Below are 72,089 nucleotides of genomic sequence, written 5' to 3'. Positions count from 1 at the left end.
ATATTAACAAGAATCAAGGAACACAAAGCCCACGGCAGACTAAGACACCTTGACAAATCAGCCATCATCAAACATTCACACGAACAAGGCACCTTCATCAATTGGAATCAAGCCAGCTCTATGAAACTGGGCCCTGCTCTAGTCATCATCAGGAGTTGTTGAACAAGTTTCTTTCTCTAATTGCCACAGATTCCTGGACAGACTCCGTCGACATAACTACGTGACCCCAACCTCCTACCTGGAGCTCATCCTGACCTTTAAGAAGCTCCTGAACCAGAAGAGAGCTGAAATCTTGATGCTGAAGAATCGCTACCTGGGTGGTTTAGAGAAGCTGGCCTTTGCCTCGTCTCAAGTCGCTATCATGCAGGAGGAATTGACCGCCCTGCAGCCGGAGCTGATTAAGACCTCCAAGGAAACGGAGATACTCATGGAGAAGATTGAGCAGGATACGGTGGAAGTAGAGGCTCAGAAAGAGGTAAAGTCACCGTCTGACCTTCTCAGATTTTAGGCGATATCTAAAAAACCTATTTAAATGGTTTCATCTAACCACCCACATTCAAGCAGCTCCTTCATTGGACACTTTTAAATCTCAACTTAAAACCCATCTGTTTTGTCAATCTGGTTATAGCGCTTAGAAACATCCGTATTTAGCGCTCTATAAATGTTGTAAATATTATTATTATTATTATTATTGTTATTATTATTATTGTTATTATTATCTGTGCATTGAACACAGGTGCTGTTGCAAACAGCTAGGCTCAATATTGAGAAGAAAGTTTTTGACGCAACAATCGGTACACGCTCAATTTCCCTTTGTGACGCAGAGAAATTTGCATCGCACAAAGCATTTGCATGAAGTATGAACCGAGCTTTTTAAAAGGCAAAAGACCACCTGACATATACGCTTTTGATGTTACTGGCCCAATGCTTAAAGGACAGACCTCAGGCCTGTAGTCCAGTGTTAGTTTCATGCACTGAAAAACATGTCCCTTTCTAATAGAGCTGTTATGAACGTTAATGCAATTTATGGATATTTGTTTTAATCTCAGGTTGTATCGGCTGATGAAGCCGTAGCCAATAAAGCAGCCGAAGCCGCCCAGGCCATCAAAGCAGACTGTGAGAGTGACTTGGCTGAGGCTATCCCAGCATTAGAAGCCTCTATCACTGCTCTCAACACACTCAAACCAAGTGATATCTCTATGGTCAAAGCCATGAAGGTAAGTAGGTTTAGCCTGTGTCTACTCAGCCTTTTTTATGATTGGTTTGTTGTATGTGTAGTGTGTCCTTTCCTTTATAGTAGGCCTATTTTATTGTTAATAACTGAAACTTGTATTCCTTAATTTTTTTGGCGCTTGTTTTGTGGATGCTGTCTAAAATAAATGAATAAATAAAAACAATTAAGAGCTAATGCAGGACCCACATGTTGCAAACTTAACAGGTCTGTGATTTGGCAAGAGTTTTTTTCAGATTTTCTGAAGGACTCCTTTGCCTTTTATTTTTTTGAAAGATGTAAACTTACAATAGAAGGCAAAGTTTTTATCTCCAAATTTGTTTCAAATTTTTATTTTAAACCTTCTGGCAAAATGTATATTTTGCATTTAAAACTGTCTGGGTCAAGATGAAAGTTTGAAAAACACTCTTTATAGATGTGTTAAGCCAATGAACACTCTACTAACAAGATAAACAAATCTTTAAATTTTAAAATACCAAAACTTCGACATTGTACAAAAAAACTATTTAAACCAAAATTGACATTTATTGATAGTAACTGATCCATGCCATTGATTATTCTGTTGCTTGATTGATTGATTGATTTTTCCATTGATGTATTGTTTTGTTTACACTGTTTCTGTGTCTTGATAATCTCTACAAATGCCTATTAATATTATTTTGTATAACTATTGATCGATCAATCATTCAAGCGATTTGATTGATTTAATCCATCTGATCGATTTTATCTGACTGATTTGATTTGATTATAGAATCCGCCGAGTGGAGTGAAGTTGGTAATGGAAGCAATCTGCATCATGCGTAACATCAAACCAGAGCGTAAACCAGACCCTTCTGGGTCGGGCAAGATGGTGGAGGATTACTGGGGACCATCTCAGAAGCTTCTTGGAGACATGAAGTTTCTGGATCATCTGAAATCTTACGATAAGGATAACATCCAACCAGCTGTGATCAAGAAGATCAGAGATAGGTGAGTGTAACTAGTGAAGTTTCGGGGTGAAGTAGACTTTGGTCCAAATTTTACAGAATTGGTAAGAAACAAAATTGTGAAAATAACAGATTTACTTAAACTTCCACGGTCTAATTATGATTGTAGAAAACATCCCTGGAAATAGTTCCTAAGAGTAGTTGTGATGTAGAATTTGAAATCATGAGAATATTCAATCAGATTCTCACCAAGACGAAGGTACTGTTGACAAAAACAAGGTTTACAGATTTACATAAAACTTACAAGGTCTAATGATGATGATAGTTGAAAACATCCCACACAATATTTCTGTCTTAAATGTCATATTTGATGAGAAATAATCTAATTTCGCATTTGGAGTTTATCGCTCAGAGAGCGTTTTACTCAATTTTGTTTTTGCATCGATGTCATGCAAAATGTGTAATCGATTTTCACTTTTTTGTTGTTACCCAGATGGGCGATCAAACTCAAACTTATACTGGTTTGTCAGTTTATGTATATGGTTGATTGCATAAAGTGCTAACACTGCCAGCAACTGTTTTGTTAGCAAAACCAATTCTGTAAAACTACAAGACGTGCCACGGGGAACGATTTAACCAAGATGAAATGGAGAACATTTGTTTGCTTTTTGAGCCCATAGTTGTATTTTTTATTTATTTGACTGATTGTACAAATGATTTGTTGACTTAGGTACATGCCCAACCCAGACTTTGTGCCGTCTGTTATTCGTAACATCTCCACTGCCTGTGAGGGATTGTGTAAATGGGTACGTGCCATGGATGTCTATGACAGAGTGGCCAAGGTAAGTGTCATTTCATTTCATTTATTTATAATATAATAACATCAAAGTCTTTTATAGCACACGTATCTACCAACAAGGTACTCAAGGTGCTTATATACAGAAAGATTATTGAAGTTACGAATTCTGAGACCCAATTATTTAGCACCTTTCATGAGGGGTTACCATGTGCTATAGCGCATTCAGCAGCTACAGCCAGGAACACCGGGGTGAACCCCTGTTCTTTTATACCAGGGGCAACAGAGGTACTCTGCGACTCCTGTGCAATTCTAGGCATGCTTGCTCCATTTTAACCAGCTTGAAATATTTGTCCTTGTAGGTCGTAGCTCCAAAGAAAGCCAAGCTAGCCGAAGCCGAGGCAGAGCTTGCCGTTCAGATGGACATGCTGAACACAAAACGAGCCCAACTGAAGGCGGTCACAGACAAACTACAAGCCCTTAACGACGAGCTGGATGCCATGGTGGCAAAGAAGAAAGACCTAGAAGCCAACATTGAGCTGTGCTCGCAGAAGCTGATCAGAGCGGAGAAGCTGATCGGTGGTCTGGGAGGAGAGAGGGATCGGTGGGAGGAGGCGGCTGGGGAGTTAGGAGAGAAGTACATTAAGATCGTCGGAGACGTCTTGATCTCATCGGGCGTGGTCGCTTACCTAGGAGCATTCACTGTGGATTTCAGACAGGTGTGTCCTCAGTATTTCTTATTTGTACTTTTTTTTAATTCCTCTCTAATTTGCGTTATCTTGTTGTTTGTTTTGGGGTGTTTTTTTCTTTTCCCTTCCCTCACCTTGCAGAATTTGAATTGAGAAAATGTAAACATTTTAATCAAATTCATGAAGTCATTTTAGTTATTTATCATGTTTATTTACTTGATTACACATCCAATAGCATAATTAGCGTCAATAATGGATGAAATGGATGAATTCGGTAATGGGAAGGTTTACTTTTAGATGTGGGAGGAAAACCCCAACTGAGGAAAACCTGCGCAATTAGGGCCCATTTAAAAAAAAAGAAACAGAAAATACTGTAAATTTCTTTGCTTAGCAAAAGTTTAGTGTGACACCTGTCAAAACAAAGTAAACTGAATGTAATTTGTTGCTGGTAACCTGTTTCAGCTAAGCAATACTATTCTATGCTTAGCATGTTTTTGTGCTTACAGGCTGTTATAAAATTAGGCCTGGTAGAACACCCAATCCACACTCATGCTCCTGTCCTAGGTGGGATTTAAACCAGGGTCCGTAGAGGTGATAGTCAGGGAAAGAAACCTCTGAGCCAGCCTGAACGTTGTAATCGAGCAAACTTTGTTCTTTATTCCCAATACAGCAAGCAACCGAGGAATGGCAGAAGCTGTGTCAGGAGAGAATGATTCCTTGCTCCGATACATTCTCGCTTACCGCTACCCTCGGTGAACCGGTGAAGATTCGTGCGTGGAATATTGCCGGGTTACCAGTTGATTCCTTCTCCGTAGACAACGGTATCGTAACGTCCAATTCCAGACGATGGCCACTGATGATAGATCCACAAGGTAGATGTACAATATATAATTTGCTAAGCACAACAAAGTCTGCTTAGCCAGCACTACCATGTATACATCTCTTTGAAGAGATGAATTGAAGACAAGCAGAGTATACTTTCCTCTGAAGATAAGCAAAGTAGACTGTTCAATAAGTTCATAACAGTTTTGTCAGAGCCAACACTCCTAGAGTATGGGTTGAATGAGTTGTTGTGTCTATTTCTATTCTGTGGAATCCAGCTTTTTTATTTCCCTCTGCTTGGCCTCATGACATGTAATGATCCAGATTTCAATTAGCGTGTTGTGACCGAGCGGACAAAAACACCAGACTCGAGTTTCGGTGTTTCTAATCAGCAGAGTGTGGTTTTGAGACCAAGTCGTTGTGACCTTAAGCAAGCACTTAACCAGTGTTGATGCATCCTTTGGATAGGAAGTGACGCCTTAGGTCTTAGGTGTTTTCAGACATCGATAGTGTAAGGGTAGAATCAAATTCTTCATCCTCGATACAATTATAGCATATATTAAGCTTAAAAATACCTGGATTTTGTGCTGTCAGTGATCTTTTCGAATGGTTCGGTCAAGCTAGAGGTAACTGCTAAGAGCATTTGTTGATAAACTGCCTGGGTTGTTCTGTTCTTTTCTCAGGTCAGGCCAACAAGTGGGTCAAGAACATGGAGAAAGCTAACCAGCTCGAGATCATTAAGCTATCTGACGCTAACTACGTACGCACGCTGGAAAACGCCATCCAGTTTGGCAAACCGGTGCTACTGGAGAACGTCGGCGAAGACTTGGATCCATTACTGGAGCCAATATTACTCAAGCAAACATTCAAACAGCAAGGAGTTGAGGTAAGGTTGTGCTTCAAGTCAAGTCCCAATTTCAGCGAGTACTGGTTTGTTGCTTACCGCATGATTTCTATTTCATAGACTTGCTAGCCAAAATTTAGGATACAATCAAGTTTAGGATACATCTTCGGAAGCGTCGGCAGAGGGGTCACCTTCAGGGGATGCAACAACCTGTTTTAGTTTCTCTTTACTTACTTCCGCCAAGCAAAGTTTCAAATCCTACTTAATAATAAATAAACAACCGTATTTAAATAGAGGCTGACACTCTCAGAAGAAAATCTCTAAGCGCTCAAAAGAACAAAACAAAAAATAGATGAAACAAGATGAATTGAACAGAAATGTATTGAGAAGAGTCTTGAAATGTGAGATGGTTGTAGCTTGTTTGATGTGACGAGGGAGAGTGTTCCATAAAATGAGGCCCAGCAAACTGAAAACTACTTTCATCATATACTTCAACTATTGTTTTGACATAAATGACCTACTTTCAAGGAACATTACAGAATTGTTTTTGCTAACATAATAGTTGCTGGCAGTGTAAGCACTTTATTTAATCCACCATTTACATAAACTGACAAACCTGTAGAAGTTTGAGAACAACGGCCATCTGGGTCACGAGAGAATAGTGAAAAACCGATTACAAATTTTTGCATTGCATCGATGCCAAAACAAAAATAAATAAAAGGCTCACTGATGAGCGATAACTCCAAATGCGAGGTTAGATTATTTATTTCTCATCAAATATGACATTTCAGACAGAAATATTTCGAGGGATGTTTTCAACTACCATCATCATTAGACCTTGTAAGTTTTATGTAAATCTGTAAACCTTGTTTTTGTCAACAGTACCTTCGTCTTGGTGAGAATCTGATTGAATATTCTCATGATTTCAAATTCTACATCACATCTACTCTTAGGAACCCTCACTACCTCCCGGAGATCTCCGTCAAGGTAAGTTATCGGTGTCCTGATGACCCAAACAGCGCCCTCGCTGAGCTCAATAAAGACCAGGCCTTGAACTTTGTTCTTGAAGGGCCACAGCAATTTTATGGAGGAAAATGCCAATGTTGTATTACAACTTTGCAAAGGGCACCACAGGAAATGCTGTGGGTGCCGTGGGCTATTTCGAGGCTTGAAAATCCTATCATTGGCTGAGAGTTGTGTGCAGCGCAGACACGCGTGCAAGTTTCTATTGTTTGAGTTCACTGATGGCAGCCAATGCACCGGTTCTAGTAGAACTTGGGAACGACAGACAAGTTTCTGTGGTTTATTGAAAAACAATAACTTTGGTTGCCAAAGGCAAATCCAAGTTGAATTTACCAAAACAAAATTAGATCAAGGTGCCTTAGAACATTTCTTATTATTATCATTGCTCATCGGGCATACTCAGACCATTCCTCAAGCTTCCTTACTCCATTTAGCTCTTATAAATTCAAGCTGCTGAAAGCGCCTACTGTCTCAGCCCTCTCGGATTAACATTCGCACACCTGGGTTACAAGAAGCGATTATGGTTAAATGTCTTGCTCAAGAAGAAACATGTCACAGATGGGACTCAAACCCACGAAGCCATCAGAACTTAGGGTCCTATGCACTAAGCCGCTCTGCCTTGCTACGCCACAATCAATCTTGCACCGTATCCCGCGGGACATTGCTCCGTAACATGCCACACCGAGACTAGTATCAAGGGTCTTCCATAGGAAAAATCCTCTTTTGCCTCTCACAGGTTGTGTTGCTGAACTTCATGATCACTCCCCTCGGCCTACAAGATCAGCTTCTTGGTATCGTCGCCGCCAAAGAGAAACCCGAACTAGAAGAGAAGAAGAACCAGTTGATCTTAGAGAGTGCCGCTAATAAGAAACAACTTAAGGAGATTGAGGATAAGATCCTGGAGGTGTTGTCTTCATCCGAGGGTAACATCTTGGAGGATGAGACGGCGATTAAGGTCTTGTCATCATCCAAGACACTGTCAGAAGAAATCTCAGCTAAACAGGTAAAACCCCCTTAATAATAATAATATTAATAATAATAAAAATAACTGGATTTATATAGCGCCAAATTACCAAAGGATGTAAGGCGCTTATAGAGAAAAGGAAAGACCGAAGTGATAGTGATAAGCAGCTACAGATTGGAGAACAGGTTGGTCTTCAGATCCTTTTTTATACTTACTGCAAATGCAAAGTGCATTTAATTCAATTCAAAATTATATTTATTTCCATACTTCATTAAAAAAGAGTACAAACAATGTTTTTTAAGGAATAGCCAATAAACAAAGCTATTTAATGAGGGTGAGAAAAACATAAATAGAGTATGGAGGCATCATCTGGAAGCCGAGGCTTATGTAGGGATGCCTAGGGAGAGACAACAAACGGGGACAAGAACGAACGGACAGACAATTCTGATGACGTAGGGCTGTTTTCGCAGCCAATGTTTTCGAAGGTGTTGAGCACAGATCAACTGATGCAAATTACTTGTTGTGAAATTGTGACTTCAAAATTTGTATCGCATTTGCAGGAAGTATGAACCAGGCTCGAGTCAGTTAATTGTTGATCATTGTTGATATTGGGTAGAAGGTGTCCCACCATGTACCCATATTTTAACCCTTTTGAGACTATTGCAGCCAAGAGCGGCTAGTAGTGGCCACAAACAGCCACAAGATTTCTGAATTGTTATATTCCAAAAATATAAAGACTTTCCCACGGGCATACACCCACAATTCAGCACACTTCCAGACATTCTTCTGGACCTCGACATTATGACAAACTGTACGGTAACAATTCTACAGAAAAGAAAAGTGTAGGAACGTTTTGACAATCCAACTCAACATTTCACAATATGTGCGCCCTTTGGCTTTATTGACCGATCCACTGACTAAATGTTTATCATTTTAATTTTTTTATTTGGCATTTATCTATTGTTAAAACCACCGCGGAAAATATCTACTCATAACTCTTTTTATTTTGTGTGTGTTTTATTTTTCCAGGAAATTGCCTCCAAAACGGAGAAAGAGATCGACGAGACGAGGAATGGTTACAAACCAGTTGCTATCCACTCGGCTACGTTGTTCTTCTGTATCTCAGATATGGCTAATATTGAGCCCATGTACCAGTATTCACTCACATGGTTCATTAACTTGTACCTTCAGGTAGGTGCTTATTAAACACACTGGACACTATTGGTAATTGTCAGAGACTAGTCTTCACAGTTGGTGTATCTCAACATATGCATACAATAACAAACCTGTGAAAATTTGAGCTCAATCAATCGTCGAAGTTGCGAGATAATAATGAAACCCTTTGACGCGTTCGAAATCTGTTACAGAACCTAAACACTGGTTTTTACAGTGTACTTTTGGCAATTGGTACATGTATACTAACATAACTGTAAATACACTGGACACTATTGGTAATTGTCAAAGACTATTGCATTACCAGTTGGTGCATGTATCTCAACATATGCATTCATGAAATAACAAACCTGTGAAAATTTGAGCTCAATCGGTCGTCGAAGTTGCCAGATAATAATGAAAGAAAAAAAAAACCTTGTCACACAGTACGAAGTTGTGTGCTTTCAGATGCTTGATTTCGAGATCTCAAATTCTAAATCTGAGGTCTTGAAATCAAATTTGTGGAAAATTACTTCTTTCTCGAAAACTACATTACTTCAGAGGGAGCCGTTTCTCACAATGTTCTATACTATCAACCTCTCCCTATTACTTGTTAACAAGTTAGGTTTTATGCTAATAAATATTTTGAGTAATTACCAATAGTGTCCACTGCCTTTAATTAATTGCTAAACTGCTTCTGCAACGTCTCTCTATTGAATCTACACTTAAATGTGGATTCGTTACAAATTTACACTCAACTGTAGATGTGCAATTTACAGTGATAGCTCAATTTCTAAACAAAACATTGTACTCGATAATGTCGCAAGCTTTAATAATAATAATATTGAAGTCTTATATAGCGCACGTATCTACCAAACAAGGTACTCAAGGCGCTGAGTATATACAAACTTTCAGAAAGATAGGTAATTGCAGTGATGAATTCTGAGACCCAATTATTTAGCACCTTATAAGGGTTTACAAGGTGCTAAGGCGCATTAAGCAGCCACAACCAGGAACACCGGGGCGAACCCCTTCTCTTTTCGATAAGTGCACTGGGTTCTTTTACATGCGTTACACAACACATGGGACCAACGGCTTTACGTCCCATCCGAAGGACGAAGCAATGGTTAAGTGTCTTGCTCAAGGACACAGTGTCACGGCTGGGGATTCGAACCCACACTCTGCTGATCAGAAACACCAGAGTTTGAATTCGGTGCTCTTAACCGCTCGGCCACGACACTTCCACATATATAATCCTTATAAATTCTTCACACTAGCACTGCTTGCATGACAGACTTCCTTGGCAAGAATCTGTGCAAGCCCATCCCAGCGGCCCTGGATAGACCTGGCCGCTGGGGCCAGGCGAACTGTTGTTGATGCTGCTGCTGTTGGTGCTCTTGCTGCTGCTTTTGAACATTTGCTCAAGAAAAGTTTATGGCTATGCCACATCTTCTTTGCCCCCTATAGTTCAGATCTGCTATATCTAACGTCTGTTGATGTTTTTATTATGGGTTGCCACAGTCCATTCAGAACAGCAAGAAGTCCTCAGTCTTAGAAGAGAGAATTGAAAACCTGAACGAACATTTCACAGACAGCATCTACAAGAACGTCTGCCGTTCGCTCTTTGAGAAAGACAAGCTTCTCTTCTCGTTCATCTTGTGCATCGGAATCATGAAAAGCAGGTAGGTTCAGTTGGCTTGAGGATGAGGCTCACTTCATTCAGTGTAATAATAAGTATATAAGTCTTATATAGCGCGCGTATCTACCAACAAGGTACTCAAGGCGCTGAGTATATACAAACTTTCAGAAAGATAGGTTATTGCAGTGATGAATTCTGAGACCCAATTATGTAGCACCTTAAAGGATTTACAAGGTGCTACGGCGCATACAGTAGACTACTTGCTGACATGGTCCTAGCGGTGCTTTTGTTTGGTCATGATAGAGGTCAAGCTTTGTGATGATGCTGAAGACCTGTCTCTACTTTGTTTGAGGGTGGAGTTGGTTGACAGGGATGGGGGGGGGGGGGGCGAGAGCTGGAGGAAATTGTACAGTAAGCAAAAATCAGCTGTTAAGCAGCTCTATGCAATGAAGTAATAGACAAAATGAGGGAACATCTTGCCTTTTTTTGTATTGGGCTGATTGGTATTGGTGATGTCACATACGTGATTGAGCATCTACCTAGTGCAGAACTTTATGGCGTTTGCCAACCAATAGCATCTGTCGGTATTCCTGAATGTAATTAGCATAATTCATGGGGAAGGCTAGTTCATTGATGTCTGGAGGTTTTATACCTCTGTGATTTATATTGTATCATTGAAAGACAAAGCTGAAGTGAAATATTGAAATATGTTTTCAGGGGTAACGTTGACGATGAGGAGTGGAGGTTCCTGCTGACCGGTGGAGTAGCTTTGGATAATCCCTACCCTAATCCCTGCTCTGATTGGCTGACGGATAAATCCTGGTCCGAGGTTGTACGAGCTTCCAACTTGACCAACTTGAATGGGCTTAGAGAACGTAAGTATGATAATAAAAATATAAGCATTTATAAAGCCCCATATATCCAATACATTGCTCAAAGGCACTGTGTAATTTTAAAAGTATAGAGGGGGATTATCATGCTTGGCATGGGATTATCTTGGATCAGGAAATCAGTTGACTCACAACAAACACAAAAGTTTGAAATGGCTCATAATTTAAAACAACAAATTCTCTTTCTTTTTGCTATTAGATTTTGAACAGAATCATGCAGTGTGGAAGCAGATCTACGATTCAGCCACACCCCATGAACTGAAATATCCAGTTCCGTTCGACACAACGAGTGGCCTCAGCCGCATGATCATCCTCAGAACCCTCCGCCCGGATAAACTAGTTCCAGCCAGCCAGGATTACATCGTAGACAGCATGGGGCGGAGCTACATCGAGCCGCCGACCTTCGACCTCGCCGGTAGCTTTGCCGATTCGCACTGCTGCGCACCGTTGATCTTTGTGCTCTCCCCCGGGGCCGACCCCATGGCTGGTCTTCTGAAGTTCGCCGAGGACAAAGGCTTCGGAGGCAGTCGTATTCAGACGATCTCTCTGGGTCAGGGCCAAGGACCTATCGCTACGAAGATGATCGAAGATGCCTTGATTGATGGGACGTGGGTCGTGCTGCAGAATTGTCATCTTGCGTCAAGCTGGATGCCGAAGCTGGAGAAGATCTGTGAAGAGGTGATCGTCCCGGAGGCTACTCATAAGGAATTCCGATTGTGGTTGACTAGTTACGCATCTGATGACTTCCCTGTCTCCATCTTACAGAATGGTAAAGGAATCAACTCAATCTAGACTCAGATTTATGGATAACGATTCATAAAGAACTGGTGTTTGGATAAGTCAACATTCTAATCGTCTTGAAATAGTTTGAAAAGAACCAGTTGTGTCGAAACTCTAATCAAAAATTGCAAACTTTACCAGTCATAACCTCACCATGCACAGTTTAAATTCCTACTTCAGTTTTGCTCAAAGTTATGGATTTTAAAGGAAAGAAATCTCAAGTTTCGTCTAGCTCCTTGATGAACCAAGTATAACAACTGAGGACCATCTTGAAATAAAATGAGCACATTGGTTTTATTCTTTCAGGTGTGAAGATGACCAACGAGCCGCCCAAGGGATTACGTGCAAACCTGCTACGGTCGTACCTCAATGATCCTATATCAGATCAAGAATTCTTTGAAAGTTGCAACAAGGTAAACGGAAACAAAAACATAATGTGAATGATAAAAAATGTACCAAATTTAATCATTTTATTTTCTTATATTTTAAGCATCAAAATTCTTATTAATCTATTCTATGGTTTGTAAGAAGTAACTGTAAATAGTAGACTTGCCAGAAACAACCATGTGTAAAACTCTTTTGGTAGGAGTGAAAAATCTATTTCTGAAAAGAACCGTGTGGTCTCGACATTTCAAACCATCTACTCTGCTCGTCTTTTGGTTTTTGATTGATTTGTTGCTATGATTTTCTTTATCCCAGTGCAATATTGTAACATGTATTAAAAACATGAGGCAAGACAAATGTACACTCTAGACATTTCAGTGTTGGCTTTTCTTATTTTATTTTACATACCTAATCAATATTGGTGGGTTTTTTTTTTTCTTTTTTTTTTTCCAGCCTGTGATTTGGAGGAAGCTTCTGTTTGGTTTGTGCTTCTTCCACGCCTTGATGCAAGAGAGACGTAAGTTTGGGCCATTAGGATGGAATATCCCGTATGAGTTCAACGAGTCAGATCTCAGGATCAGCATGAAACAATTACTGGTAAGATCAAGATTGAGATCAAGATTAAGATCAAGACTAAGACTGAGATCAAGATCATCAGGATTAAGATTAAGATTACGATAAAGATCAAGATTGAGAAAATTACTTCTTTTTCAAAAATTAAATTACTTCAGAGGGAGCCATTTCTCACCAATGTTATACCATCAACAGCTCTCCATTGCTTGTTAACTTTTATGCTCAGAATCTTTTTGAGTAATTACCAATAGTCCAGTTCATGGTTGGTCAACATACTGGAAAGTTTTGGAGAGAGTGTTGAGGTTTACAAAATGCTATGACTTATATTTGTTATTGAATAGATGTTTTTGAATGACTACGATGATGTGCCCTTTGATGCGTTGACCTACTTAACCGGTGAATGTAACTACGGTGGGCGTGTCACCGACGATAAAGACAGACGACTTCTCACATCACTCTTATCCAAGTTCTACAATGACTTGATACTCGTTGAGGATAAGTTTGCGTAAGTCAACCCTTGACCCAAACACTTTTTATGCTCTGATTATACATTTAAAAAGTCCATCATGGAATGCAAACAAGTTTTATTCTTTGGGATTTTTTTTTTATATCATTAAAGAAGCGTCTAAAGGTAAAAACATTTCTTTCTCGTACAAAATTATTTATGATTGTGCATTGTAATGCATTTGAAGCCCAATGTGATGAGACTGGCTGGCCAGTGTGTCCACCATCCAGAGCTAGCTGTGAGCCCCCTAGTTCTTTGGGAACCCATCGATGGAAACAGGAGCAAGGGCAGAAGGAGACTTACATTTGTAGATCAGCTGAAGAAGGACGCAACAAAACAAGAAACAACTGAGCTTAGGACGCTGATGCTGGACCGGGATGCGTGGAAGACGATCATCAGAGCTTCCTGACATGGCGTCGGCTGAAGACAACCTCACGCTCAACTGACTGAAGCAAAACTGTAGTGTCATCATGACATTGTGTTTGGCTCCAGAACTAAAATGAAGACTACTTCGTTCCCAGAGATGATAAGCTAATCGTCTTGATTTTTGTGGTTGCAGGTTTTCAGACAGCGGTGATTACTACTCGCCCACTGACGGCCCGTACCAAACCTACATCGATTACATCCGTAGCCTACCCATCATTCCTCATCCTGAGGTGTTTGGTCTCCATGAGAACGCTGACATCACCAAGGACAACCAAGAAACACAACAGGTAAGAGAGGACTGAAAAAGTGCTTAGAACTAATGTTTGATGCTGAGCAAAAATGCAGAAGGACACGTGTCATTGCTTAGAACTAATGTTTATGCTAAGCAAAAATACAGAAGGACACGTGTCATTGCTTAGAACTAATGTTTATGCTAAGCAAAAATACAGAAGGACACGTGTCATTGCTTAGAACTAATGTTTATGCTAAGCAAAAATACAGAAGGACACGTGTCATTGCTTTGAACTAATGTTTATGCTAAGCAAAAATACAGAAGGACACTTCTTCTTATCGAGGTCTCGAAATCAAATTCGTGGAAAATTTATCATGGTGTATAAAATTGGTTGGTGCCTAGCGACTTTCTTGCAGCTCTATGAAATTGGGCCAAAATGTTTAGACCCAGTCTACTCAGGACATTTATTAGCCAGTTATTAAACACTCAACCTTGTGTTCTTCAATTCCTGATCTAACGTATTTTATTGTTTTTTGTTTTGTCTAGTTGTTTGATGGCATTTTGTTGACGTTACCACGGCAATCTGGTGGCGGAGGGAAGTCACCTCAAGAGATTATTGAAGATTTAGCTTCGGATATTTTGTCCAAACTACCAGCAGACTACAACCTGGAATTTGTAAGTATGATTAGGAAGCAAAAATTGTTGAAAGCTTACAAAATACTGCAGCTCGTTTGGTATGTTTTCTTGAGCAGGAATGCAACTTTTCAGCTGATCGGCTGATTTCCTCTTTTTCTTTTCAAAAAACCCTGCCATACAAAGTTGAAAAACACTGTACAAAAGTTAAGTGTGATCAGCCATTTTTTTTTTTTTTTTGCATTTAGAAAGTTGCATGTCTGCTTGAGGAACAAATTATTTACCCCATGACTCGGACAACTTCACTGGCTACCGATTAGAGAACGGATTTATTTTAAACTTGCTCTTTTTGATTATAAAGGCTTGGACAAAACTTCTCTTGTAGATATATTTCCAACTTACTCTCATTAATACGCCCCCTCCACGTTTTCTTCAGTCCACACTTGTCATCACTCACTTTAATGTTCCCCTGGCAAACCAAGTTCTGGGTGAGAAATGACCTTGTTTGAATCAAGCGAACTGTATTTATACAAGTGTGCTCAATATGACCTTGTGACCAAACTGAGTTATGGATAAGAGTACTGGACTCAAGCTCTGGTGTTTCTGATCAGCAGAGTGTGAGTTCGAGTCGCAGTTGTCACGCCGTGTCCTTAAAAGCAAGACAATTAAAACCATTGCTTCATCCTTCAGATAGGCTAAAAGCCGTAATGCACGTAAAAGAACCCTGTGCACTTAGCGTAAAGAGAAGGGGTTCGCCTTAGCGTTAAGAGAAGGGGTTCGCCCCAGTGTTCCTGGTCTGATCAGCAGCATATTGCACCACTGCACCTTGTAAACTGTTGTAAACATAGTTCCACATACATTGCGGGAAAAAATTACCGAGGGCTTCGATATGCCCCCAGGGGATGTGAAAAAGTGTTGTGTAAGAGTCTAGTATTATTGTTATTATTATTATTATTATCATTATTCACTGATGGGAAGAAGTTGAAAGTTTTCCTGATAGTTTAAACTCAGCAAACCACTGCAAAAGATTTACTCATCGCTTTTTTTCCCTATGATCTGTTCTTATCAGGTGATGGAAAAGTACCCAGTCATCTACTCCGAGTCCATGAACACCGTCCTGCGTCAAGAACTTATCCGCTTCAATCGTTTAACGACAGTCGTCCGATCATCTCTTCAGAATATCCAGAAAGCCATTAAGGGACTGGTGGTGATGTCGTCAGAACTTGAGGATGTGTTTGATAGTATGTTGGTTGGCAAAGTACCAGCGATGTGGGCCGCTAAGTCGTATCCGTCCCTGAAGCCACTGGGAGGGTACATGCTTGATCTCTTAGCGAGGTGAGTCACGAATTGGGTATTTTGGAGCAGGGCTTGAAATTTACAGTGGCCATCAGTCCGAGGCCAGTAATTTTAGTGTCGGGCAAGTAAACTCACAAGTGGACAGGACTGGCGCTCTTGTGTTTTTATATTGAATAAAAAGAACTGTCCTGCATACCTTTGAGACGTCGCATACAACAAACATGCTTCATTATTATGAATATAACAAGTGATATTGTTGTGCCAGTAAAGAAGATTCTTGGCAAGAAATTTGGGAGAGTATTTTGATAGATTTCTTTTCGGAAGTACTTAGATCTGAGAACATTTGCGTACTTTTTCATTAATGATATTTCCTCTTGTTTTCGTTGGTTTTTTTTCCAGACTGACTTTCTTCCAAGACTGGATAGAACATGGAGTGCCAAAAGCTTTCTGGTTGTCAGGTTTTTACTTCACACAGTCCTTCCTGACTGGTAAGCATCATTTCATAAGGGAATAAAAGAGTAGTACAAAGTCTTGAACGTTCGTCTAAAACCGGCAGGGTCTTGGCTATGCGATATAGGACCGAACCTTCAAGACCGAGTCCCCACTCTTTTATTCCCATTCGTAAATGCCCTTTTAGTTAAATAGCGTGAAAACGTTGGAAAATCTTTTCAGCATTTGTTGTTAATGTTCAGTTCTTGTAACAATCTCATGTGCCATTTTGCAAAGTGGCAAAATGCATGTGACACTCAACCGCTGTGCGTATGAAAGACTGTTGAAAGACTGTTGATGTCGATGCATCATGACCTCACCTATTTCACCTATTTCTTGTATACCATGTCTTAATAATATTAACCAAATTGTATACATTCTTTTTGGTTTTTACCCTAAACACCACCGTGTGTGTTAGCACTGTATACTCAGTACTTTCCAGAGTTCTGTGAAGAAAAAAAAATCACAGGCATATTACTCGGGTGGGATTCGAACCCACGACCTTTGCAATTCTAGAGCAGTGTCATACCAGCTAGACCACCGAGATTACCCGGTGGCTAGAGGCAGTTCGAATCCTATGTTTTAGCAGCGGGTACTGCAAACGATTTAAAAGATTTAATAATAGTTTTATACAACGCTTTATCACAGCCTGATGAAGGCAGTACCAAAGCGCTTCCAACTTGTTTACCCCTTGGCACTGGGCCTTAAATCATTCCTTAAACCATCTCAGGACCCTGAGGAGTATACTTGTAGTTGGTTATCAGTTTGAAACAGCAAATTCTATTTGTTATCACCTCATTATAAGATTTTCATTTGTGTGTGAATGCATCAGGTGTGAGTCAGAACTTTGCTCGTAAGTACACCATCCCCATTGATCATCTTGGCTTTGAGTTTGAGATCACGGACCATGAGGAGACGGTGGACAGCAAGGCTGAAGATGGAGCATACGTTTATGTAAGTTCATAAGTTCTCATTAATAGTGGCTTCTTATATAGCGCGCATATGCGTCACTCAGTGACGCTCAGTGGCACTTTAACATACAGTATTTTTCTGCAATGTAGATGGGACCTTGTTTGAATTACGAGACCTAATCCTTTTACATAGCACCAAGTAATGGTTTACAAGGTGCTGAGGCGCAATATGCTGCCAATCTAACAAGAAACACAGGCAGACCCACTTCTCTTTTTGATAAGTGCACTGGGTTCTTTTACATACCTTAAACAACACACAGGACCAATGTCTTTACGTCCCATCCGAAGGACGAAGCATCATGGTTAAGTGTCTTGCTTAAGGACACAGGGGTTGATTTCACAAAGAATTAGGACTAGTCCTAACTTAGGACTAGTCCTAGGAGATATACAAATTGCATGGATAGTCCTAAGTTAGGACGAGTAACTGGTCCTAACTCGAGATAAGACTAGTCCTTACTCTATGTGAAATCAACCCCAGGTGTCACAACTCTCGAACCCACACTCTGCTGATCAGAAACACCAGAGTTTGAATGCGGTGCTCTTAACCGCTCGGCCATGACACGCCTTTTAAGGTGTTGTTGGTGGTGTTTCATTCCTTGCAATAGGAGCCTAATTGTTGAGTATAAACCCACTAGACATCTTTGCGCATCCGATTCTTTGTTTATAGTCGCCCCCCTAGCACACAGTTGTTTGTGGATTGGATTTAATGTGACTGCATGGGTTTTCCCTGGAATAATTATCTGGAGTTTTCCTCCCACTTATAAAACTGAAACTTCCTTCTTTGTCTTCTCATGGTGGGTTTCTTGGAGAGTATAGTTATTAAGTTTGCTTTTGTGAAAGATCTTGGCTTCAGAACCAAAATAAATATTTAAAAAAAAAAATAAAAAAAACATAAATGAGTAACTTTTCCTACTTCTCATTTTCCCTAGGGTTTATACCTCGAAGGCGCTCGTTGGGATCGTAAACTAAAGAAACTCAACGAGTCTCATCCTAAGATTCTATACGACACGATTCCAGTCACATGGCTCAAACCAGGGCGCAAGGCGGACTTTAAGAAGGTGCCCACCTACACGAGCCCTGTCTATAAGACGAGTGCCAGGCGAGGTACCCTGTCCACTACTGGACATTCCACTAACTTTGTCATGATGTTAGAGTTACTGTCAGATAAACCACAAGCCTATTGGATCAATCGGGGTGTTGCTTCACTCTGTCAACTGGACGATTAAGTAGTCATGAAATCCATGTATACAAGGATTAGCTTTTGTTAATATGAACTTCAATCTTGAGCAAGTTTGAGTGTGCACCATGGTTGACTCAAACCCAGGTTGGTCGACCCTTGGTTGACAACTTTGGTCGACCATTTGGAACCAGCCTCATGACCATGGTTTCTTCAGTGGTCCCAATAGCCTGTTCCATGCATGCTAACATTTTTAAAGTGCAGAGGGGAACCAGTGACACTATAGCTAAAAGGCGGAAGGCAATGGAGTGTCGAATAGCGTGATATAAACCGATGGTTGACTAGACTTCCACACGAGTCGTTCGAGTGAGTGATGACTAAATGTGTGCATTCGAACTTGCTCTTAGTCACCTCTAACTGTGTGGATTTCAGCATTATCTAAAAATTTGTATCATTACGGAGATTTGCTAAGCCAAGTGTAGCTTGAGCTCAAAAAAGTCAATCAGAATTAAATCTATGTTTTAACAAGGATTTTCTTTTCAGTCGAAACCTGGAAGAAATATTTGTATATTTGGCTGTCACATCAAAATACATAACATAGTTGACTTTAAAGGCATGGTATATTTTTGGTTCTTACTCTATAAGTTAATGACCATAAAACGTTACTTGGTAAAGAGCACTGGAGAGCTGTTGATGTTATAAAATATTGCTGGGAACGACCCCCTTTGAAGTTAGTTTTTGTTTTCACCCAAAAGTTCGAGTCTGAGAAAGGCCTGAAGCCTTTCTGAGGCATCTGAAAGCACAAAATTCTATGCAACGAGGGTGTTTGTTTCTGTCATCATTTTCGTGCAACTTCGATGACCAGTTGAGCCCAAATTTTCACAGGGTTGATATTTTATGCATATGTCAGTACACACCGAGTGAGGATACTGGTCTTTGACATTTACCAAAAGTATTCCCTGCCTTTCAACTTTAACCTTTGACATGTTTGCCTACCTAGAACAACTGAAAATATATTTGTTTTTTTCTAACAAAGCTTTTTTATTTTTAAGAATATGTTTTCCTTGATTGCTTTTATAAAGTTGTGGCTGAACTGAAAATGAGTGATTTTCTTTTGGGAGATTTACTTTTTTTTCAAGTTGTGTGGAACTAGTTTGCTTTGATGTCACGAATTTAGTGATAGTTTCTGATGAAGCTTGCCATTTACTTTAAAAGAAAAAACACCTTTTGGTTTGAAGTAGCATAAGTTCTAAAAAGCTTTAGCAAGTAAAACAACAAATCTGCTGTGTGTGAAATAGTAAGAAAGCATTATGTAAATAGATGTCTGTAAATAAACTGGATTTCAAATTCGATTATCCGTCCACCGTTTTTTAAAATAAATACCACATGATTCCAGCCAAAAGATTTTCTTTCAATAATAACTATCAAAATGTATTTTTCTTACTGTTGAAATATTTATATATTTTACGATTTCCGTGTTACGAGTTTGTGTTTAATGTTAATTGACTATTGGAGAAAGATTTAAGATTATCTTTAAAAAAACTAAAACCTTGATTCTTTAAGGCACCTTTCTTTGGTAAAACCACCTCTGTGAACTGGAACTTTTTAACGTATTTTATTTTTGGGTAAAGAGGGGGTTGAACAAAGAGAAACTGACAAGAGCGGGATGTGAACCAAGGACCTCCAGTAACTTGCCAACACTCTTCCAACTGAGCTATCTAGCCATATGTTGGCGGTCTCCCTACTTTGTCAATATCTTTGTTTGGGGTGCCTTAAAAAATTACATTTTCACAATATGCAAGAACACTTTCTAGAAATGTGTAGGGTTCAAGTTTATGCTGTTGACACCACCTTTTTGTTTTTCTTTTGCGCTCAAGAACACAAGATTATCTAATGACTATTTATGCAATGAAGTTTGTGTTTGGTTACATTTCTTACTTCCATTTTACTTCATTTCCTATTATTGTAAATAGAATGTTTGACAAGAGTAAACTAACCTGTATCGATACAAATGGAATGCGATTTATAGTTTCAGTTATTTATGTTGGCAGAGTGTGTTTTTAAATTTAAAGACCTCTTAGGAAGGAGTGGGCTTATCGCTATTTGATGGCGTCTTTTTTTTCACAAAGCGCCCAAATGCACCTATAAGAACTTGAATATCAATAAACTTTGTTACATTTTACCCCCATCCAATTTTTGCAACGAGTAGTGACAAAATTGTAACAAAAAATTACCAGACAAATTAGTTTTTATATAGAGCTTTTCCCCCCGAAGGGCGTCTTGAAGTGCTTCTGACATTGTTACAGGTCACTAGGCCTTTAATCATTCCTTAAACCATCTCAGCTCCCTGTGGAGTATACAGCCTGTGCTGCAAAATATGTAGCGCACTAAGCTAAATCAATCACAAGAACCATCTCTGCCCCCACAGGTACCCATTCATTTACCCCTGGGTGGAGAGAAGCAATTATAAAGTGTCTTGCTCAAAGACAAGTGTCACGACCAGGACTCGAACCCACACTCTGCTGAACAGAAACACCAGAGCTTAAGTTCAGTGCTCTTATACGTTCAGGCACAACACTCCACTGGGATTAAACTGGGCTACTATACAAACATAGACAAAAAACACAGTGCATTGAATCACTTTATAGTCATTTTAATTAATTAATTACGTGTATTTGGATACAACCACCTGCGTAACATTATTTTTCACATGTAACTACCCATGCGGGTATTACTGTTGTAATTCAAAATAATACAAAATATTCAATATAGGGTAGAAAAAAGAAGAGGAACTGGGTATTAATCAAATATGACATCAAAAGTCCTCAACAGGAAAAGAGTACAAGGAATGATAAACTTAGTACACTTTTATTATTACAAATTATAAAATACTTTTATGTTGATTTTACTAAATAGTTCCTACTCAAAATAGGGGGGGGGGGGGAACATAATCAAATTTAGAAAAAGTAAATATTCCAGATGCTCCTCCTACATTAAAAGCCTCAAGTATAAAGATTAAAGATAAATAATTCTGGAGTTCATTATTTGAGTAATTTTGCAAATAATATAAAATGCAGGCCGTTAAAGGGCATGTGAATTGATACTATAATTTATCCCAATTTTAAGGGCATGTGGAACATGGAATGATGTAGCGCCTCAGTGCCCCACATGCCACAAGGACGCAGGCCAACTGGTAATGTGGGACACAGAAGGGCGAGTGTTCCACGGGCGAGTGGGATAATGAATTTATCGTCAAGAAAACTTGGCATGCCTGGCATGAAAGAATACCAGGAGTTTGAACAAGGTAATGACCACGTTAGTTGGATGCTACATGCATGTCGATCTCTAACCCCCTTTAAAGACCATTCGGAGTATACTATTCGAAATGTCAAGACCACACCGGTACTTTGTAGAGCCAACACTCTTACGAAAGAGATTTGACACATGTGTGCCATAAGTTAACTATTTATAACTCTTATTTTATTTCCACACTGTGCAAAGCTTCAAACACCACTTTTCAACTTATTGTTGCCATGGATCGACCACAGAGAATCGAGGACTCAAGTTTGCTTGAAGATAAATAATTATAGTTTTATAATTTTTGTACTCCAAAAATTGTCATATGGTATACATGTTTTGTTAAAAATATAGATACTGCTAGATAATAGAATAGCTTGGTGGTTAATTTGGCTGCTCATTTGCCTAAATGGACCGAGAAAACCTATACTGTGGAACAAACATCACTGCAGAGCAAAACCAAAGTTGTAAATTCATTTAACCTATTTTACAAAAGTTAAACTGGAAGACTTTAAAGAAACTCCATCTGCGGAGTCTAGGAACAACACTTCAAACAATTATAATAAAAAATGAAAACAAAAATTGCAGGAATGTGAAATGGAAAAATAATTCCCAAGGAATGGTTTAAATTACTGCTAAGAAAAACGTGAAAATCTACAAATGGAATTTCAAATCAAAACTTTGTTTTATAAAAAACCTTGGCATATACATGTGTTAAATCTGAGAGTATTATTGTTTGTTAGAGTAAACACACTTTTAAATGTCCGTTTCTTTGGAAGAGCTGCTTCACATTTAAAGGCACTGGACACTTTTGGTAACTACTCAAAATAATTGCTAGCATAAAAACTTACTTGCTAAACCACAATGGACAGCTGTTGACATGGTTGAAAGTAGAAAACATTGTAAGAAACGGCTCCCTCTGAAATAACAAAGTTTTTTTGAGGAGGTAACTTCTCACTCAAATAATAAAAAACTTCAGGCCTGAAGCCTTTTATTATGCATCTGAAAGCACACACAAATTTGCAACAAGGGTGTTTTTTCTTTCATTATTTTCTTGCAACTTTGATGACCAATTGAGCCCAAATTTATACACGTTTGTTATTTTATGCAAGCATGTTTGGATACACAAAGTAAGAATACTGGTCTTTGACATTTACCAAATGTGTCCAGCGCCTTTAACCTTCAAAATACTTTTACTTCATTTATTTCCAACTTTTATACAAGGTGCGTTTCCACAACATGTAGGTTGGATATATAACACAACCCTTCAGAGACCATACCTACCTGAATACCATTAGAGCCCAATACCATTGCTCTGACAACCGTAAGAAATGAAACCACGCTTACTGAAGCAGGGAATTGCACGCCTACTTCAAGCGTATTTCACAGGTTAGCAGGAAATGTGTTGCTTGTGCGAGTGCGTACTCCACATTACTAGGGTTGGCTTACACAGCTAGCGCGGAAATTCAGCACTTTTGTTTTTTTGTTGCAATGCTCAAGTTTACACATACACGTAACAATACAACATACAAGTACAAATTACAAACCAAGGAAAAACAAAGAGGGGAAAAAACAGACGATCCGGTAACCTGGCATCTTATTTAAAAAAGAAATTCAGCACTTGCACAGAAGTGGAGAATGGAATGCAGAATTCGGCGGTAAGCAAAGCTATGAAATTGGGTCATGGTCTCCGAAGGGTTAAGTTTTGAGGTAAGGCACTCTACGTACGACCCGTTGAGCAAACCCAAATTTATTCTCTCATCATCACACTTCATTCTATCCACTGTATTATTCACACACTAAATGACTCTGTTAATAATAATTATTGTTATATAAAAATAAAATCCTTTTTTGTCATTTACAAGATGGTGCATTGCACATAGAACTAAATTGCCATCAAGCTACTCCACACTGACCTGACTTCTAACTTTCGACCAACCGAAAGACTTATCCAGCAACCAATGAATTCAACCATAACTGCGATCATAAAGCTGCTTAGAATGGAAAACTTGCTCAGCAATAATCAGGCATGGAACTGCAACTTCACTAAAGAAGAGGAAATTACAAAATTCCATTGATTTTGTATAGTGTTTTTCAATTTTGAATGGTAAAACTGAGATTAAAAAGAGGAAATCAGCTGATACGAGGAAAAGTTGCATGCCTGTATTAGGTAACCAGCATTTAATAATTATGTGCAACTCATGGACAACTGCAACATTTTGCTTAGCTCTATACACAATGTCAAACCAGGCGACTAAGAGGCAAGGCAACTAGGCAATATCCAAGAAAAAAAAATGGAATTCTAATTTCAATTTTCAAATAGTTGCCTTTAGAAAATCAATGTTGAAGAATAAACTTCCTAGCATTCTCGTTTAACACTGGTCCGCTGGCCAAATACCAGTTAAAACTCTCTCCAAGTGGTCCAATGAAAAGCATCCCTATTTTAAATGAAGTATGGACTAGTGAAAAGGCTGGTTTGGGGGTTGAATAAAGAAAATTGACTACTGACCCTATTTACCTGACGTCATCGTCAGAATAATCTTGGATGTGCCATTGTGGTGGTCAATGTCAACGTGCGTTATTCAGTGTAGTGCGCATTTTAGGCGACGCTGCGTTTACACGTAAACCTATTGACCACAAGTGGTGAGCGTGGCAGTGGCTGCGTGACGTGCGTGCAAGGGGTCAATAGAGTGGTATTTAAACCACAACCTCTCTCCTCACAAGTACAAAAGCTGGCTGACTTGTGAAAGCGAGCTAACAGGCCTCGCTGGCCAGTCACTGGAAAAGTTCTGAGCGAAACCCTGCTGTGCTGCCAAACTTCTCTTTCTGCCTAGAGAGTACTTCCCAGTTCCCGTTCCCCAAAATTACCTCGTGTGACAAAGAAGAAACTGCGCCCACGTATTTTTTTATTTCATGATCGCAGAAACGGCTGAAAACAATCGTTGCTGGATTAGTCTTATCATCACACCCAATATCATCATCTCTCTACGACTATTGTCGACCAATAAATAATGACCAAACTTCTCCACGTAACAAAAAATACATCACCGTCCCCTGAAAAATTCATCAAAATCTCCATAAGAAACGTCTTCAATAAATAGCTTGTACCTTAACCATCAACTCCCATCCAACACTCATCCAACACCATCCAAATACAAAAATATTACTAGATTTACTCCCTAGGACCGTTTCCGAATTGGCGGCTACGGCTACAGCTCTACCTTGGCAATCAAGTATTCCAGTATAGGACATTCTTAGCAACACCCTTAGCAACAGTCATAATGACTGTTGCTAAGGGTATTGCTACCGTCATAGCCGTAGCCGTAGACACCCATTTGGATATGGCTTTGAGAATTGAGAAAAGAAAACAAATCAAAGAAAATCAAAAAGATGAAGTAAAAATTACTAACACTACATAACTAGGTCTAAATAAAACGAAATCGATACACAAAGTGCAAAAGAAAATCATATTCAAAACTAAAGCCTCTGTTTGATTTTAAAGCATGTAACAGAGTTACTACAAAAACTTAATACCTATTCTAAATATTTATTGGAAGAACATTGACTTGTTGATAATACACCACTTTGCCTCAACTTGCTTATCTTCATTCCCATGGCAACATTTCACTAAAAATTACACTCATCCACAACTTTTGCATGGAAATATTAGGGTTTTTTTCTCGTTTTTTTTTCCTCTTTTTTAAAATGACGTACACTTTTTATTTTTTGTACATAGATTAATAGAAGCATCTTTAGAAATAAATTTTTAAATCAAATTTTTCAGCTTTATTTGAATACAAACTGGTTTTTTATAATAAAAAAAGTCATTGTCATAAAAACAAACATGGAAGTGCTCTGCTCTGAGAGCTCGTAGTTTTAAAAGTCTTTGAAACATTCTTGATTATCAAATCAAGTTTATGTCTAACTCAAGACCAGTGTTGAAGGTGGTAAGAAAAGTCTTGGTGTCTACATCAGCCTTAATTGGTCTCAACCCCTCCTGGTCCCCGTGTTTTGATATAAGATTGCTGGGTAAGACCAAACACTGGTCAACTACAACACAGGTCAAGACAATGATGGAATAGTCAAGATTCACTCAAAACAACTCCTGGTGATTTTTTTTTATTTATGTTGTTTACTGAAGATGGAAGACAGTTTGATGGAGGGCAACTTGGAAGTCTTTTCCAACTTCCACTTCAAACTGGAGAACGGAAGCACAAATACCTTTTTCTTGATTCTTCTGTTCTGGAAGCTCATAGCGACGTCTATTCCAACAATGCCCCAAAGAGATGCTAACTTCATTCGTTACCAAGACATCACATCTTTGGTTCTTTCCCAAACTTTGCTTTGATATCTTTACCAATGCTCTGCCTGGGTTCTTGCCAAGACTTTACCTTGGTTTTGCCAGACTTTGCACCAGACTTTGGTTTGGTTTTTTAGTAAGAATTTTCCTTTATTCCTTACCGAGACTTCACCGAGGTTCTTGCCAAGACTTTGCTTAGCTTCTTAAGACCATGCCTTGGTTCTTGCTGAGAATTTGCCTTGATTCCTAACCAAGAATCTGCTTTGGTTCTTGCTAAGACTTTGTCTTGGTTCTTAACCAAGATTTTGCCTTGGTTCTTGCTAAGACTTTGCCTTGGTTCTTAACCAAGATTTTGCCTTGGTTCTTGCTAAGACTTTGCCTTGGTTCTTAACCAAGATATTGCCTTGGTTCTTGCTAAGACTTTGTCTTGGTTCTTAACCAAGATATTGCCTTGGTTCTTGCTAAGACTTTGTCTTGGTTCTTAACCAAGATTTTGCCTTGGTTCTTGATAAGACTTTGTCTTGGTTCTTAACCAAGATATTGCCTTGGTTCTTGCTAAGACTTTGTCTTGGTTCTTAACCAAGATATTGCCTTGGTTCTTGCTAAGACTTTGTCTTGGTTCTTAACCAAGATTTTGCCTTGGTTTTTGCAGAGACTTTGTCTTGATTCTGGCTAAGACTTTGCCTTGTTTCCTTTTATAGGGAACCATTATCTGGAACAATTTTGTAGAATCAGTTGACCAGAAAGCATAAAAGAAGTTAATCACCGCATTGTTTGATTAACTTAAGATGACAGAAAACGAGAGCAACAGTCTCCAAAGATTCATTTTACACATCAGCAGGAAGTTCAGCCATCTACTGCAGTGGTACGCCACATACCAGAGGTCATACCTTCGGGCAGATGCTGGCGTTCGGATAAAACTTGCAATGTAACGATTTAAATCTGAAATGGAAAAATAAATGCAAAGTTAAAATACTGAGAGAGGATAATCTTGGGAATTTAAAATTATGTGCTTCCAAAATTCATTACTCTAACACTTCCCATTTTCCTTCGACTAAAACATCCCCCCCAAAAAAAAAAAAAAAAAAATAATAATAATAATAATAATAATAATAATAATAATAATAATAATAATAATAATAATAAAATAATAATAATAATAAAATACTAATAATATTTTATTCTATATCTACTCACTAGGATTATGCAGCCCTGCTAAATTGTACAGGCAGTAAATTAATCTATGCCCTTGCTAAATTATGAGACTCAAGATAGTAAAATAGCAACAAATTGTACATCCCCAACACCCATCCCCCCCCCCCCACATACACACACACGCCTCCCCCTAAACACAGATACAACAATTAAAAATAGCTCAAGTCGCTTCAGAAAATTCAAATTCAAAGCCTAAAAACAGTTCTAGAAAATAATTACACTCAAATAAACACAATTATCAGCAGCTACACAATACACAATTAGGATGAAACCACAATCATAAAGGAATAGAATTGTATAATCAAAAGACATATTAATTGTGAATAATTCAAAGAGATTCATTGCAAATACAATTACGACAAAATAACGCCAAATATGTTAAAAGCCACTTCACATTAAAAAGTTTACAAGTTAAAAACATGGGTAATATAAATCTTAAAATTACACAATGATAAACCAAATCAGTTGTGGCTCAGCGTTTACAAGGATTATAAAAATATATGATCAGAAAAGGAAATATATTGACAAAATATATAGTCAGGACATTAAATGTTGACTGAAAATACAGTCAGAAAAAAAAACATATTTTGAAAATACAATCAGGAAAAGAAATATTAACTGAAATACAGTTACAACTGAAATATTGACTGAAATTACAGTCAGAAAAAAATTAAACATATTTTGAAAAAACTGTAAGGAGATGAAACATTGACTGAAAAACAGTTACACATATTGACTGAAAATACAGTCAGCAAATTTAATATTTACTGAAATGAAATAACAAAATATTAGACATGATAAATTAATAAATTGTAAACAGAAACAGTGAGTCACAAAAAAAGACTGAGCAGCAATTGGAAATATAAAACTCTTCAGGCGCTGTTATAGTTAAGTGTGGAACACAAATGCTGAGGGAGACCAGTGCCATGAGCGGTATGTGAACCCCACATCCTTTTGTTTTGAAAGAAGTGCAATTAAAAGTGTCAGAACAAAAGTACTGAAGAAGAAAATCTACAGCGGGATTCAAAATCAAGTTGTTATAATTCAGCCACTAGACATTGAGTTGGGTTAAAGGCACTGGCCATGTTTGGTAAATTATTCAAAATGTATATATTAGCACTATACAAACTTACTATGTATCACTAAAATAGTAAAAGACTTCAGCTGAAGCCTTTCATTTCTACCCAAAAGCACACTAATTTGCACAACAAGGGTGGGTTTTTTCCATAATTTTCTTCAAATTATAATGACCAATAAAAAGCCCAAATTTTCACAGGTTTGTTAATTTATGCATATGTTGGGGATACACCAAGTGAGAATTTTTCTCTTTGACAATAACAACCTGTGTCCAGTGTCTTTAAGGCCAAGAACCTGGACTGGTAACTTTACCTTGTAGGATCCTGTGTAGTATTAAACACAGCGTCCTTCACGTTGACAATAGTTGCTTTCTCATCATGTAACTGATAACTCAGAGTAATCTGTGGTGACATTCAAATAAAGACAAAATCAGCTTTTGCCAAATGAAACCCTTTCAGAATCTTAAAGAATATCAAATTAGCAGCACATTAAAGGCAGTGGACACTATTGGTAATTACTAAAAATATTTATCATCATAAAACCTTTCTTGATTACGAGTAATGGGGAGAGATGGATGGTATAAAACATTGTGAGAAACAGCTCCCTCTGAAGTGACGTAGTTTATGAGAAAGAAGTAATTTTCCACGAATTTGATTTCAAGACCTCAAGTTTAGAGTTTGAGGTCTCGAAATCAAGCATCAGAAAGCACACAACTTTGTGTGACAAGGGTGTTTTTTCTTTCATTATTATCTTGCAAATTCGACGACCGATTGAGCTCAAATTTTCACAGGTTTGTTATTTTATGTGTATGTTGAGATACACCAACTGTGAAGACTAGTCTTTGACAATTACCAATAGTGTCCACTGTCCTTAAAGGTGAAGTATACACGTACATTGTCTTAATCCTATATAAATGTAAAAGTACACAATAAAACTAACATCTGAAAATTTAATTTTAAAAGGTGGTCATGTTTTTGAGAAATCACTAAATAGCAGCGATTGATAGTACAACGCATTTTGAAAAACATTTCACTTCAACGTGATGTGATTATGTAAAAAGATATCAGTTTTTATTACCCTCATTTATTCATTTGAGAAGCCTCACTGTCAGTAACGTTTCTCAGATTGTGTATTCCTATTAGGGATTATTCTTCCAGCAGGGATGTATTCAGTCAGGATTTTCGCCGATATCCGAAAAACCTGATATTTTGAATTGAAATGTTTCCATGGTGTTCACATCTATTTTTATAAACGATTAAAACAATTGAACCCTTCCAAAAACCAAAAAGGTGTACTTCGCCTTAAGGGGATTTTTTTTCTTACATCGGCCGGGAAATACTTACAGCTTTAGTAACCTGCTCATCCTTTAAGTTTCTCAAGGACTGGGAGTTAAGATGGGAGTGAAGCTGTGAGATCTTGGTAAGATGAACCCCAAGGAGATCATCTAAGAGATTTAAGACAAAATAATCAACTCTTTAATCAATCAAAAGAAATAAACAGAGTCCGTAAAGGAACAAGGTTTTCATTGTCATGGTTTTGATCCCAAAATAACATTAAGTTCTGAAATTGTTATACGAAGGAGAGAAATAATATAATAATTTGTGGGAACGAAATATAGTTTCCAGGTTATTAAATATAAATAAACAAAATATAGATTTCAAGGACATAAAATATTACTTTTAGAGAACAAATAATATTTTGAGGGAACAGCTACAATTACTATTTCGTGTTCATGAGACAGAAATAAATAAGATTTAAAGGGAAAGAAAAAACCTTGTCCCTTTATTGCCGTTCATGTAAATCCAAAACCATTACCAAAAACATTGTAACATAAATTCTCTTAAAGGCAGTGGACACTATTGGTAATTACTCAAAATAATTATTAGCATAAAACCTTACTTGGTAACTAGCTATAGGGAGAGGTTGATAGTATAAAACATTGTGAGAAGCAGCTCCCTCTGAAGTGACATAGTTTTCGAGAAAGAAGTAATTTTCCGAGAATTTGATATGTTGAGATGCACCAAGTGAGAAGACTGGTCTTTGACAATTACCAATAGTGTCCAAGGCATTTAAGGATTATTTCCAGCTACTCATTGCAATCAACAGCTACTCATTGTACATTGACCACAACAACTGAATTGTCTTTTTCTTTTATACAAAATTATGAGTGAATTACACGAATGTTGACACAAGAAACATCCTTTTCAACTCCAATAAGTAACCCAAGCCCAAGATTGCGAGAGTAGTAGCCTCAACAATACAAAGTGACACCACAATACCAAGCTTCAACTCCTACTTTTATAAACAAAAATTGTTGTAAAATGACCATTTTAATAATATTTCTTTGCTGTTTGGGATTTCAGTGGCTAAACTGATCTATCTAACCATCTTTTAATAACCATGGTAACATACCTATAACAAATCCAAGCGCCACATCATCAGGTAGACCAATCCGGTTGCAGATTCGTGGAAATTCTTCAGTACTGCAGAATTCAGAAAATAAAATAACATAAAAACATAAGTATCAAAGCAGGGCATTGTACCCTGAATTGCAACAATAATTTTGTAATACCTTGGGTGAAGTTTTCTGAAATTTTGCCTGTAATGTTTGGATCTTGATAAAGTTTGTAGGTACTGTGTTCTTATTTGCTAGTAAAAATGGCAAAGCTTGCATGCTACAAATCCTAAGCTTGTTGTGACAAGAAAGTATAATGCTAAATGTTTATCAACCAAAAGCACATTATATGGTAAAAAATGCCCCCCCCCCCTAAGTTAAAGGTAGTGGACACTATTGGTAATTACTCAAAATAATTATCAGCATAAAACCTCACTTGGTAACGAGTAATGGGGAGAGGTTGATAGAATAAAACATTGTGAGAAACGGCTCCCTCTGAAGTGACAAATTTGTCTAGAAAGAAGTACTCAAGTTTAGAATTTGAGGTCTTGAAGTTAAGCATCTGAAAGCACACAACTTCGTGTGACAAGGGTGTTTTTTTCTTTCATAGTTATCTCGCAACTCCCGACGACCAATCAAGCTCAAATTTTCACAGGTTTGTTATTTTATGCATTATTATGTTGAGGTACACCAAGTGAGAAGACTGGTCTCTGACAATTACCAATAGTGTCCAGTGTATTTAATGGCCTGACGTTTTGACAAAGATTTGGGGTGGGTTTGTGGGATGAGTAAAAAATCAACATTGGTTTTTTTGAATGGCCAATTAACAAACAAATTCATAAAAAAGTAAACATTGTTTTTTTCTGAATGGGTTATTAATTAAATTTATTTTATTTACTTATTAATTAATGTTAGCGCTGTGATTTAGTTAACTAAGTAGAGCATCAGTAAATGTCAATTATTAAGAGTGTGCAATTTATCTGTAGTATACACTATGGAAATGGGCCGTTAGTGGATTTGAACCCATACCATCCAGCTTGCTTTATTGACCAGCTGACCCGTTTGTAAACAAAGAGCCGTGGGTTTTAACCCTGCCTGGGTCACCTTAAAGGTACTGGACACTATTGGTAATTACTCAAAATAATTATTTGCATAACAACTCACTTGGTAACGAGCAATGGAGAGCTCTCTCTCTGAAGTAACATAGTTTAAAAAAAAAAAAGAGGTAATTTCTCACTCAAGACTTCATTCAGCTGAATGAAAATTTATTTGTTAATCCAAAGGTTTTTAACACCCACACAAGCAAACAAAAATGGTGGTAAAATACAATAAAAACCAATTAAAACCAGTGCTGGAAACACTAAATTGCAACCATCAAAAACTAAAATGCCAGCAAATCTCACATTTGCGTTGGTCCAGCCCATTGCAAAGAGTACAATATTATACAATTCATACACACGAACAGTTGCACAAACGCGGTCGTGATTATTGTAAATTTCCGTTTGAACGATATTCCTGAAAGCGGCATGGCAAAGTCGTCAAATCTATTCTCCGCGGCACAATGCACATTGTGTAGGGGTGAACAATGGTACAATGGGCTGGAGGTAGTCCAGCTAATACGGGGAGTGTGCGCTTTGATTCACTATGTCCACGCAGGAGGGACTTTCCCACACTCGGGAGAGAGAGTGTACAGACATGGAAAGTATTGGAATATGGGTTGTGGTGATGTCTTGGACTGGGGATGAAGCACCCCTTGGATATAGAAGGCTGTTGTTGTTGTTTGTTTTTTTTTGTTTTTTTTGTTTTTTGGGGGGGAGAGATCCACAGAGGGCTAGTATAGTAGCTCAGCAAGTTAACTGTACAAGGTTATTATTTACAAGACCCCCCCCCCCCCCCCCCGCCTACAGCACCCCAAACAGATTTAGTTAGGATGCATGTCTTTCTTGCTTGAAATACACTGTCCCCTCTTCCAAGTTCCACAAAATATGAGAGGGCAAATGAAAAATAGAGATGAGAAAAGAAAAAATCACTGGCTTAGAAATGTTGCCAATTTCTCAAGCAAACATTTCAAAACAGGAAACTAAGGCTGACAAAATCAGTTAAAATGAAAAGATGAAAGAAGGAAATGAATGACATTAAACAAATACGAGTACTGGCAATAATGTTATCCAACACGAGAGTCATGTGGCATTATGACTAACAATAAAAGAAGGAAATGCGAACAGGAAAACCGCCATGCACTGCTGGCTCTTTCTATACAGATTTATAGTTTACACATAACTGCCAATTTTTGCAGCTTGCAACCAGGGAGATTTTGTAGGGAAATATCTAAATTTACATTCAACACTAATTGGGAAAAAGAGTCCATAATCAAGGAGATTTCTAATTTGTTCATCAGAGCGAATCCGACCAAGCTTAATGCTGATTTAGAACATGATTTATTCATAATCATAGACTTTAGACCAAAGTTTGTAAGAGAGAGATTGGCTGTCGCAACCTTGCTATTTATATCCTCTTGTGGCCTATAGTTCCCTTGACGGGAAGATCATCTAAAAAAATAAATCATAAAAGATTGGGGGGGGGTTTCAGGGAACTTTCCGCAGAATTAGAAAAAGTTGGCAGCTCCGTCTATATTTCTTCAGGAATTTTGCGCACATTATTTGTTTATCAGAAAAAAGTGTAAATGCTGCATGTAAATATTTTAATTTCAAGAAAATTTTCAGCTCACAGTATGTGCTTGTAAGCGATGTAATTTTTAATCTTTTTTGTTACTCTCTCTGTTTTTTTATATATTTTTTATGCGCCTTGGAATAAGTTTAGTTTGAATTATTATTATTGTTATTATCATTATTATTATTATTGTTATTTATCATCGATTGAATTTTTCATCCGTAAACTAAAACATGAGTCACGTTTCGACAAAAGGATTAATCCAATTGTCTATACACCCACTGATGGAGCAAAGCTGCAAATTCAGTACCATAAACAATGGTCCTTTTGACAACCCTTCATAAATGTACACCATGTGACAACTAGCCATCGGCTGGCAAAAACACACAAGGATTTGTTATAGATCTGCCCATAAGGACCCAGCAGGTTAGTTCACTAGTCACTGCATTCTTCCATGATCCACTGCAGTAAAAACACGGAGGACCAGTCAAAGTTCAGGTTCAGTGTTGAAAAGCATCCCTGTATGCAAAGTATGGACTCATGAAAAATCAGGTAGACTTGTAAATTGACAAGCTTAACATGGTCCTGCTAGTTACTCACTGATAAACTCGCTATATAATCAGTATAGGATTTGAGGCATTGCATTGTGAAAGTATCAATAATTATATATGTGGTTTGTGGAAACACCATGTGTACACCTATTTGCCAGGTAGAGTTTGTTCTTTAGAAAACTGTATTGCTATATTTTTCTACCACAGAGTAGATATTTCTAGGAGACCCACGGCCTTACCATTGCATGGTGGCAGTCTACATACATGCATGTACATCACTTGAAGAATTGGTGGTACTCTATAAATGTAATGGAGTGAAAAAGCACTCTTTGAAGGGCCATATGAGGGACAACTCCTTTTGGAGTGGTCTTCCACTCTTTGAGATTGAATTGCATCTTTTTGAGTGATTTTCCACTCTGTCCTGGAGTGAAACCCCTCTAAAAGAGTGAAATAACCACCACTCTTTTTTAAGAGCTATATGAGGGACATCTCGAAATGTAATGAGTGGTGTTTTTTACTCTTACATATAGAGAGTAGATTTGTTTAGTTGGAGTAAAGTGGAGCCTTGCTATTTTTGTATAAAGGGCAGCATTCTCCCTGCCTTACACAATCCCCAGGTACACACTGTGAGCAAGGTACACAAGATATGGAGGGCTAATAATACTGAGTGACTGCTCTGTGTGGTGGCACATAACACCCACTGCATAGGTCAGAAGTCACTAATATGGTCACAACCCAGCTATGTTTAGACATGGAGGGAGATTGTAGCCCAAGTTGTGAACTTACAAACCCACCAGCAAACAACAACATATCTGCCCCCCCCCCCCCACCACTAAAAAATCATTAAAACCAAAACAGGAAGTAAGAAAACATCAAACCACTTACTCTAAAAGGAGCATGAATTCTTCCCTTAAAGGCAGTAGACACTATTGGTAATTACTCAAAATAATTATCGTCATAAAACCTTTCTTGATTACGAGTAATGGGGAGAGGTTGATAGATAAAACATTGTGAGAAACAGCTCCCTCTGAAGTGATGTAGTTTTCGAGAAAGAAGTCATTTTCCACAAATTTGATTTTGAGACCTCAAGTTTAGAGTTTGAGGTCTCGAAATCAAGCATCAGAAAGCACACAACTTCGTGTGACAAGGGTGTTTTTACTTTCATTATTATCTCGCAACTGCGACGACCGATTGAGCTCAAATTTTCACAGGTTTGTTATTTCATGCATATGTTGAGATACACCAACTGTGAAGACTGGTCTTTGACAATTACCAATAGTGTCCACTGCCTTTAAAGCCATTGGACCCTTTCGGTAAACAGTATTGTCCAGGGCCCACACTTCGTGTATCACAACTTCTATATCAAATAACAAACATGTGAAAATTTAGGCTCAATCGGTCATCGGAGTCGGGAGAAATTAACGGGAAAACCCACCCTTGTATCCGCGCGTTTCGCCGTGTCATGACATGTGTTTATAATAAATCCGTAAATCTCGCTAACGAGAATTTATATTGTTTTACTGTTTTCTCAAAAAGTAAAGCATTTCATGGAATAATATTTCAAGAGAAGTCTTTCACCATTGCCTTCTGTAAACCCTGTAAGTTATTTGTAAATCTGTGAACTTTTATTTTTTTTTCTGAACCGAAAGGGTCCAATGGCTTAAACGAGAATTATGGATTTATTTTAAACACATGCCATGACACGGCGAAACGCGCGGAAACAAGGGTGGGTTTTTCCGTTGTTTTCTCCCGACTCCGATGACCGATTGAGCCTAAATTTTCACAGGTTTGTTATTTGATATAGAAGTTGTGGTACACAAAGTGTGGGCCTTGGACAACACTGTTTACCGAAAGGGTCCAATGGCTTTAAGAAAGGGTCAGTTCTTTACGGAAAAAAAACATATATTTCTATAAATTTTACATGGGTAAGTATACACATGTAAAGGTAAACTAACAATAAGTCACAACCATGCATGTGGGTACATGGCATTAAAGCAAAAGGATCTGAGAAAAATTTCAAATATTTGTCAAAAAGTATTCAATTTGGTAAAGTTTCAGTTTGAAGATTATGAATTTTGAGTTGTAAATTTGAGTTTCCAGTCAAAGAATTTGAGTTCAGAACCAGATATTTTAGCTACATGTTGAAGTTTTCAAGTTTCCAGTTGAAGATTTTGAGGTTTTTTTTTAAGTTGAATTAGGTGGACTTGAGGTGGACTGAATACAGGACTGAACAGCGAGTTTAGTGTCTGATAGCCATATTCTGCTAAGCATTGTTTTGTTGTCCTTGGCATCTTTTTATGCTTAAAGGCAGTGGACTCTAATGGTAATAATCAAAGACCAGTCTTCTCACTTGGTGTATCTCAACATATGCGTAAAATAACAAACCTGTGCAAATTTGAGCTCAATTGGTCGTCAAAGATGCGAGATAATAATGAAAGAAAAAACACTGTTGTCTCATGAAGTTGTGTGCTTTCAGATGCTTGATTTTGAGACCTCAAATTCTAAATCTGAGGTCTTGAAATCAAATTCGTGGAAAATTACCTCATTCTCGAAAACTACGTCACTTCAGAGGGAGCCGTTTCTCACAATGTTTTATACTATCAACAGCTCCCCATTCTTCGTTACCAAGTAAGGTTTAATGCTTAAAATTATTTTGAGTTATTACCACTAGTGTCCACTGCCTTTAAGCAGCTCTATGAAACAGGGCCCTTTACCTGGACTTTAAACTAAGTGAATTACAGGGACTGCACAGAGAGTACAACAATGTCTGATTGTCTGATGTGCTTGGTTTCTACAGCCCTGTTAAGATAACCTTGTAGTCTTTTCAACAGGGGATTTTCACTCCCAGGAAAGTCTACACTACTTAGATCAGGTCTTTTATTTTGCAGAATAGTGTTAACTTTACTATCCCAACCCAAAATAATGCAACGTCCTTTCTCACTCTGGTGGCAATCATTTGTGGTGGGGCAGACAGTCCATGGATGGACGGATCTCAACAAATCAATCCATTTAAATAAAGGTTAACTCTATTATCCCCTGAGGTAAGACCAGGGTCATTGCTTTATGGGGAAAACCTATATCATGTTCCATGGCAGAGATACTGGGTGTAGGTGACAATAATTTACTATAGGCAGCGGCTTCATGGTTAAGTACTAAGCCCACTGAGTGACCACCAACCCCCCCCCCCCCAAAAAAAAAAAAAAAAAAAAAAACAACATATAATTAATAACAGATTGCCATTTTCAATCAACTTCATATTAGATAAATATAGCACTCCTGGGTAAAACAGTATAGGGCTACAAATGTAAATCTTTATTTTTGGTTTGCGGTAACACAATGTGTCATTCTGTGTGTCTACTTGCCAGGTAGATTTTGTTCTTAGGAGAACTGTCTTGCTATACAAGTGATATTCTACTACGCGCGGAGAAGACTTTCGGATTTCGTGAGATTTCTCAGTTCTGAAAAGAACTGTCCTGCTTTTTAAGTACTACCTGTGGGTGGAAGGTAGAACAATCAGCTGGGGCTACTACTTTAGCTTAAAGGAACACATTGCCTTGGATCGGTCGAGTTGGTCTTTGAAAAGCGTTTGTAACCATTTGTTATAAAATGAGTATGGTTAGAAAGCTGTTTTTAAAAGTAGAATACAATGATCCATTACATTTGCCTCGAAATTGCGTGGCTTTCCTTTTACTTTGCGAACTAACACGGTCGGCCATTCATTGGAGCCAAAAATTTGACTCCCATAAATGCCCGACCGTGTTTGTCGACGAGGTAAAAGGAAAACCATGCAATTTCGAGTGATACTTGTGTGGATCATTATATTCTACTTTTAAAATATCTTTCAAATCATTTGCATTCTATAACAAAGGGTTACATATGCTTTCAAAGACCAACTCGACCGATCCAAGGCAAGGTGTTCCTTTAAACTACCTTCACTACCCCAGAGTGTGCAAATAGTCGTGCTTCAATGGTTAGGACACTCTGCTCTAGCAATGCAAAAATCAGAGGTTCTAATCCCAAATAATAATGCCTGTGTTTTTTTTCTACAGAGCTTTGGAAAATCTGAAAAATCAAGCTTATTAGCTGACAAATTTAATGCCTGGAGGCAAGACTACCAATCTGGCCCAAGTTAATTCTGAGGTATATCTCATAACAGGGTGGGTCTAGGAATGTATTGAGTTACTAATGACACAAAGCATATCACCTCCCTGCACATTTGATACAACATTTAAAAAAATAACGGATCATATAAATCATCAAATTTCACACTGATGCCTGATAAATGTAATCTACAAATGTGCCCACAGTATCGGGATTGTATTTCGAGAAGATATTCAATACAACATATCATGGTTAGCGTCTCAAAACTGGGTCGCAAAAGAACCTTGGATGATCGGAAACACCTTTGATCAATCTGTTAGCAACAAAGATGTTTCAATGTTTTCACTGTATAATGCGAGCATTTGAACTACTCTTTTTTGTCTAATAAAGATTAATTGAACTTAATTGAAATGAAATCTATTTTTGTTTGATCATCACCAACATGCAGGGTTTTCCACATGTACAAGCTAGCGTATCACACCGAAATGCAAACATTTCGGACAATACACACAAATTTTTGCATTTTTTTTTAAATTTTTAATACTAATTTCACAAAAATCATCAAGATAAAATCAATATTACTCCAAATTGCACATTAGTTCAGTTAAAAACCAAGATAAACACCAAGTAGAAATCATCCCAAAGAGCTTGTTTCAAGTTAGCGTCTTTTGGCCACATTATCAAACTTTTGGGGTCCAGAATGCCCACCAGTTTTGACAAATCCTTGGGAGAACCCTGACGTGATATTTGTCCATAAGTTGTATTGTTAGTTCAATGCGTTTACTCAAAATATACAACACGAAAACAAACTCCTGTTCAAATTAGCCTGATTTTGATGACATCTGCAACAGGGTATTCAATAGGCCCACGATCGGGGGCGGGTGGGTTTCAGTGGAGTGCCCGGAAATCTTCATTGTGTTGTTGGCCTAAAAGTTTGCAGACCATTGCACTAGAACACAGGCTCTGAAGTACGGAACTGGACCACTTTTCAAAGTAGTCAATTGTTACTGAAATTAGGGCGAGTAACCTCACAAAGAAATACTACCACTTTTGATCCACCATGTAATTATGTGACATCACATGTTTACAAAAAAGCCACAGAGCCTGGACTTCCTGCATGTACACAGCTCAGCGGAAGAAAACACAAAAGCTATGCAAACATTTCATGGAGGTTACACTTTGATCAACTTCCGCTGGGAAGAAAAGACACATCTCAAAACTCTTCCATCTGTTACTTTAAAGGAGCATTACAGATTTTTTTTTTTTTGCTAACAAAACAGTTGCTAGATGTTTAAGCACTTTATAACTTGTAGAAGTTTGAGATCGAACAGCCATCTGGGTCACGAGCAAATTGTGAAAAACCGATTACACATTTTGCATGACACCGATTAAGATCAAAATAAATAATACGCTCACTGAGCGATCAACTCCAATCGGAAACTAATTTTATTTAATTATTTTGCAAGTTCTCTTTTTTTCTTCACATTTTCAGCAGCAAAATTTGCAAAAACCAATTCTGTAAAAGTACAGTTCAAAATTGGGCCATGCAATGCTTTATCTGATTAGTTAAACACTATGGTTGTGGAAAAAACACAAGACTGTACAAATGTCCAGTTGTGAGTTTACTGTTTATACCCTCAAATAACTGGGCCCTAATAATCTGTCCTTGGGTGATTTCAAGCCCCGCTTCCATGTAGTATAAGAAATACATACAGAGATTTAATTAAAGATGTTTGAGTGACACATTTGATTAATTTCATTTATCCGCTGGTACAAACACCCATTCATCAAAACATAAGCAGGTACCTGTTAATATCATAAATGCATGCATTCATGCTAATTCATACCATTCTCATAATCCTAAAATAACCATGATTGTCTCTAGCTGCAATTTGGTAGTCTAAATAAATGTAAGATAAGAATATTGTAGGAACAATTTTCTCAACAATGAAAAGTTCTGGGGGAAACAACATGATTATTTACGGACAGGGTTAGGGTTTGGGTTAGGGTTAGAAGAAAACAAATACACTAAGGGTGTGGGAACACAGGGGTGTTGAAACATAGGGGTGTTGAAAGTTGGAAGAGGTCGTTCAGACACAGTACTTTATGTAAGGTTTAAACAGGTTTTTTTGACTACCAGTCTTGTCCCCTACCCTCAACAGACTGAGGGCAAGACCGACAACCCCAGTGATTCAAACCAGGGCTCAATTTCATAAAGTGGCTGAAGCACAAAAAGTAGCTAAGCACAACAAAATTATGCTTCCCAGAATAAGGTTACCAACCAAACTATCATGTCACATATACAATTTGAGACTGGTATCCTGCGCATTTCTGCTTAGCAGACACTTATTGAGCAACTACTAAAGCAGCCCTAAGAAATTGGGCCCAGGTCAGATCCCTTAGGTAAAACTTTGTCTTTTCTGTTGTAAAGGAATCCTTGTTCGACCAATCAAAACCCTGTTACTAAGGAAGTGGAGGCCATCCATTTGACCTGGTTAAACTTAATGAATAGAGTGACTGGAGATTGACCAATCAGAGGTTACTGAATAAATACAATGGACTGGAATCAGTCAAGTTGGAAGATTATCTGATAACAAAACAATAATGTAACCAACTGTGACCTGTTATAAAAGCACTCCCAAAATTAACAAAAACACCCCTGAACTGCTGGCCTTGTCATTTCAATTGGTCTGTCCCTTCTGGGCCATTGAAGGACAGTTCCATACCAAACCCTTCAAAATCCAACTCCATATTTTGTTTGATTCCCATCGACTGGGGACTGACTATGCTTTACATGGGATCAGGCATACCACCGTAATCAGAGTCCAACATTTTGGGTATTGAACTAACACATGGTGTTGAATTTTGTTCAAATTGGATCCAAGTAATCGGCCTTTAAAGACAGTGGTAATTGTCAAAGACCTGTCTTCTCACTCGCTGTATCTCAACATTTTTTTTAATGCACAACATAACAAACCTGTGAAAATTTGAGCTTGATTGGTCATCAAAATAGCGAGATAATAATGATAGAAAAAAACACCCTTGTCAACATAAAGTTGTGTGCTTTCAGATGCTTGATTTCAAGACCTCAAATTCTAAACTTGAGGTACATTGAAATCAATACAGGGAAAAGTACTTCTTTCTCAAAATCTACGTCACTTCAGAGGGAGCCGCTTCTCACAATGTTTTATACTATCAACCTGTCCCCGTTACTCGTTACCAAGTTAGGTTTTATGCTGATAATTATTTTGAGTAAATACCAACAGTGTCCACTGCCTTTAAGAGTTACATGTAGATATTAAAAAAAAAAAATTTGTTACTACATTTGCTGATATTGTACAAAATTATTTGTACAAAATCAATTGTAATGCAAAATCGATTACAAATTTCCCTCTGCTGCACTAGTCAGCAAATCTCATCTGTAAATCACAATTTCTCTCAGATATTCACAATTATTAACCCAACACCTCCCATCTATTGGCATCCCAATGAATGAACAGATACAGATTGATCATCAAACAATCACAGAATCACAACAAAACTATTGATCAGCGTCCGACAAAACTTCTAGAAGTGTGAAAAGCTGGAGCAGCTGTCCACACAGGGCTACGTGTGCTAGAACTACAAGGCCTGGTATAGACGACGCCCACACAATCAACCAAAGATTCAAAAGGATCGTTATGAATAAACAAAAAGCACTAATTGTCAGATTGTTTACTCATTGTATGAGGGATGTCAACAACTGATCCAAACCACCTGTGAGAAAACAGGGATTTTGCTCTCTGTTGTTTCAAATTCTGAAATGTTGGTAAAACTGCATTGATGTTAACAAATGGTAAAAATAAATCAATAAACATAGATGCTTAAAGGGACACCTTGCCTTGCCATGGATTGGGCGCTTTCGACTATTAAAGCATTCATTATGCAATGAATATGATTGGAAAGACAAGTAGAATATCATGATTCACTCAAATATCCAATCTCTAAACTTGGCGATTTTCCTTTTACTTTATAAAAGAACTAACACTGCCCAAACCAAACTTTTGACTGCTCAAAGTTATGGACCGTGTCACAATTTTGATTTCATTTGTTAAGATACTCGAAGCATAATACAACAAATCAACACTTATCAATTCGCATTTGAAAAAGACTCTGCTATTTTCGAAGAGGACGGCATGAATATTTGTGTTGCATTTTAAGTGCAGGTAATATAATTTTTTTATAAGCAGTTTGCAATATTCATTCTTGGGTGTGTTTATTAAGGACACAAGGGAGATTTAAGCACGTTTCACACAAACAAGTACAAAATAAAGGTAAAAAATTCATGAGTTTTGGGGTCAGCTACAAAAGAAATAACAACTTTTACAAATTGAATTTGAAATACCAAAACAAACTATAAGATACTTCTCATCAAAGAACAACCACAAACTTTGGTCCTATTTAAAATCACCGATATTTATTTAAAGTTTTGGGGTCATAAAATACTAAGAAATAATCTTAGCAGAAGCCACAGACCCCGAGGAACCTTGAGTTGAGGTCAACCTTGGCCAGTCCCTCTCACCGATTCTAAAGTTTCCACAGAAACCCCAAAGTTAGTACAAAGTTTCCCACGTTAGCTTAACACACTCCACAAAGCAAACTGAAACGGCATGGGGCAAGGGAAATAAAGAAAAGGGCAGTTCACAGGCAAAAGGGAAGTGATTATCAGTCAAGCCTGGAGTGGGTTATTCTCACATTCTCACAGGATATTTACGCTTTTATAATACATGTTTTCTCTTCCATTCTTAAGCCGATAATGAGGTTTATTTTTCGCCTTAAGAAGAGCAGAGTTCATCAATATCAAACTATGTGTCTCATACAGGCTCAAGTTAATACTGTTTCTAAGCAGTTTCAACTATGGGCTCGTTCATTTGTGTCAGGGCGACAACCCCCTAGCTCCACCCCCAAAAGTAGCAGGTAACTAGTTACAAATGAAATACATTACAAATCTGTGCTTAGCAATTCCTTTTGCTTACCAGCTTCATGAATTTGGGGCTCAGGTATGGAGTTCAAAAGTGCAAGGGAAAAAGAATATCTCAAAGTACAAGCCTTTGGAACCCTTGTTATAACTTTCCGCTTGGATTTTTGTTTGTTTTTTGTTTGTTTATTACCAACATTCAAACATTGCAGCCAAAGGCTGAATTGAGTTTAAAATACAGAGACTTATAAAAGTAGGTATATTAAAAATTATGAAACAAACAATTAAGAAATACAATCTTAAAGGATTACCGAATGGCATTGATTTTGCTTACCTGGCATATGGGCTCATCTTAAGGGCCAGAGATCGACTGATGCACACTCCAGCTCCTCCAGTTCCAAACCAAAACTTTGTCGCTCTCCATTTACTTTTAACCGGACCCTTCATTACCATCCGCTGAAAAAAAAAAAAAACACTCATTGAATAAAACAAAAATGTGAAATGTGCTCTTACAGTCCGCCCAGGCTCGGGCAAGATACGATCTAACAACTTGGCTTCACGTTCTATTTTCCTTTACAAACCACAAAGGGACCAGAAGCAATTTAGAGTCGTACAAAAGTGTATAGTCAAACAGCTCTATAACATAAAAAATCAAAACATTTTACAATCCACAAAATATTGTGTAGCAAAAGCTAGCAGTATTTCCTGTTTTTCAACAATTCTCCACAAATATTGAAAACATACTGGATAGTTTTTTTTAATAGAAAACCCCAGAATGTTACTTTGGTTTCCACCCTTGGTGCTTTCCGGGTCCTGCAGTGGGAAAAAATCCACAGACTACGTGGATGGGATTTGAACCTACACCCCCGCATTCCAGATGTCTCAACCGCTAGAACACTAACAAATAACTGATTGTTGGGTGCTTTATAAGATTTGTAATTTGTAAAGGACCTAATGCAAAAGCCTCTAAGCGCATTTAGGGTAAAACAAAAAGCTTATTTACCAAATCACATAATAAAAGGAAAATATAACTTTGGTTTTTGGAGCCTTTAGATCATTTTAATACTATATAAATGTTGATGTAAACAATAAAAATAAAACCTGTGAAAATTTCGTTTCAAAAAGTGAGGTTTTTTAGATATCCCCGAAAACCACACAACGGAAGAATAATCCTTAATTGGAATATACAATCTGATAATGGTATCAAACAAAACGATTCTCAATTATAATTTTGGGGATAGAAACTTAAAGTGAAATGATTCTCAAAATGCATTATACTATTGAAGGCTGCTGTACTTCAAACCTAGTCAATTTGTATTGCCATTACAAAGGTATAATACCTTCCCTTTAAAGACACTGGACACTGTTGGTAATTGTCAAAGACCAGTCTTCTCACTTGGTGTATCTCAACATGCATAAAATAACAGACCTGTAAAAATTTAGGCTCAATTGGTCATCGAAGATGCGAGATAACAATGAAAGAAAAAACACACAAAGTTGTGTGCTTTCAGATGCTTGATTTCGGGACCTCAAATTCTAATTCTACCATCTCGAAATTTATAAATAATTACTTCTTTCTCGATAACTACATCACTTCAGAGGAAGCCATTTCCCACAATGTTTTATACTACCAACCTCTCCCCATTACTCTTTACCAAGTAAGGTTTTCTGCAAATAATTATTTTGAGGTATTATCGATAGTTTCCACTGCCTTTAAATCAAATAAATATTTTAAAAGTTCCTTGAGGACCATCTTACGAGATCAAATCTCACCTTGCTACCATCTCCTTTGTCGTTGGCAACTATCTCCGTTGCTGTGCTCGGTCGTCCAATATAAACATCTTTATCGTGACGATATGATCGTAATAAGGAGACTAAATTCTCAACATTTAGGTAGTTATCGTCATCCAATGTACACCACCATCTTCAAGAAAAACAAATCACCAGAAGAAACATTACAAATAAGGTTGTCGACCTGATGCTTCGAGGCATTGTCTTCTCCAAGAGAAAATGTTAAAATTTCATTTGGAACATTTAAGGGGCCACTAAGGTAAGACCAAGCCAATTTCTCCATTATAACAACAATAATATAGTTTTATATTACAAACATCCACCAATAAGGTGCTCCAGGCGCTTAAACAAAGATAGACACTTTTCAAGAGGTTTTGAAGTTTTTATAAATTATATGGCAAATTCATGTAGAACCTTAAAAGGGTTTACAAGGTGCTACTGCATACTCAGCAGCCACTACCAGAAACATTGAGGTGATCCCCTTCTCTTAATGATAATACTGGGTTCTTTAACATGCATTATACAACACACAGGACCAATGGCTTTATAAATCCCATCCGAAGGACGAAGCAATAATGGTCAAGTGTCTTGCTAAAGAACACTAAAGAAGTGCTACAAGCAGGACTGGAACTCACTCTTCTGACCTTGAGTTCGTCGTTAATGGTCAACTCAAAAAAACACTTAATTCGGTCAAATCAAAAAAGCTCAAAATTTGTAAGAAAAACATTTAAATGATAATGATTACCTCTTTTTTGATTTCAAATACATTGAAAACATGGCGCCCATTTTGCAGCATAAACCTTGTCTGAAGAAGAAAAGGGAAACACAATCAAAACAACTGGAAATAAACAGTATTTTTTATGAACAGGACCCAATTTTATGGAGCATCTTAAGCAGAAAATATTGCCAATAATATTTCTGCTGAGCAAAAATCAGCAGAATACAAGTCACAGACGGTACATGTGATATGATATTTTGGCTTGTACAGGTAACCTATTCTGTTAAGCAAGATTTTGTGCTTAGCTACTTTTGTGCCTAAGCACAGTTCTATGAAATTTGGCCCAGAGTTTGAAATTAAGTTCCAAAACCTTACTACAGAGGAAATCAATCCAAAATCATTCTTAGAATTCGGTAACATCAATCCCTACTGTGTCCTAAATCTTTCTTGCCAGGGGCCTCTATCTAGAAAAGAGGAAACTACTTTGTAAGTCATTGTGAATTGAGGACATAAACTTTTTCAACTGATCCACAGTTAAACCAAAAAATTGGGGAGACCGCCAACATTAAAGCCAGATCTATATACATGTACAACTCAAATGGTAAAGCACCAGCTCGTAAATCCGGAGGTCACAGGTTCAAGTCCTGCTTGAGTCAATTTGTTTTTGTTCAACCCAAAATTAATTTTAATTTTACCCGGTCAGTTTCCTTGATATAATAAATTTCTTAATAGCTTTTTTTACCAAAACAGGTAAATCACGTCTTTCTTGATTCATAAACATAAATGTCAAATCAGCAGTTAAAAGTATCCAAGTCCAAATCCTTTTTTTCCTGAACCTCACGACTTTCCAAGATTTTATTGAGCCCCTCGATCATCATTCATTTGCCAGATTTGTTTTCCCTCAAAAATCTCGACCCAGACGCACAAGCAAGTCAACATACCAAACTCAAAATAGCTGAATAAACCAAACCCTAGGAGCCCTTTGTCCGCCGTCACGGATCATAAAAAGTTGTTGTTGTCATATTTCAGTTATTAAGGTGCGGAATTTGGCGATTGTGTTCAACAAAGAAGAGCTATATCTGCAATCTTGAACTATGATTCTACACACAATGCTGAATTGAAGCAGTGAGATTAAACATAAACCATTTTTGTACTCGCATGCAAGATGAAGAAAACAAACAAATTATCTTGACTAGTCAGTTTGGTTTCAAATAAAAACTGAAATTCTCTGCAAATCTAAATGTCTTACCTTGTATGCCGGTTGGCACAATGAGTGTTGATAAAGTGTCCATCTTTACATGAAAAGGACACGAGAAAAAAGGTTAGGAATTTAAAAGTAATTATTGTTTTTTTTTTTTGTTTTTTTTTTGGTTCAACGTAATGCTGATTTATAGACACAAATGCAAAGAAAGATACAATAAAATTCACTGACAAAATTCATCATTAGTTCTGAGCACCCTACACAACCTATTAAGTTATGGTTTCAAATGGTGGGTCAAATTACTGAAAAAAAACGTTATCAATAGTAGAAAGGTTGCTCTAAGAAATGTGGTTCCTATTAAAATTTGGTCTTTTATACTCACTTGTTTCCTTATAAAATTTGCTATCGTCTGCGTCTGTGAAAATGTAAGTCTGAAAAAGAGAAAGAAAACAAGACACCTTCCAGTAACTTCCAAAAACTTTTGACAAAACATGTGGGTATTATCATGAACGTATACATCATGCAAGTAATTTTTCAGAAGGGAGAACTTTTCCTAAAATGTTGCTAACAAAATAATGCAGTTACCAATGTACACGTGCCTTCAAATAAAATGACTAGGTTACTTTATTTTTCTCCTATAGTTTCAGAAGTCTTCATCACATGTAAACGATTCAAGTTTACTTTAGAGACCATGCACTGAATTTCAAGAAGGCCACAATTTTTGTTGCCCTGGTCTTGTCCTTGGTGCCTCTATAATTTGTTACAGCTAAAGCCATGTTCCCAGTGGAATTTTCTTCCGCTGCCATGCGGAAAGTTACCAGGACTGGCTTTGGTGTAATTCTTCCATGCACTCCCAACTAAACTTGTATTCCGCAACGCTTGCATAAAATATGTGTTTTACAGCGCGGTCGCGGTAGGTTTACAGCATGAACAATAGAATAAAATAATGTTTTACTGTCACTTGTTAAAAAATATTTGTACAGTGAAATGCGTTTTGGTTTTCCGTGTCTAAAAATATGTTATATAAAAATTACACTAAAAATTTTACCATTTATACAAAAATACACCGAAATATAATATAAACATCTCTGAAAAGTAGAGGCGGAATAAGAAAGATAAAAACAGTACGAAAGCAGCCCCTATTGGACTTTTTAGTGGCCCTGTAAAATTACCGTGGCTGCGCAGAAGTCTCCTGCGACCTCTTTCTGCCTGTTAGTTTAAATTGCGGTACTTCAACAACAACAACAAAAAACAGTGTAAACAAAACTTTAAAGAGGTTTTTGGTAACGCCATGTTCATTGGCAAGTGCCTGTGCAAGAATACTCTTCCAGACTGTCAACTATAAAATGAGGGGACAAATTAGTGGAGACGAGGTCCTAACTGACCATTTAAAAAATGGCAGAACCGCGGCTGTGAGATTAATGTAACAATTACACTCTCTAATGATGATGATAGTAGAAAACATCCCTTGAAACATTTCTGTCTAAAATGTTTTATTTAATGAGAAATAAATGAAACTAATTTCCTGTTTGGAGTTATTCGCTCAGTGAGCGTTTGATTAATTTTTTTTAAATCGATGTCATGCAAAATGTGTAGTAAGTTTTTCACTATTTTCTCGTGTTCAAAGTTTCAATCTCAAACTTCAACAGGCTTGTCAGTTAATGTACGTATGTGGTGGATTACATAAGTGCTTACACTGTCAGCAACTGTTTTGTTAGCAAAAACCAATTCTGTAATATTCCTTTAAATTATTCCCCTCCAACTGACCTCAGTGAACCGATAGCAACCTCCAGATATTATTGACAAGTATTGTTTGGGCTGAGCAACCATAATAATGTTCAATACACACAATCTGTCCTTGCATTGTATGCAAAGTTGACGACAGTGGTTAAAATAACACTTGATGCTCATTTCATTGTTGCTGCAATTTATTGAAAATCATGCATGCCTTCAGATTTATAACTACAGGGGACAATGAATTTGAGACCTTTAAACTGTGGGAGATTGGGGTATAGAGGGGTCGATAATCAAAATATTGTGATATCTGTACCCTTTTGCTATTAAGTTTGATGTATAGGAACTGAAAACAAATGTTCACCACCGTAAACACAATGTAACTAGTGACTGAATCGAGCGCCAAGTCCCATGAATAACTTGTTAAAACCAAAACTTTTGTAAATCAAAACATCTGAAGGTTGTGACCTTTAAAGGTTGTTACAAATTATAATGCCCTGGATTGAGGAATTTCAACATAGGGTGTTTCAGGGTATACTACATGTAGGCCTCTAGAAAACTGCTAGAGTAGGCCTCTAGAAAACTGTTGTATTTTACTCATAGCAAAGGGACCTTTTTGGGACCATGAAGGAATTTAGCCAAGTTACAATATTAAGTTTAACCCTAACCCTTCTAAAAGTCCAAAAGTAAGAAATTAAGTTGTGTAAGAAAATATTCTTAATTTTATTTCAAGAAGCCGGGACACTCCTTAACATTTTTTGAGTAGTTTGGAACATTTAGCATCGGAGGCAGACTAGGTGAGGAGTTATTGATGTAATGCAGCACACAGAAAAGTCTGGCATTTATCCAAAAGTCGATGATCAGGTGTAACATGATCACCACAAACACCTTGCATCTAAAGTGCTTTTCACACACAGCAATTTAACTGGGGTCCCTTGCCCAATTTTAGCATGGTGGTCAAATGTAGCAATTTTTACAAGATTTTGCAAGAGAACTGTGACAGTAGAGTGGTTAAGTCCTTTCACACAGGTACATTTTGTAAAATAAAACTACAACCCTGCTACAATTTAGCAATTTCACAATTTTGATACATTGTAAATTGCTTTCAGTGAAAGGGGCTTTAATCAAAAACATGTGACAAATAGTTAGGTTTATCTTATTAACCCCCTCAACCATAAATAATAATCTGTAAATATTTTTGTTGTGGCAGTCAAGCACTTTGTTATGATTTGTTAAGGTTTGTTTGGGTTTAAATCAAAACTGTTTTTAGAACAGTTTATTAGTTTTGTTATTTCTTTTACTTCAACAATTTAATTTTTAGCTGAATGCTTGAACGGAAACTACCTTTTGACAGTTTCAAAAATTGTTGTTCAGCCTTTTCTGTTTCAGGTCTGTGTTTTGGGTTGCAAGTAACCAGTTTTTCTTTAGACACAAATTGAGTTTGCTTTTCTGTAAATCAGTATTAAAGGCAGTGGACACTATTTATAATTACTCAAAATAATTATTACCATAAAACCTTACTTGGTAACGAGTAATGGGAAGAGGTTGATAGTAAAAAACATTGTGAGAAACGGCTCCCTCTTTAGAATTTTGTGTCAGAAGGGTGTTTTTTTCTGTTGTTATTATTATCTCGCAACTTTGACGACCTAATTGAGCTAAAATTTTCACAGGTTTGTTATTTGTGCATATGTTGAGATATACCAAGTGAGAAGACTGGTTTTTGACAGTTACCAATAGTGCCCAGTGTCTTTAAGGTTTTGATACCTTTTTGTAGCATTTTTTATTTTTGGCCGTGGCATAAATCCCTGCTCATTGTGAATAAAGATGTATGTATATAAATTACCTGTAGAAGTTTCAGCTTCATTAGTTGTCAAGTTTTTGAGAAAAAAAAGTGAAAATTACATAGCAATGTTTTCAGGAGAGTCGCATGAATTAGTTGTCAATGTAAATGCAAAAATGCTACAAACATTTCTTTTTCGAAATTGTTTTACTCATTTCTCAAAAACTGCAGCACCTCAGCAGATAATTTTTTTTTTAGGAAAGCTTTAAACCATGTAAGTTTAATGTAAATCTGTGGACGTTTGTAATTTGTGTTGTTAAAATGTACCCAAACCCTTTAAATGAAGCAGACCAATGAACTTAGCCATCAGCATTAACGGGCGAATCAACCAAAAATTGAGGAAACCATCTGGAATATCGGAAAGGGGAGGGGGGGGAACATTAAAGGGAAGGTACACGTTTGGTAATTACTCAAAACAAATATCAACCTCTCCCCATTACTCCATACCAAGAACGGTTTTATGCTAATAATTATTATGAGTAATAACCAATAGTGTCCACTGCCTTTAAAACAATTACATGTAATTGGTCTTACCTGTGCTCGAATATCTGGACGTTCAAGCCATGTCTCGAAAAGAACCAGTAAGCGACTTTCATGATACTTCTCCGTCGTTTTCAACCCGATAAAAATATCAGAAAGTTCCGTTGGCCGGAAATTGTTTTCTAAAGTACTGGAATCGTTTGGAAGTAAAGCGTGTTTCACAAACTTTCTGGAACTGTTTGAAGTGTCGTCAAAGTTTGATTGTTCGGTGTCCGTCTCGTGCATCTGCCCTTCACTGCTGAAGAAGATGTTACGGGGCCTCGCCCCTTTCTTGAAGAGGCGATGCCAGGAGTTGTCGTGGGCGGATTGAACTTTGGACGGAAGGTCTTCTGAGGAATCACTTGACGGAAAAAGTGACAGCGCAGCAAGAGCGCACAGAGTCAAATAGGCTGCTCCGAAGATAACCGCCATTCTTTGTATTTTAGATTTGCACCTCCGAAGGGATGAGCAAATATACATGTCAACCATTCAGCTGCTTTGTGAGTAAAAGTACATGAAGACTTAACTAGTTCACAGTTCATTTCTTGAGGAGGTTCCTGAAATATTAAACTTTCTGAAGGAAATGTGCATAATCTTCAAAAGTCCTTCATCAAAACGATCGATTGGGCATAACTTTTTAGGTGAGAAAACATTTGCCCATAATATCGCAGACTTACGAGACCATACAGGACGTTGCAACTCCAGCTTCTAACCACCAAAAACGAACCAACCATGGAGCAACACCAACCACCACCGCCACTATACCGCCACGACACCGCTCTGCATAGTCTCAGTGCCCGCTGGTCCACGTTATTGATTGATCTACATCACATCAGCAAGCAATGGTGACTCCATTTTCTTCCAAAACGGAACAGCACCCGAAGAAATCTTTTTAGAATTTCAATAAACTACTTGCCAAAGCAAACAAGTCAACTGCCGAGTTAACACAGTTCTATTCTCTGGTACACGCTGCCCACTGTGAGCAACTTTAAGAATCAAATCTCAGCTCAGAAGTGGGTTTTCTCATGGCCGAGTTGTGTGCTAACTCACGGCCTTTCATCCACTTTTCACAGAACCCAGTGACTTGACGGACGTTCCACAACAAACTCGACCGACCACTTCCAGCTGAGTTTTTAGGAACCTGTTGCCCACAACAGGTCCAAAATGGTATTTAACATAATTGGTCTGCTAGAGGGGGCTATAACAGGGGTATCGGAAAGTTTTGGACATTTTCAAGAAAAAGTTCTGGATTTACGTGATCATCAGGCCCACGATATTGAAACCTGGCTCCAAACAGTGATGAACATCGGTGTAAAAGCGTCAAAGGGGGTAGCGGGGAATTAACAGGTACTGTAAAGTGGTCAAACTTGGCCTTGAAACTTTATAAACTTGTTATAGGGCACATGCACAAACTGGTAGGCCCTACTGAACGTTGAATTGCATTATCTGACTGTTAGAGGGCGCTATAACGGGCACTGGAAAGTTCCCCGTCGATACTTCCCCTCTCAGGGATATGGATTTAAAATAATTATAATAAATATATTATTATATTATTTTTATAATATTTTCTTCAGCATTCACATAGCGCAAGCACCAATAACGGGATGGATAACAATATTTATATGGATAAAACTGTAAATTTTAACCATGAATAGTTTAGGATTAAAAAATGTTAATACCATCGGTCCTTTCCGTTGGTGAGTTGTTTGCAACAGCTTTTTCTATTTTCTCATTAACTGTAGGAAATAAACGATACATAAAACACGCACAAGGCAAGAGGGTAAAATCCTAAAACAAAAAACAGACAGAAAACACTGTAAAGATTGTGTTTTATATTTATGCACAGTGCGGAAGGGAAGCACTGGTAAACAACGCTGATTGACTACAACAAATGTGGATATTGTACTTTGCACACATGCCCTTTAAAGGTACTTAACTGGACACTGTAGGTAATTACTCAATGTTGAGCATGAAAACTTGTCGATAATGAGCAATCGTGAGCTGTTGACACAGCTCCCTCTGCGAAGTAAGGTAGTTTTTTAGAAAGAGTTGATTTCTCCAGGAGCCTTTTTTATGTATCTGAAAGCACACAAGTGGAACAGCATTGTTTTTCATACGTCATTATTTTTTTGCAGTTTCGATGACCAATATTGAGTCCAAATTTTCGAAGGTCGGTTATTTTATGCATATATGTTGTGATATACCAAGTGAGAATACTGGTCTTTGACAATTACCAATAGTGGCCAGTGCCTTTAAACTGTATGGGTTGGTGCTTTATTCCAATCAGCCTGAAATGCATAAAAACTTGAACGAAAATACGTTCTTTTGCTATACAAAGGTAAACGAGTGTGAACGTCTTTAGGCTTGTGTTTTCAAGTACGTTCATAGGCCTAGTAGTTTTTCTACTTTGTTTATTACACACATACAATGTTCTAACTATTTCTTTTACATCCAGATTATCTTATAAAACAAATAGAATACATGACCCAGAGCGGCAAATGGGCTTGTTAAAAACATTTTAAAAACTAAAGTTTTAATTGTCCAGATGTTTCCCCAGCACCAATATTTTACCTTTAGTTTCAGCGATGGATTTTGTCAGTGTGCTATTTGAACGAAAGGGTATAATTTATCACGTTTTGTAACCTCAAAATATTGTGGTTCTGCTTAATGGCACACACCAAAAAAAACAAAAAAAAAAAAAAAAAAAACTCGGGGCTAAAGGCCAACTTCGTGACAACAATGTTCAAAGTAAACATAGCCTACATATAAGAAGTTCGGTTCATTAATTGAACACAACTTCAGAATCAAAGTCAGTGAAAAGTCATTAAAAATCTCTGTCTAAAATGTTTCGTCCCGAAGTAAAGAGAGTTCTTCTTTTGGTCATAGGTGCCATCGAGTGTCTGTTTTTTGGTGGTTGGATTTTCGGATGGGCCTCTTTGGTGTTTGTTTTTAAACAAGAAAGGTACTTCTCCGATGAGTGTACCACCGGCTCATCGACAGTTGTGCCGGAAAATCGAACCGGATCATCGGGGGAGTCACCAACCACCACGCTGCCTGTGACCGTGGGGAACTGTGAAGAGCAGGACCGCCAGCTTCAGCTTGTGTTCACGGTCGCAAACTTTTGCGTAGCCGGGGCAGCGTTTCCACTTGGCCTGATGTTCGACAAACTCGGAACTTTATTTATGCGAATTTTAATAAGGTGAGAAAAATGTTTTATGGAAATTTGCATCGGGGATTTGGTTTTACGACACTTTTTCACCGATGTGTGTCAGTCACCTGGTAGTGGTATTTTGTCAAAATAAAGCTGTTGTCACTAATATGTGTTTTGATGAGTGGAATGTGAATAAACAGTTAACTAAGGCTCTAAAAATTAGTTATTATCTTATTTACAAATTTAAGAGTAGGCCCCGACCAGAGACGCGCTTTTCGTGACGTCAATCGAGGCGCGATATCTGAAGAGAAAATGCTGCACAGCGCTGAAAAAGACGTCGGACCGGACCACTATAGGCACTATTGCTCTTGTGGGTATGAACAGCCGTGCAAACTGACCCCATCTTGAGTTGTTTTCGCACAAACTCACTAATAGGACTTGCATGTACTTTGCACGTGTGTTTACTCTACGTATCAAGGCAAAATCTGCCTCGATTGACGTCACAAAAGGGGTACGCGGAGTCAACCCTCAACAAAAAAGAAAAAAATTAACAATTCTCTTTTCAGGTGACTTTAATACTTTTCCGAGCTCTGTGAAAAAATCAGAGGCTTATTACTTGGGTGGGATTCGAACCCACGACCTTTGCAATTCAGTCTTACCAACTAGACCACCGAAATTGCCCACAGAAGCTAGCGGCATTTGCAAGGACTCAATAGCTGGAATATTGTTGGAAGATTGCTTATGAATTTGAGCATAGGGCTAAATAGAACATGCCTTTTTTTAGCGGGCATTCTAAGATTTTTGGGGACCTCCTTAGAGCCTACGTTCGCGAAGACATGGGTCCTTTAATTGTCACATAAATCTGTTTAGCAGAAAAGCTTGATTGACAAATTTCTTGGCTGATATCTAAGCAAAACTAGCCTGTGTTTGGCGAGTGTTTACAGGCTTAATTATTATTTTTATTGGTTTATTTAAAACATCCAAACTTGGCAGCCAGAGGCTGAATTGCGTTTAAAATTACAGAGCATAAGAAAATATATATACTATTTTTAAAATTACAGAAAAACATTTAGGATATAAAAATATTTAAGTGCAAATCCAAAATACAAGATATTCAAAGACCAAAATACAAAAATACTTCCCACTAGGGGGGCATAACACACCTCTTGCTATAAACTCTGTTAAGTGCTACTATTCATTTAATATTTTAAAAGAACATAAATAGAAGCACGAAATAAACAATTGCACTACAAGAGCATGCAGCAGGAGGCAAGTTAAAAATAAATAGCAATTGCACCAGAAACATGTACATAATACAAACAAGCGAGGTAAAAAAAACTATTGCTTATTCAAGAGAGCAGTCAGTGTGGCTGTTCTTATATCGATTAGTACGGCATCTAACTATGGATAACGTGTTGGAATTCCTCAAATTGTTATTTCTTGCTGGAGGGAGCCAGTCTCGGCCCAACACACAGACGACACGGGCTGGTGTGGATTCAAGGTGGATACAACTTTGTATACATATACACAAAAAAACACTGGAATACTATAAAACTACAAATTGTATCTATAGCCCATTTCCGATTCTATTTGTGGTAGTGTTCTGATGTTTGCTGGTAGTCTGATGTTCGGTTTGAGTTCTAGCACCAGGGCCTTTCTAGTTTTCCCGGCTGCAGTCTGTGTTTCGATGGGTGGAGTGCAACTACTAGTTGTCAACTTACAGGTACGGTTCAACTTATAAACGTCGGAGTCTTAAAGACACTGGACATTATTGGTGATTACTCAAAATAATTATCAGCATAAAACCTCACTTGTTAACGAGTAATGGGGAGAGGTTGATAGTATAAAACATTGTGAGAAACGGCTCCCTCTGAAGTGACGTAGTTTTTGAGAAAGAAGTAATTTTCCACGAAATTGATTTCGAGACCTCAAGTTTAGAACTTGAGGTCTCGAAATCAAGCATCAGAAAGCACACAACTTCGAGTGCCAAGGGTGTTTTTTCCTTTCATTATTATCTCGCAACTTCGACGACCAATTGAGCTCAAATTTGTACAGGTTTGTTATTTCATGAATATGTTGAGATACACCAAGTGAGAAGACTGGTCTTTGACAATTACCAATAGTGTCCACGGTCTTTAAAGACACTGGACACTATTGGTATAATTGTCAAAGACCAGTCTGCACGTATCTCAACATATGCATAAAAGGACAAACCTGTGAAAATTTGAGCTCAATTCACTTCAGAGGTAGCTATTTCTCACAATGTAATTACCAATAGTGTCCACTGCCTTTAAAAGGCACTGGACACCTTAACTGCGTCAAAAACCAATATTCTCAGTTGGTGTACCCTCATTTGATGTATAACATTTATATTCCAGATGCCTTAAATGGGCTTCAGGCCTGAAGTATTTTAATATTTTATAACACTGGTCTTTGGTAATTTTACCAAATGTGCCCAGTGGAGTGCCTTTAAAGATTAGAAGAGAAGAGTCATCTTTGGCTGCAGGGTGTGCTTTGGGCAATTGGTATTTTATACCAACGTGCCTTTAAAGATTAGAAGAGAAGAGTCATCTTTGGCTGCAGGGTGTACTTTTGGCAATTGGTATATCCCAACGTGCTTAAAATAACAAAACTGTAAATACACTGGACACTATTGGTAATTGTCAAAGACTATTGCATTACCAGTTGGTGCATGTATCGCAACATATGCATTCATGAAATAACAAACCTGTGAAAATTTGAGCTCAATCGGTCGTCGAAGTTGCGAGATAATAATGAAACAAAAAACACCCTTGTCACACATGCTTGATTTCGAGACCTCAAATTCAAAATCTGGGGTCTCGAAATCAAAATTGTGGAAAATCACTTCTTTCTCGAAAACTACATTATTTCAGAGACAGCCGTTTCTCACAATGTTTTATACCATCAACCTCTCCCCATTACTCGTTACCAAGAAAGGTTTCGAGTAATAACCAATAGTGTCCACTGCCTTTAAAGGTTAGGTTCAATTGGTCATTGAAGTTGTAAGAAAATAATGAAAGAGAAACCACACCCTATAGTTTCACGGAACTGTGTGCTTTCAGATGGTATATACAAAAAACAAAAAACACGAACACTGTTTCAGCCCTATGTCACTCCACTATTATACTTTAAAAAAATGTGATTATTATGAGGTACCAATTTGTTCTCTCTTTTTCCCATCTTGTATTGTAGATTTCCAATCTTTTTGGGCGGCATAAATGGTTTGTCATGGCAATATTCTGCGGCTGTTTTGACTCTTCGGCGGTTGTATTTCTGATTGTCAAGGTAACCCACATTCAGAATCATTGTAACCCTAACCCTAACCCTAATCCTAATCCAAACCCTAACCCTAATCCTAATCCAAACCCAAACCCTAACACCTAATCCTAACCCTAACCCCAACCCTACACCTAAACCTAACCCTAACCATTTAAACCCATCCCTAACCCTAACCCTAACTAAAAAATACATTAAAAACCTTTAAAACAGGCAACCGTAAAATTGCATTGTACAGTGTCCCACTCTGTCTGTAACCCCTACCCCAAATGTCGTTTGCTTCGACAGTCCACGCCCTTTTCCCGTCAATGGACCACACCCTTTTCCATCCACACAGCTCAAGTCAAAGTGACGTCAACTATAAAGGTGTGACGTGTCACTTCCGTGGGCAAACACGATTATTCAAGTAGGCCTTTTAAAACTACCACATCTTGCGAAGTCATGTCCATCATGATCTCGTTGGCAACCATTGAAAGTTAAGCAAGATTGTGTATGGTTAATGTTCGACAGTTTAGCCAACATCAAAAAATGAAGATTGAGTGGGATACAAAAGTTTGTGTTGAGATCTTTTGTCTATCGCGACATACCAGGTCATGGGAATGACACCAGTGGAAATAAGTGTGAATTATAAATTGACTGCGATAAGGCGCGACAGTCATTTATCAAGTGTTTCTTTTCTTCTTCAAATCAACAGAATCTCATGAGATTAATCAATAACACTTTCAATGAACTATGTGGATAATATATATAAAAAAAATGAATAATGTTTCTTGTGGTTCTTTTTTACGAGCTTTACTCCCTTCAAACTTCAAAACGTTAGATACTTTTTTGTGGCTAAAATTTGCAATTACTTTCAAACGCGTCCTTTTCCCGTTTTTTATATTTTCATTTTGACTCGTCATGTTTAAGTCGGTATAACAAAGTATTGACATTTTTAACACACGCCGTCTAAGGCAGAAGTTTTTTAGTTTTTCAAAACCCTAAAGACACTGGACACTATTGGTAAAGACCAGTATTCTCACTTGGTGTATTCCAACATGTGCATAAAATAACAAACCTGTGAAAGTTTGGGCTCAATTGGTCATCGAAGTTGCAAGAGAATAATTAAGAAGAAAAAACCTTGTTGCACATGTCAAATAATTCAGCTACACTGTTTTTGTATTATTTGAGTAAGAATTTCAATCTTTCTCAAGACTATACTTCAGAGGGAGCAGTTTATCACAATGTTTTATACTATCAAAAGCTCTCCTTTGCTCGTTGATAAGTAAGTTTTAATGCTACAAATTGGTTTGAGTAATCACCAACAGTATCCAGTGCTAATTTTTGGATCGATGCGAAAAATTCAGAAGTGTACGAAACTTCACAATTACATAGTAAACAAACATACTATGAACAAGTTTGAATATCATTTTTCATTTAAGTAAATGCCCACAAGTAGCTGCTTAATCTGAGACCCAATAACCTCAATGATGGGGTTAAAGGGATCGGGGTTCCCAATTGTGTAATTTTAAAATCCTGACTACGAGCGAACTAAGAGCTGTTGCAATTTGCTGGTCTAACCCAATTCCAATTCCCTCGTGGCAAAATCTTTATAGAAAGTGTTACGAATCCGTGAATGAAGTTTCGTGTAACGATAGCGAGATTGTAGTTTTAGAGAGTTAATTGGTGTCTGATTACTGAGAATTTCAAATCGCAGTTCAACCTGTAATAAAACGAGAACAAATATTGTTTGTTGTTGCGTACTGTTGCAAACTGCTCACTAACCACAAGTATCTATAATGGTACAAATGGGGAAGACATATACAGTGAAATGCACTGGACACTATTGGTAATTACTAAACATAATTATTTTAACATAAAAACTAACTGGATAACTAGCAATTGTATAAAACATTGTGAGAAACGGCTCCCTCTGACTAACGTAGTTTTTGAGAAAGAGATAATTTCTCACTCAAATAAAAGATTTCTACAGGCATCTGAAAACACACAAATGTGTGAAATTAGTGGGTTTTTTTTTCTTTCGTTAGTCTCTTGCAACTTCGATGACAAACTTAGCCAAAGATATCACAGGTTTGTTATTTTATGCGTATGTTGGGATGCAGTCTTTGACATTTTTACCAAACGTGTCCAGTGCCTTTAAAGGGAAGGTACACTATTGGTAATTGAGTCCAGTGTTCTCACTTGTTGTATCTCAACAATTATGCATAAAATAACAAATCTGTAAAATTTGAGCTCAATTATTCGTCAAAGTTGCAAGATAATAATGGAAAAAAAAACACCCTTGTCACACGAAGTTGTGTGAAAGAAGTCTTTTATTGAGAAATAACCTCTGTTTCAAAATCTATGCTACTTCGGGAGCCGTTTCTCACAATGTTTTATACTCTCAACAGCTCTCCAATGCTCGTTACCAAGTAAGTTTTGAAGTTAATATTTGTTTTGAGTAACTACCAAACGTGTAATAATAATATTAATAAAACTTGTAATGCGCGCATATCCACCCTGCTGGGTGTTCAAGGCGCAGTAAAACCAAAAACAAAACAAAAAACAAAACAAAACACAACGCAAAGAAAAACAGACACAACAAAATTAGTCATTGAAAACCTGTGACATAAGATAAGTTTTGAGAAGAGACTTGAATTTTGCGGTACAAACACAAGATCGAAGATTAAGTGGTAGAGAGTTCCAGATGCGTGGCGCGGCTGAAAAAAAAGACCTGTCACCCCATGAGTGTCGAGACTTGGGTTCAATGAGGAGAAGCATGGAACTTGATCGAAGATTCCTTGATGGAGTGTAAACTTGAAGCAGTTCAGAAATATAGTGGGGAGCCTTGCCATTTAGAGCTTTGTGGACAATGAGCATCAGCTTGAAGATGATTCGTTGAGAGATAGGGAGCCAGTGTAGTTGTTTCAGAATGGGGGTGATAGAACAGGATTTTCTAGACAGTGTCACAATGCGGGCAGCAGTATTTTGGAGCCGTTGAAGTCGGGAAATCTGGTTGTTAGGAAGACTGTAGAGAAGAGCATTGCCGTTGTCAAGACGAGAAGTAACAAATGCGTGAATGACCTTTTCAGTGGCACTTTTGTCCCAAGTACTTGCGAATCTTACCTATATTCCTGATGTGATATGATGATAAACGAACAATATTGTTGATGTGTGGCTGAAGTGTCATCGATGAATCAAAAATAACCCCCAAGTTCCGAGCTTTCAGCGAGGGAGCTATCCGAGCATTACCGATGGAGATGTATGGCACTGAAACCTTAGTTAACTGTTGACGTGACCCAAATAAAAGGAACTCTGTCTTATCATCATTTAACTTCAGGAAGTTTTGTTGTGTCCAAAGTCGAATCTCTTGGATGCACTTCTCAAGTCTTGCAATAGATGCATTGGCGTTTTCTTTAGAAGATTTAAACGTGATGTATAGCTGAGTGTCGTCTGCGTACACATGGTAATTCAGATTAAATTTGAGGATGATGTCACGAATCAGTAAAGTGTACAGCGTAAACCACTGCGGGCCGAGTACCGACCCCTGTGGCACAGAGTAGTTCAAAACAACAGGGTCGGATATCGCAGTGCCAATACATACATGCTGAATTATATTGTGGAGATACGATTTGCACCATGCTAGGGCTGTGTCCTCTATGCCAAGGTGATCCTGGAGCCGAGAGAGAAGGATGTTATGTGTACCATCCCTTTAAAGAGAAAATACTATAGTGAACTGTTCCTACCAACTAATAGGACCTATGGTTTAAGTGCAAACATTGTTTCAACCAATGAACACCCAGCAGGGTGGATACGTGCGCATTACAAGTATTATTATTATTATTATTATTATTATTATTATTATTATTATTATTATTATTATTATTATTATTATTATTATTATTATTATTATTATTATTATTATTATTATTATTATTATTATTATTATTATTATTATTATTATTATTATTATTTATTAACCAGAGTCTTTCTCGAAGGCTAAATGACAACACGACAAACATAAACAGGTATACAATAATGTACAACAGGTGAAGCATGCATGTAAATTGGATAAAAAATTAAAAGAAAGACAGACAGAAAGCTATAGAAAAAGCAGGGAGACAAAGGGTGGTGTAGAGGGAATGAGAGGTTGGAATGTTACACAAAATGTAATGAAATCGACCCTGAAATAACATTGCTATAGAAGACTAAATGACAACACATCAAGAGCTAATGTGGTGTTAAAAAAAATTCATTGAACCTTTAATAAAATTCACACCATGAAAGAGTTTTTGGACCTCCTTCGGAGTTCCACTTCACACTTGAAACTCAGGAACATTTTTTTACACAGTGCCCAACCTTTAGAATGTTGTCCATCAGACGAATAAATCAGTAAAAAGAGTAATCAGCTTGTTACCATTCGAGTCCTAAAAGTTACACCCTCTCGGTGTTCCATCCCTTCACCCCAAATCAAACAAAACGTCTCTAACTGGAAGGCTCAAAAGTCAAGTTCCCTTTAACTTTATAACAAAACTTACATTGGGTTAAACTGTTCGATATTTATACAGTCGTGCTGTTCAAATAGTCGTTCGGCGAGAAACTGGAGCGACAGTTCGGTCTAACAGTACAGTGGGAACTCACAGATTATACAAATATTGACTGCTTCGAGTGCTATGGTTAAAACTATGACTCCCGAGGTGATCCCCGGAGCGTTCTATTTTCCCGAGGCGAAGCCGAGGGAAAATAGAACGCTACGGGGATCACCGAGGGAGTCATCGTTTTAACCATTGCACGAGTAAAAGCAGTCAATATTTGTTTTATAACACCCCAAACATTTCTTAATACTGTACTATTATTATTAAGTTACAGACCTGCATGCTACAATCCACGGACGACGCGAATACAGACTGAAAAAAACTGTTACTGTGCTGCATGTAGTGTCGTGCAATCCGTAATGGTTATATACACATAATAGTCTTTATATAACACTCAAGCAGATCCTTGCCATTTGATTGGAGGATTGTCCGTCACGTGATAGCAAATAAAAGTACCATTGCACGCTGAGTCACTCGCCGTGCTTTTTCGTTCCATCCGAAAAGTACCATTGCACGCTGGCACGCTGCCAGCGTGCAATGGTACTTTTCGGATGGAACGAAAAAGCTGAGTAAAAACATCACTGCGTGCGCGTGTCTTTGGTAACGCAGCAGGTGTTACTGCAAGAAGGCATAGTAAAATTACTAGCATTCGGCTTCTACAGTTGAAATTGTTTGTTTTGAAAGTTGTTTCTACTTTCAATCAAAATGACAAAGTTCTACTTGGATGTTATATAAAACAAATAATGAATGTTTTTCATTCGTGCAATGGTGCGAATATGTTCATTCGTTGAAAGCTGGAATGTTCCATTCAACTCGGCTCCGCCTCGTTGAATAGAACATTCCATCTTTCAACTCATGAACATATTCGCACCATTGCACTCATAAACATTCATTATGTGTATATTTTAGTTTATCATCCTCGTACACGCAACGGGCGTCTGAGTAATGCACGCCATGTGATAGTCTTCGGACTAGCGCACGGCAAACCGACGCACTATCACACGGCCGTCGTCTAGCAAAACTAAGACATGTCATGTGACGCGCTCTAAACCAATGAGCAGGGAGAATACTTGTAAGGGGTGTTATAAAAATAAATATTTGCATTGTGTCGTCCTCGTGTATTTCTACCATTTATTTTGAATTACAAAAACAGATTAGCAGTATCAGTGCCTATGATTATGGGTCATGGCCGATGCGCTTTAGACCAATGTTTCGGCTGATAAGTTTCCACAAGCACCCTACAGCGTTTATCCCTCTTTAAAAATGCAAAACATGGTCAACGGCCTGACGTTTCGACCCGACAGAAGATTCAGACCAATGTTTGGGCTGGTAAGTTTTCACAGCATCCTGTATACAGCGTTTATATCCCTCTTTAAAAACGCAAAACATGGTCAATGTCTGGACGTTCCGATCCTGTAGACGAATCTTTCTGGAAGGCTTTCAAGAAAGACCCAGCTATGGTCGAAAAGTCAGGCTGTTGTTCCTATATTTTGATCTCTGGACCAAAGTGCACTTTGGATTATCTTTGTTACACTGGTGGTGTCGAGGTCTATTGGCTCCCGTTCGCTTTTTGGTTGTCTGCAGAGCAGTCTCAAATGCTTGATTTAATTCAATTTTCTCTTTTCAGACCAATCAAAACACACGGAAAGCTCACGTCACTGCACGTTTATCCAATTAAATCTCTTTATCCAATGAAATCATGCTGGAGTGCGTTTTTTGGCGAACCCAACCAGAAACATTGGTTATCGGTTGAGCGTTTTCGCGTGCAGCGCGGTGACGATGCTGTTCAGACCAAGTAACCGACTTGTTCAGTTGGTTGGGCTTTGGTTGGGGTCGCCAAAACGCAACTTTTAAACCAAATCACTGTCATGATAAGAGACGGGTCACACGGAGGCCGACCAACATCGACCCATCTTTTGACTATTATTAGAAGTGCACTGTCTAGTTTGGGTGTATATAAACCTTTCTATTGCAACGTCACAGCCCGAGTTTTTGTTTGCCAAGAGGTTGAACAACTGTACGGAAAGCCAGAAGTGCAAAACAAGAACAAAAAGTATTGAATTTGTTGGCAATATGGGAGGTGTTTTTTTTTATTGTAAGTTTGCAACAAATAATGGTGAACTTTATTTAAATTTCTGTGAGCACGATTGAGTGTTTCAGTAGGCCTACTCACGGCGGTCCATCGGGTGGTCTATTAAACACTTACCAAAACTATAGTACGATAGTATTTTCAGCACATCGCTGACATATTTTAATATTTTCATTATATTTACTATTGTACAAACTGGTTAGCTTACGTGCCATGATAACCTAAGTTGGACCATGCAACTAGTCCTAGAGGGGGTGTCAGTGATTTGGTCAGGAGGGGACTAGGACAAAACTCTGCCAGCGTCAATTGTGTACAAAATCATGTATGTCAATTTCCATGGTATATGAAACTACAGCAACTGGCCATGTTTTAAAAAAAAACATTTAGAAAACAAAAATAGTTAAAAATAGAAAACAATCCTCTTATCTTTACCTAAGGGGAAACAAGCTGGTCACCATGACAACAACCATTTTTGCCTCTGATTTTTTATTTCCCTCAAACAGGCTCTCTACGAAAATCTGAACGTTCCAATCCAGTCGATTTTCTACGTGATGACCGGTACAACTTTCTTCTTCACCTTTAACACTTTCTTCTTGTTGCCGAAGAGGGGTCACATACCCTGGCCACCAGTCCAAGACGAGTACCACGAATCGTCAGGAACCACGCAGGAATTGAGCGCGGTTGAAACAAAGCACGTGTACAGCAATGATGTTAATTTGAAAGACGAACACCTCAGAGAGCGATACGTTCACAAAGGAGACTCCGAAACTGACCACCGTGAACAAGGTACGGTAGGGGTTGTTCCATCCCACTTTGACAAAATTATTACACATAGTTTTTACTACAGGTCTTTAAAGCAATGCTAACAAATGCTTTGTTTTTTTTCAAATAAGATATAATATAACTTTTTTTTGGTCTATTTTACAGGAGCTTCAAACCAGACGACCAATGGGATGCCAAATACTTTGTCTAGCACAGACAACGAAGTCATAGAGTCCAATCCACTCTCCAAAGATTTCCCCTCATTGCGATCCTGTTTCTTCTCAATGTCATTCCTCTTCTTCTACTTCTGGTTCTCAATTCTTCAACTCCAAGTCTTATTCTTCGTCAGCACACTGAACCCTGTGCTGACGAGACTTGCTGATAACGATGAAACGATTGGTGAGTTTTTATCTCGGCATTTTTCATGAGGTAAAATTTAATTTGTCTTATGTTCAGAGGGAGTAAAACGGTGAGAATTTAACCTTTCTTATAGTAAGTGTGGAATTAACTTAACTGCGGAAAGAATTCATTGGTTCTTACTTCCCACAGTAAGCACATAAGTTTAATTGCCGGTGTGGCGGGAGATTTGGTTTCCCCCATATGGCAAACTGTGTACAAACTTCTTCTGATAGCGCCCTCTTTTGAATCATCCTCTATACGGCTTGTGTTAATTTCCGTTATGGGGGACAGAAAGACACTCTGGAAGCCCGCAGCAAACAACAGATGAGACCACTTTACCAGAGGGTTAGAGCTTGGAATAGTGTCTGTATGTCTTTACAATATTGTGTACAAAGAGTGAAAATATTTTCAGACACGTCTTATTTATCATCCAGTTTATAAGCACACCAACGCAATTACTTTGTTGATGTCCACAGGTTCTACGCTCACAAACGCATTTACTTTGTTACGGCATCCACAATGTTCAACAACCGCATAACTTTTATAACATCCAGGCCCAAAGTTTCTAAGCTCACCAATTTAAATTACTTTGTTGATATTTTCACACTTCCTATAAGCAAATCGACGCATTAACTGTTTTAATAATATATCCACACAGTTTCTAAGTACACCAACGCCCTAGCCTTTATCCAGCTTGGTGGTATTGTCTGCGCACCTTTCAGTGGACTTCTTCTCAGCAGGAATAAAGGCAGAAATAGGTGCAAGAATAAGGAGACAGAAACAGGTATGACTCCACATTGTCCATTGACTTCAACATGTTGAGAAGTATATACAAGTATTGAGATGTTGACATAATTGACAAAAATTGAAGAAAAAACTAAGCTTTGTGGGACGTTCTCTTTTATTTGCCTTCAAGTTGAATATAATAAAGTTTTCGTTGACAACGTAAAGACACCTCACCGTTTTTCGAGCACAAAAGGCCACATGTGAAGTTGGACACCCCTTTCAAGTCAAAATAAGCAAGTGGAACATAGAAAAGTCCAGTTAAGGTTGAAAATGGCAAATATCACGGAGTGGTGAGTTGTAAAACCAACAATGCAGTAAATCTGATTAAGTACTTTTCTTGAAAACGAATAACCATAGCGCACACCAAACAAATTACATTTGTTTGCGATCTTGCCTGATGAGAGACTTTTAATTTTAAGTCATCGTTTCCAATCATTAATGAAACACCCACAACTTATTCATCCTTTCTGATCGAGAATAAAATACCTAAAAGAATGAGCTTTGGCTATATATAAAAACTAATTCAAAAGAACATACCACTATAGTAAAGGCTTGTGCTATTCTTTATACATATAAGCCCTACATTAAACTTTCCTGGTATGAATACCCTCTCTCTATATACTCCCCACTCATCCTAGTTTGTTTGTTTTTCTTTTGTTGTCATAGTCTCATGTAAAGCGCTCTGTTCTCCGTAGAGCGCTTCACATTATGAATGAATAGGGTAGATGGCCTTGGCTTTCGATCCAATCCGGACAAACACAAATACATATCCATTTATAGATAAAGAGAAGGGAAAGAGATTAGGGAAGGATCCACAAAGAAGCGGGAAAATAACAGCCAATCACAGTTTCTATTTCAGAAACAATATTGGTGGCTATGAACCAATGGGAGTGAAGTGGCGAGGACAAAGGATGTTTGGTATGAAAGGATGGATTACTGGACCATTAAAGGGGTAAATGTATTGTTCGACGACAATGCAGGGAGACATGAAAGGATAGGATTAGAGAGCAAGTTGCATAATGGTGCAACTAACAATGGTCAATTAATAAGAATAGCAAGATCAAAGGTATGATGATTCACATTATTATTATTATATAAATATGGTTGTGGTTCTAACAGAAAAAATCGTTGAGGTTAATTAATCTTTAACAATTAAATTGTTCCTTCTTTTGTAACAGAAAGACTCAAGCGGCGCGGGCCATATAGTGATCTTAAAGATGCTTCTTTAGTCTACGCTATCAGCACGTCAATTGCCATCGTCTTCTACACATGTAGTGTCATGCCTTTCTTAGATGTCCAGTATGCAACCTTCGTTTTGTCCGTCTTCAGCAGATCGTTCGTGTACAGTTTGACTGCTTCTGGAACAAATCTTTTGTAAGAATAATAAAACCCGCACTAGTTCTCGCAACGGACCGCGTCTTCCGTGCAGGCTCGTGGGGAACGGAGCTCCACTGGCCCCCACGAGCACTTTTTCAAAGGTGGTCACGTTTTTGAGATAACGCCGAAAATCCGGAGCAAATAGTCCACGGAAGACTAGTCCCTATTATATATTTATACACTATCTGAGCTTCTCATATTGAAGTGAACTTCATCACTGTAGCTCGCAAGCTTGAGAAAACCTGAAACAAGGGTGCTTGCTATGTGTGAACCACCAGCAACACCATGGTTAACCCATACCCATCCAAGTGTTCTGTGTTCTTTAATAAGTGCCCTTACCAATCATAATACACGGAACCTACGGCTTAATGTCTCATCCGAAGGACAAAGCAAGTATGGTAAAAAGTATCTTGCTCAAAGACATGCTACTATTCGTGCTCAAGCATGTTATATCGGCTGTGGTCGAGCATTGTATTAATGAATACAGCGTCAAAATTGCTAATAACGTCTCAAAGTTGTTCTTTTCATCTACACTTCAGTTTCCCTGGGAAGTATTTTGGTGCTGTGTACGGTTTAATGATCGGACTTTCGGCTGTCTTCAGTCTTCTTCAATATCCTCTCTTCATTGTTGCCCAAGACGTCTTTGACGGCGATGATTTTTGGGTACGTACAACTTTAAAGGCACTGGAAACTATTGGTACAAAAAAATAGTTGTTAGCATAAAAAACTTACAAACGATAGCACTCTCAAAAGAGCGAAACTTTCACCACTCGGACAAGCGAGTGACTTTTCACAATTTTAGAGAGTATAACATTTCGAGAAACAGCTCCCTCTGAAGTAACGTGGTTTTTGAGAAAGAGGTAATTTCTCACTCAAATATCAAAAGACTTATATATATATGAAACCTTATGATTTTGCATCTGAGAGCACATACATTGGTGCAACAAGTGTTTTTTTTTCTTTCATTATTTTCTACCAACTTCGGCGATCAATTGAGCTCAAATTCGATAGTGTGCAAATCCCATGTTTGTGTCCACAAAGGCACTCAATGAAATACCCGGGCCCAACTGCATAGAACTGCAAAGGCATTGGACACGTTTGGTAACTGTCAAAGACAAGGCTTCGTGTATCCCAACATTTGCATATTGAAACTTGTGAAAATTGGGCTCAATTGGTCATCGAAGTTGCAAGCGAATAGTGAAAGAAAAACACCATTGTTGCACAATGTGCTTTCAGGTAGAAATAAAAGGCTTCATAGCCGAAGTCTTCTATTACTTGAGAAATAAATTACTTTATTTCTCGAAAACTATACGTTACTTCAGATGGGGCCGTTTCTCACAATGTTGTATACTGTCAATAGGTTTCCGTTGCTCGTTACCAAAGTAAGTTTTTATGCTAACATTTTTTGAGTAACAAACGTGAACAGTGCTTTTAAGCAGAAATGAGCAGGATGCCAGATACAAATTTACATTAATTTGACATTTTGGTAACCTTGTTCTGGCAAGCATACTTTTGCTATTATCGTTGTTTTTGTGTTTTTAAGCAGCTCTATGAAATCGGGCCCTGAGCTATATTTAAAGTACTTTCAAGATGTAAACCTATAAATCATTTCTATTTCAAATAAATTGAGTTTTGGTGGTTATTTTCTATAGGTTAAGATTGGCTTGCTGAGTGCCAGTGTTCTGACGTACTCTTTTTCGATCTTCATCTTTTTCTACTCAAGAAGAAAAGAGAAAGCACTGAAGAACCAAATACAAGAAGAAGCGGTCAAAAACGCCGATCAAGAATACAACTCCGTTTATCTTTGAATCGGAAATAATATTTCTTGAAATAACGTCAGGGAGCTTTTTTGAGCGCTCGTCAATTTTTACTGTGACAACTGACAATGGGTTATTCTCTGCTGTATAGTTGCTTTCGTTTTGGAGATGTCATTATGTCTGTCAACCTAGAAATGTAAAACGTTTGTGACTTTGAAGGCTCTGGACACTTTTGATAATTACTCAAAATAACTGTCAGCTCAAAAACTTACTCTCTAAATGTAAAAGAGTGAAAAAGCATTCTTCTTGAATAGCAATATGAGGGACAACTCTTTTCCGAGTGGTCTTCCACTCTTTTAGATTGAAGTGTGCATTTTTTTTAGTGATTTTTTTTCCCACAGACATAAAGGTTCCTTATGTCTGTGTTTCCCCACACTCTATCCTGGAGTGAAACCCCTCTAGAAGAGTGAGATAACCACCACTCTTTTTAAAGAGCCAACTGATGAGGGACAACTCGAAATATAAATAGTGGCGTTTTTCACTCTTGTACACATTAATAGAGAGTGCTTGGTACGAGCAACAGAGAGCTGTTGTAATACAACAAGTATAAACGTAGTTTTTAGAACGATTCTCACTCAAATAATAAAATACTTCAGCTCAGGTACTGGAGCCGATTTCACGCAACGCAGGCTGGACGAGTAACTCTTCCTAACTTAGGAATAATCTTATATTACCAATAGTTCGCCCTCGGGCCATTCGTACCAGCGAATGGCGCATGATGTAACAGTGCAAGGCTGGGACTCATCCTGATTCTTAAGATCAATCCTAAGTTAGGAAGAGTTTGGTGAAATCGACGGCTGGACACTGTTGGTAATTACTCAAAATATTTGTCAGCATAAAAACTTACTTGGTGAGTAATGCTGGGGAGCTGTCGATAGTATAAACAGAAAGAAATAGTTTCTCAGTTAAAATGTTTAAATTGATCGAAGTGAAGCATGATAGCATACAACTTCGTGTGACAAGGGTGTTTGTGTTTCATTATTATCACGCAACTTAGACGACCAATTGAGTTCAAATTTCCACACGTTGTTATTTTGTATAATTTTTGTAGATAAAACACCTTGCCGCTGATTGGTAAAACGTACTTCATTATGAGGGGATCCCATTGTATCATCGATACAAATAGAATAAAGCATACAATTTTGACGCTTAATATTTTGAAGCAAGCTTACCTCAGTAGGTCTAACTAATATTTAAAAGCCACGCCCAGTTTGAATTTCTCGCCTACAACTCTTTAAATGAAGCCTGTTCCACTTTCAAACCACTTTGTCAGGTTCCCTATAGTACAACGACACCGATAGTTGGAATTCTCAGTTAAAAAGACGGGGCCAGGCTAACTTTCCTTCCAGTCCCTCTTTTGAATGGAAGTTGGCCGCACAGCGATCCAGGATGGCCGCACCCGTTGGAAAGTTTGACTGAGCTTTGATTCGTTCAACAGGGCGTGTCAGTTTTGTTTAAGCAGAAACCGACCAAGCAGAAGTGCCGTTGTTGTTGTTCGATTTGTTTTCACAGAACTCTGGAAAGTACTGAGTATACCAAGTAGCTATCGGATGGTTAAAACCAAATAATGTTGTTGGTGTTGTTGTTGTTGTTGTTGTTGTTGTTGTTGTTGGTGTTGTTGTTGTTGTTGTTGTTGTTGTTGTTGTTGTTGGTTGTTGTCGAGAAGGATTCAGTTTGGGTTTTGGGGCGTTAGTTTGTTTTGTTTGTTAAGGTGTTTGTTCAGGGGATACGAGTTTAATTGCACCCTTTGTCAATACCACAAAGCAAAATTGCCGCTGTTGAAGTTACTGCTGCATGCTGTTGGTTTCTTGTTGCTGTTGTTGTTGTTGATGATGTGAGTTTGTTTCGGTTTGGGTGTCCTTTGTAAAGTGTAGTATATCAACAAAATTATTATATATTTATTTTATCGTTGTACATAAAAGTGATTTTGATAAGAAATTATTTTCCTCGTCTGTCAAATAAAAAGTGGTCACTATAACATGTGTTTTCTTATTGATTTGCTTGTTTAGTTATTCATTTATTTGTTTATTTATTTATATTTTTGTTGTTGGGCGGGGGTATTTCTGTACAATAAACAGTGTGTCATTTATGGTTCAAGTAAAGAGGCATGTGGAATGGGTGGGGGGTGGGGGTACACTTTGAATCTACATCGGGCATGATAAACACCCCCACCCCTAACAATCACATAGGTAGGCCATCTGACAAAACATAACACTCAGTTTCTTTCATTCAACGAGGTTCAATTAACACTGCTTTAATCAAACCAAGTGTGGCGATAAAATAAATGATTAATTACACATATTATTATATACATCTGTTAGTTGTACGAATGTTCCACACTAAACCACTCCCCTTCGGTGCCTCCCAATGTTTATCAAAGCGTATACATGCAAATAAGTATTGTACTATGTACTATACAAGTGACGTCATCGTATGAATATTCATACAGTTTAGTTGTGACTACTTTTGGTTGAAACTCTTGAGTTAATTCAACCTAAACGGAAAAGTTGCCGTCTTGCAAAATGAAAAAAATTGAAAATAAAGAACACTTCTCCTGAAGCTTTCTCGGACTTGAAACAATACTATGTATTGTTCTTTAAACTGCAGTCTCGCCTATGTTCCATGGCCAAATCCAGCCTGTCTTAGCATCCAGAGGGCGCTAGTGGGTGCACCACACCAAAAAGGGGGAAACATGTGTAGACCCCAAAAATCTTTGAATAATAAATAACGTTTTGGGCCATGTAAGTAACTTTGCCCCAACTTTTGATAGATTTGTTATAAAGGCTTTTAAGTTGATCCTATATGGCTTGGGAACTTGAGGGGTGCCTTACAGTGTATATGATGAAAACTTGCAGAAAGTTGGTTTCAGGAAAAACACATTTTCGGGGTGTTTTTTTTTACCCCGCGGAAATTAGCAAAGAGTTCCAATGGGCTGATCTGCCCCAAATTGAAAACAAATTTGAAGTGTAGTTGTTTGAACATACATGTACATTCGTTTGTCTTTCAAGAGGCTGAGCGACTGTGAATAT

At 37.9% G+C, this 72,089-nt stretch overlaps 3 protein-coding genes across 3 annotated transcripts in view; 2 read left to right on the top strand and 1 right to left on the bottom strand.

The window, feature by feature from the left end:
- Positions 1-19,246, top strand: part of LOC117293136 (dynein heavy chain 3, axonemal-like) — a 69,225-nt gene extending 49,979 nt beyond the window's left edge. Inside the window, exons 48-69 of the mRNA XM_033775360.1 lie at positions 190-475; positions 1,050-1,217; positions 1,983-2,200; positions 2,888-2,999; positions 3,316-3,672; positions 4,313-4,514; positions 5,148-5,350; positions 6,191-6,295; positions 7,068-7,334; positions 8,325-8,486; positions 9,969-10,129; positions 10,804-10,961; positions 11,176-11,745; positions 12,063-12,169; positions 12,594-12,737; positions 13,055-13,218; positions 13,778-13,931; positions 14,423-14,551; positions 15,579-15,844; positions 16,205-16,293; positions 17,127-17,248; positions 18,195-19,246. Coding sequence (XP_033631251.1) covers positions 190-475; positions 1,050-1,217; positions 1,983-2,200; positions 2,888-2,999; positions 3,316-3,672; positions 4,313-4,514; positions 5,148-5,350; positions 6,191-6,295; positions 7,068-7,334; positions 8,325-8,486; positions 9,969-10,129; positions 10,804-10,961; positions 11,176-11,745; positions 12,063-12,169; positions 12,594-12,737; positions 13,055-13,218; positions 13,778-13,931; positions 14,423-14,551; positions 15,579-15,844; positions 16,205-16,293; positions 17,127-17,248; positions 18,195-18,491 — 4,441 coding nt within the window. The 3' untranslated portion in view covers positions 18,492-19,246. The remainder of the gene's footprint in view (positions 1-189; positions 476-1,049; positions 1,218-1,982; positions 2,201-2,887; positions 3,000-3,315; positions 3,673-4,312; positions 4,515-5,147; positions 5,351-6,190; positions 6,296-7,067; positions 7,335-8,324; positions 8,487-9,968; positions 10,130-10,803; positions 10,962-11,175; positions 11,746-12,062; positions 12,170-12,593; positions 12,738-13,054; positions 13,219-13,777; positions 13,932-14,422; positions 14,552-15,578; positions 15,845-16,204; positions 16,294-17,126; positions 17,249-18,194) is intronic.
- A 6,750-nt stretch (positions 19,247-25,996) lies between these two features.
- On the bottom strand, positions 25,997-51,912 carry LOC117293135 (beta-1,3-N-acetylglucosaminyltransferase lunatic fringe-like). Its single transcript, XM_033775359.1, has 10 exons — positions 50,824-51,912; positions 47,098-47,146; positions 46,764-46,806; positions 45,542-45,601; positions 44,779-44,929; positions 43,340-43,461; positions 30,744-30,814; positions 29,675-29,775; positions 28,644-28,732; positions 25,997-26,981 (listed from the first exon to the last, which is right to left on the bottom strand). Exons 1-10 carry the CDS (start codon positions 51,295-51,297, stop codon positions 26,924-26,926), a joined length of 1,218 nt encoding a protein of 405 aa, XP_033631250.1. The 5' UTR covers positions 51,298-51,912; the 3' UTR covers positions 25,997-26,923.
- Positions 51,913-53,651: 1,739 nt separating this feature from the next.
- Positions 53,652-70,479, top strand: LOC117292422 (solute carrier family 43 member 3-like). Its single transcript, XM_033774452.1, has 10 exons — positions 53,652-54,007; positions 55,559-55,682; positions 57,173-57,265; positions 64,423-64,705; positions 64,847-65,080; positions 65,739-65,864; positions 67,045-67,240; positions 67,783-67,906; positions 68,896-68,979; positions 70,375-70,479. The coding sequence occupies exons 1-10, from the start codon at positions 53,652-53,654 to the stop codon at positions 70,477-70,479; spliced, it is 1,725 nt and encodes a 574-aa protein (XP_033630343.1).
- The last annotated feature ends 1,610 nt before the right edge of the window (positions 70,480-72,089 follow it).

This window comes from Asterias rubens, chromosome 7 (assembly GCF_902459465.1).
Source record: "Asterias rubens chromosome 7, eAstRub1.3, whole genome shotgun sequence".
NCBI lineage: Eukaryota > Metazoa > Echinodermata > Asteroidea > Forcipulatida > Asteriidae > Asterias > Asterias rubens.
The sequence above is the reverse complement of the archived record's forward strand: the minus strand, read 5'-3'. Positions and strand labels throughout refer to the sequence as shown.

Coding starts and splice junctions, on each gene's coding strand:
- LOC117293135 (XM_033775359.1), bottom strand. CDS start 51,297: ATGGTTGACATGTATATTTGCTCATCCCTTCGGAGGTGCAAATCTAAA. Junction 44,930..45,541: donor TATTTGAAATCAAAAAAGAG/GTAATCATTATC, acceptor TTTTTCTTGAAG/ATGGTGGTGTACATTGGATG. Junction 30,815..43,339: donor AAGATGAGCCCATATGCCAG/GTAAGCAAAATC, acceptor TGAATTCTGCAG/TACTGAAGAATTTCCACGAA.
- LOC117292422 (XM_033774452.1), top strand. CDS start 53,652: ATGTTTCGTCCCGAAGTAAAGAGAGTTCTTCTTTTGGTCATAGGTGCC. Junction 55,683..57,172: donor TACTAGTTGTCAACTTACAG/GTACGGTTCAAC, acceptor CTTGTATTGTAG/ATTTCCAATCTTTTTGGGCG. Junction 67,907..68,895: donor TTGACGGCGATGATTTTTGG/GTACGTACAACT, acceptor TATTTTCTATAG/GTTAAGATTGGCTTGCTGAG.